Source organism: Solanum lycopersicum, chromosome 3 (genome assembly GCF_036512215.1).
Source record: "Solanum lycopersicum chromosome 3, SLM_r2.1".
NCBI lineage: Eukaryota > Viridiplantae > Streptophyta > Magnoliopsida > Solanales > Solanaceae > Solanum > Solanum lycopersicum.
In genome coordinates this window covers 55221964-55294052 of record NC_090802.1, presented here as the reverse complement: position 1 = coordinate 55294052, position 72089 = coordinate 55221964, and the positions used below count along the sequence as shown (strand labels likewise).

Sequence of the window (72089 nt, the reverse complement as noted above, 5' to 3'; positions counted from 1 at the left end):
CGTTTTGAGCAACAGACTTCAATTCTGGAAAAACTGGCAGAAGCGACGGACCCCACGACGGAACGTCATGGTCACGACGGACCGTCGAGGGTGTCTCGTCCCAAAACACTTAGAAAATCTGAAATTGGGTACTGAAAATCAACTCTCTGAACTTTGTGACGGAATGGCAGGACGGACCGTCACAGGTGTGACGGACCGTCGTGATCCAACGTTTCAAAACACTTAGAAAATCTAAAATTGGGTACTGAAAATCAACTCTCTGAACTTTGTGACGGAATGGCAGGACGGACCGTCACAGGTGTGACGGACCGTCACAGACCCTTGGTGGAAATTTGGGTCTCTGAACTCTGCGACGACCTGCAGGACGGACCGTCGCAGGCACGACGGCCCGTCACAGGTTGCGCAAATCCCAGGCAGAGTCGGATTTCTGGTGAAGTTTTAAGGGACGTTTTTGGACTATTCTTTCCTTAATTATAGATTTCGTGGGTTTATATTAGCAACTCAAATTCTTGGGGGTATTATTGCCATCTTTTATTCTTAATTACGTATTAATTAGGGTAAAAGAAAAAGGGTTTGAATAAGAAGAAGAAAAGAACAGAAAGAGAGGGAGAAACGAACGAGAAAGAGGAGAAACGAGAAGAAGAACAAAGCTTTGGGAACTTGCTTGCTTGATTTCTAATCTTCGGTGGAGGTAGGTTATGGTTATTTCATGCTATTCGTAGTAAACTCTTAATAGCGAATGATATGTGTTAGTAGTATTGTAAACCTTCTATGTGCTTAATTGTATGCTTGCATGAATGATGTGATTATGTAATTGTGAATAAATAAGCATGATGAAGCTATTGAATCCCAAATCTTGAAAAGAAACCCTAATCTACTTTGTTAATGATGATGCCTTGGTATAAAAGAAGGCTTGACGAATGAAAGTAGTGAGATTAGGGGATCGGGTGCCACGTTCCGGTACCAGGATAATATAGAGGATCGGAGTGTCACGTTCCGACACCAGGATAGAATATGGATCGGGTGCCACGTTCCGGTACCAGGATAGAATATATGGATCGGGTGCCACGTTCCGGTACCAGGATAGAATATATGGATCGGGTGCCACGTTCCGGTACCAGGATAGAATATATGGATCGGGTGCCACGTTCCGGTACCAGGATAGAATATATGGATCGGGTGCCACGTTCCGGTACCAGGATAGAATATATGGATCGGGTGCCACATTCCGGTACCAGGATAGAATATATGGATCGGGTGCCACGTTCCGGTACCAGGATAGAATATATGGATCGGGTGCCACGTTCCGGTACCAGGATAGAATATATGGATCGGGTGCCACGTTTCGGTACCAGGATAGAATGAGGAGCGGAGTGTCACGTACCGACACGAGGGGAATAAAGATAATGAATCTTGAAATATGTTAATATATCCAATCTAATGAACTAAATTCCCAAATGAGTATGATGAGGAGGTGTGAGTCCTCATTGATGTGCTTGGTGTTGTAACCAAGGGTTATGGTAACTGTAAATGCTGCATGCTAAGGATATTAGTTGATTTTATGATATTGCCTAATACATACTGTTTTCTATTTTGAGTTGGCCGATGATATCTACTCAGTACCCGTGTTTTGTACTGACCCCTACTTTTATGTTTTTCTTCTTGTTATTTGTGGACTGCAGCAAACGTGCCGTCATCTTCGACTCAACAGTAACTCAAGCCAGTCTTCGTCACACCGGATCTTCAGGGTGAGCTAACGCTTCTAGCTTGGACTGGATCTTCTCCTTCATGTCTTGATGCCTTGAACCTCCGGCACGGACTAGCTTCTTATGTATTTTTAGCTTCTTAGAAACTCTTAGAATTAGTAGTTTAAAGTAGATGTTCTTGTGATGATGACTTCCAGGTTTTGGGAATAATAGATGTTTAATATTGATAGTTATTGAATTGGTTTTTATTAATAAGTTAAGTCTTCCGCATTACTTTCTGTTGTTATTACATTGAAATGTTAAGGTTAGATTGGTTGGTTCGCTCACATAGGAGGGTAAGTGTGGGTGCCAATCGCAACCCGGTTTGGGTCGTGACAAAAAGTATGGTCATTCATGTAAATAGTTGTTGCCAACTATAGCAACACTTATAAAGTGTAGGTTATCCTATTAAAGAGTACACTTTAGATGTGTTGCTAAAATTAATGTAGCTAATAGTCAAAATCTTTGGCTACACCTTAAAAGTGGTCCCAAAAGTATTTTAGGCAACACTTTATAAGTGTTGTCCAAATTTAGTATTGTCGTAAACCTAAAATGGTGTAGTATTTGATTAATGAAAAAAATACAAAACATATTTTACTCTTCGTGAATAAAGCAACACATAATTTTTGAGATTGTGTTTTCTAGTTTTGTATTGTGAACTAATCATATGTTAAAGTAATAACAAATGTCTTTATTGTCAGAACTTTCAAATCATCGTTTGAATTGATTGATTGCTCATGTGAATCTCGTTATTTATGTAACAACATAATATGACAATTATCCCCACATTTAATAAATAATTTATTTGAGACCATATTTTATGTTGGATGATATAAATGTCGTATAACATAAGAAAATTTTGATATTTGTTTATCCATATTAATATTTTTGTTTTGCATCTTTAACTGATCTCATTTCATTATCTCATGTTATGTTTAATCCGTCAGAAACCACGCTTTGCGGGTCTTATTAAGTGCCTAACATTTATTTAAGAATTTAACTTCAATCTCAAAAATTTTGGTTTAAATTTTTCCTAAAATTACCTTCCCTGAATTTTCTAAATTAAGTGGTGATTATATTTTTAAAAATAAAATTGCCAAAGTCATGAAAATTTTGACTTAGTGTACGATTCACACTCAGGTGATGAATTGGAATTCTTTTTTGGCATATATATAAAAGAACCTTTACGGAACAAGAGAAGTCATTTTGAAAAAGTCAAAGTTTATCTTTGAAACCTTCTATTTTTCTTTACTTTAGAACTTATATCGAAGAAAACTCTGGACATTATCTTCGATTGCATTTTTATTATTTGATTAGTGACTTAATTAGCCGAAAGAAATGAACTTGATCGATCTTAATCCATTTTCTTTAACTTTTTTATTTATTTATATATTTTAGTTTTAATCAAAATGATGAGTATATCCATGAACAATATTGAGGAGTCACATTAAGTAATGAGGGGATGCTATTGACCCTTTAAGAAAGTAGTGATTAGCAAGATTTTTAGGGTATAAGATGTTCCAAGTTGTATGAAGATTTTGGGGATGGAGATTTTTTAAGGTCTAAAATCATTTTGCAAAAAGTCAAAAAGGGGTGGAGGGAATAATAAAAGAAAGAAAAGGAAGTAGAGAATATAGAAAGAAAAAAAATTGTGGATAATTATTCTCTAGGTGCACCTAATTGCTTTGACGGTATCGAATTCTCCTCTTTGCCTTTTAAATATTCGAATTGGAATGAAGAATGACAATCACTAGTTTAATGGCATATTTTGGCTTTTTATAAAAAAAAAATGATATAATTAATAATGCGATTTAATCAATATTACCTGTAAATTATGATTTGTAGAAGTCAAAATTATTTTCAATTAACAATTAATGACATGATTGTATCCATATTACATGTAAACTATGATTTGCAAAAGTTAAAATTATTTTTAATTAATAAATAATGACATGAATGAACCTTTTTTCTCAAACGAAAATAGTATATATGAATCAAACTTTTAATGAATAAAATTCGGTGACATAATTAATCTTTTTTCCTAAATATAGTTATGTGAGGGTCATTTGGTTTCGAGATAAATTATGGAGAAGTAGTAATATAAAAATTAAAATTAATATAGGAATATATTATTTGGACTATCATGCAAGGATTACATAAAGGAGAAATTATTCTTCTGGAAAATATATATATATATATATATATATATATATATATATATATATATATATATATATATATATATATATATCTTTCTTTTTAAACAAAATAAAAAAATTATTACTTAAATATAGATTGTGGTACTTTGATATTTTAATTTACGTATAATATCAGTGGTAGAGCCACCTTACGCAAGCAGGTGCTATTTGATATTTGCTTAATACAATAATTTTTCTAAATACACAAATAATTATAGATATATTTTTATGATTTATAACATTGTGTTTATCTTTATAAATCACAAAAAGGTGAATCTTACTAGTGAATATGAAAAGAGGTCTTTGAAATTATTTCTAAATATAAAAATAAATTTTTTATAGGAAAATAGTAAAATTCACGTAAATTCTTAAAATTAAAAATTAATGTGCATCAACTTTTTTTTTTAGCTAAAAAGTAAAACTCGTCTCTAATCCTATTTGGTGATTGATAATCCAAAATTATATTAAGCTCAAAAGCACTTTTATGATCACTGTATAGCTAATATATATATATATATATATATATATATATACCTACTCTAACCCAAGCTAGTAGAATCCTTGCTCCTAATTTGGGTCATTAGATGTGTAAGAGAACGAATTAAAAACTAAACTTTGTTTACATGTAGAAATACTCTTAACTCAATTTAAACTCAAAGTTCCTTGTAAAGAAATACATTGTACCCTTTCCCATGAATTAGTCTAAACATGGACAAGAGCTTCTAAGAGTACAATTTATAAAAGAAATAAAATATAACTCCCACCATAAGGAAAGAAGAGTAGAAACTATTGGATATCATCCTCGCTTTTGTTTAAGAGACATCACAGACGCTACAATCAGAATATCTTGGGATAATACTAGGATTGATGTCTCATTAACCACGTCTAGTAGAGTTTTGTTCATGGGTGTGAAACGCGCCACACTTATGAATGAGATGCTATGTGATGCTTAGGAATTTTCCTTCTTTTGTTACTCTTAAAGTCGTGCCTAAAAGTCTTAACTTTATAAAGTCCTTATCTTCTAATGCTTTTCTTGTGCATATAGGAAATGACTACTAGAAGTGCAACGTCATCAAGGAGAGTTGAGGAGGATATTGCTAATGAGAATGTTCTGCTCAATCCTCCAGTTACGACAATGGAGAGATAAGGGCGAATTTCCTAACCTTAACTCAAGTCATGACTTTTCAAGCTCAAGTTGTAACTACACAAGCTCAAGCTATGATGACTTAAGCTAATTAAGAAATTGGGCCCTGTGTGAATCCAAATGCAAGTACCATGGCCTCACGTTTGAGGGACTTCACTAGAATGAACCCTCTAATGTTCTTTGGGTCTAAAGTAAATGAGGATCCCCAAGACTTTTCAGATGAGATCAATAAGATTGTGCATGCTATGGGTGTAACCTCTAATTAGGAGGTCGATCTAGTCACTTATCAACTAAAGGACGTGACTCTATTATGGTACACTGAATGGAGACACAGTAGGGCTATAAAAGCGGGTTCTGTAAGTTGGGAAGTATTTAGAAAGGGATTTCTCGATAGGTTCTTTCCTGGGGAGGCTAAAGTTTGAAGAATTTATCAACCTTCTTCAAGAAGGTATGAGTGTTCAAGAATACTCTTTGAAATTCACTAAATTGTCCAAGTATGCTCCATTTTTGGTGTCTAATCCTAGAGATTAAATGAGTTGCTTTGTGACGGGTGTGTCCGATGCCATTAAGGAAGAATGTTGTGCAAAAATGCTTCGTGATAATATGGACATCTCACGTCTAATGGTTCATGCTCAACAAATTAACACTACAACAAATTCGATTATCGGGGACAAATAATTTCGCCATTAATAAATAATATTCGTCACTAAAAATCTTGTGTAATGAAAAATAATTCGTCACTCAGTCGTCACTAAATGTGTGTCTAAAAGTATATAAAGAAGATTTAGTGCTTCGTCGCTAAAGTATTGTATTAACTACAAAAGAAAATCCGTCCCCAAATGCTTAAACATTTGTGACAAATTTAATTGTTGTAAAAAGTATATTTTTTGTAGTTAATAGTATGTTTTGTCACTAAAAAGGTAATTACCACCGACAAAATTATATCGTCGCTAATTAATTTATTTCAATCAGTGAGGAAATCAATTGTCTCTAAAGTTATATGTATTTTGTAGTTAAAAGAAAATCTAATTTCTTCCCTAAAGACTATATTTTATATACAAAAAATTATTTTGTTCTTAAATGTATATATGATAAAATTTATCATTATAAAAATTATTTATATATATATATATATATATGAGATCGCGCATTACGCTGCATTGGAAAATCAAACTCACAACCTTAAGGTTGGAAGTGAAGAGTGTTTACCATCAGGCCAACTCTCTCTTGTCGTTCATTTTTGTTTTATTTTATACTTCATTCACTTCTTTAAAATTTGACTTTTGTTGAAACAATTTATTATATGATTATTTATACTCATTCACAAATGAATGAAATTTACCACCCAAAATTTATTCAAATGTAGATTATATTCTAATTAACTGTGTATTTTTTAAAATATCTTTAAATATATTCAGTACGATTTCGTCATTTTATTTATTTATTTTTGTAAATTTTAAAAACTATTCAGTACAATAATAAATTTATTTAAAATTAAATTTTTGATTTTATTAAAAAATGAATAATCAGTTCAAGTTGAATATCGATACCAATAACTATAGTCTTCATCATAATATATTTGAAATCCACGTCAATTCATTTCTTTTATTTGTGCTTTCAATTTTTTGTTTATTTTAATTTTCACACTGATGAGTAAAGTTAATAGAAATTCATTAAATATATTGCACCTTTGCAAAGTCTAAGTTTGTAAGTTGATGTTATCTATGTATAGTTAATATTCTACATACGAAGTGAAATTACTATTAAATATGTACATATTTATAGACAGAAACAAATAGATTGACTTAAATCTATGTAGCTTACCAATCACAAATTAATAGACATGCACAAAATTAGCAAAAACACTTGACAAATTATTTTTTTTATCGTGTTTATCAATGGAAGTGTATAAAATAAAAAATAAAAGTGCCAAACAAACAAATATTAGTGATCTAGTGGTATAATTGTGTCCAATGACAATACTTATAACCCGGATTGTATTTTTCAAATAATGCATTTTATAATTGCGTAATTTAAGAAAATTGATGTATTGAACTTTTTCATTTTTATAAAATCGACTGAATTCGTTGGTTTTAATACTTTCACTTGTCAATTAATGAATGAACCCTGTCTAATTCTTATGAAGTACTTGTATTATTCTTTTTGTAAGTTGTCACTTGTAATTATGAACAATTGTAGCAAAAGAAATTTGTATTTAGCTATGATTTTTTTTCGTAGAAAATAGTTTAATTATTAACTAAAAATTTTAAGTCGTCACTATTTAACACCTTACATATTTTGTGACAATTTTTTTATTGTCACTAAATTATAGATTGATTAGAGACAATAAAATATTTGTCACCAATTATTTATATCATTAGTGACGAAATAAGTGTCATAATAAATTTTGATGATTAAAATTTAAAATATTTAACTACAAACTCTAATTTGTCGATACTGTAACAACATATTTTTTTTGATGAATTTTTTTGTGTCCAAAATTTAATAAATTTTAAGACAAAAATATTTTTGTCATAAATTAGATACATTATTGACGAAATAATGTGACACTGATAACTTTAAATTCGTGACTAACACTACTTAACAAATGACGTCAATCAATTTTTTGATGGGAAACTTTAGTGGACAAAACATTGCTATGGATTTTTATGTTTCGTCACTAAAAGTCTGTCTCTCATATATTTAAACATGACAAGTAAATTTTGTCACTAAAAGTGAATAATTAGTGACAAATTTGATGTCGTAGTATCTCATGTATTCCATACACTATTAGTGAGGAAATAATGTGTTACTGATAGCTTTAAATTCGTGACTAAAACTACTTGACAAAATGACACCAAATAATTTTTTGGTGAAAAACTTTAATGGACAAAATTTTGCTACGAATTCTTATGTTTCGCCACTAAAAGCATGTGTCTCATATATATAAGCACGAAAAATAAATTTTATCACTAAAAGCGAATTATTAGTGACTAATTTAATGTCGTAGCTAATAATTTTGTAGCTATATATCATATTTGTTGTAGTGTAAAGAGACCAGGCTTAAAAAAAATTAGTGATGCCAAGAGGGCAAGGTCCAATGGTGAAAGCTCTTCCAAGGATAAACTTGAGATTCAAGATAAGTCAAATTTAAGAAGAGGTTTTCTAACCAAGTTCCTTCGAATGTTCCAAGGGTCAACAAAGGTAGGGCGTCCAACCTACAAGGAGGAAAAGGTGGTGGTTTTTATGTTGAAAAACCTAGTTGTGAAAAATGTGGTAAGAAGCATGAAGGAAAGTGCCTAGTTGGCATGGGTAATTGCTTTACTTGTGGGAAAAGTGGTCATATGAGGAGAGATTTCCCCATGTTGAAGGTGAAAGGTAGGGAGAACAACTAAGCACAAATAAGTTGTGCTAACTCCGATGCTCCTAAGAAGAATCGTTTCTATGCTCTCCAATCCCGAGGTGATCAAGAGAGCTCTCCAGACATTGTTACCAGTATATGAAAAGTATTTTTTAATTGATGTTTATGCATTGTTAGACCCCGGTTCCACTTTGTCTTTAATTTTGTAACTGATTTAGTGGCTACGAAATTTGAGGTACTCCTCGATGTCTTAAATGAACCTTTTTCGAAATCTACCCTGGTTGGTGACTCGATTATTGAAAGGAGAGTCCATAAGATTTGTCCTATATCATTTTCTCATGAGTCACTGTAGTTGATTTGGTAGAACTAGACATACTTGATTTTGATGTAATTTTGGGCATGGATTGGTTACATGCATGTTATGCTTCCATTGATTGTAGAAATCGGGTAGTTAGATTTTAATTCCCAAATGAGTCCATTGTAGAGTGGAAAGGGGGAAACACTATGCCTAGAGGTCAAATTGTTACATACCTGAAAGTTAGAAAGATGATTGCAAAGGGTGCATGTATCACATTGTTAGGGTCAATAATGTTGAAATTGAGTTCCCTTCATTAGAGTTGGTTCTATGGGAGTTCTCGGAAGTCTTTTCTAATGACTTGCTCAAGATTTCTCTCGAATGGAAAATAAACTTCGACATTGATATCTTTCCGAATACTAACTCAATATCTATCCCTCCTTACCAGATAGCTCCGGCCGAGATGAAAGAATTGAAAGCTCAACTCAAGGATTTTCTTGACAGGGGTTTCATTCAACCAAACATATCTCCATGGGCAGTATTATTTGTGAAAAAGAAGGATGAGTCCTTAAGGATGTGTTTTGATTATCGCCAATTGAACAAGGTCACTATCAAGAATAAGTATCATCTTCTGAGAATCGATAACTTGTCTGATCCATTTCAAGGGGCTAGTAACTTTTCAAAGATAGACCTTCGTTCGGGCTACCATCAACTTCGGGTGAGAGAGATTGACATCCCTAAAATGACTTTCCGAACTAGGAATGGGCACTATGAGTTTCTTGTGATGTTTTTTGGTCTAACTAATGCCCAGACGACATTTATGGGCCTTATGAATAGAGTCTTTCAGAAATATCTATACATGATCGTCATTGTGTTTATCGATGATATCTTAGAATATTATAGAAGTGAGGAGGATCACATGATGAGGATTGAATTGCAAACCCTCAAAGAAAACCCATTGTTCGCAAAATTTAGAAAATGCGAATTTTGATTGAAATTGGTGGCATTCCTAGGTCACATAGTGTCAAGTGAAGGTATAGAGGTTGATCCGAAGAAGACGGACTCGGTCAAGAATTGGCCTAGACCTCTATCACCAATTGATATTAAAAGCTTTTTAGGTCTACCCATCCATTATAGGAGATTTTTTGAAGGATTTTCCTCTTTTTTTCTCCTTTAACGTCCCTAACCTAAAATAAAGCTAAGTTTAAGTGACGTAAAGTTGTGATAAAGGCTTCCAAAAATTGAAGAAAAAGTTGGCTTCCAAAAATTGAAGAAAAAGCTTATCCATGCTATGGTGTTGACCTTATCGAAGGGAAATGAAGGATAAGTAGTGTATTTTGATTCTTCATGAGTAGGTTTGGGTTGTGTTTTCATGCAACGTGGTACGATGATATCTTATGCCTCAAAGCAACTCAAAGTCCATGAAAAGAATTATCCAACACATAATCTTGAACTAACGGCAGTAGTATTTGCCTTGAATATATGGAGACATTATATTTATGGGGTACATGTAGATGTGCTTATCGATCAAAAAAGTCTCCAATATGTGTTTACTAAAAAGACTTGAATTTCCAACAAAAGAAGGTTGTTAGATCTTTTGAAAGACTATGATATGTGTATACTTTACCACCCCACAAATCCAATGTAGTTGCAGATGCCTTAAGTCATATGTCCATGGGTAGTGTGACTCGTGTAGAAGACGAGAAGAAGGAGTTAGTCCATAAGGGGCATAGGTTGGCCCGATTAGGAGTTCAACTAGTAGATTCTCGAAAGATTGGTTTCATGGTCCAACATAGTAACAATTTCTCCTTAGTAGTTGATGTGAAGTCTAAGAAACACCTTAATCCATCTTGATGAAGTTGAAAGAATTTGTGCTTGAGAATCCAATGAGGCATTCTCCCGAGGGGGAGATGGGGTACTTAGGTATCAAGATATGTTATTTGTTCCAGATGTAGATGACTTAAGAAGGACAAATTTTAGAAGAGCCTCATGATTCGCGATATTCTATTCATCCGAGAGACACCAAGGTGTATCATGATCTATGAAAGGTCTATTGGTGGAATGATATGAAAATATAGCAGATTTTGTTGCCAAGTTTCCAAATTGTCAACAAGTCAAAGCCAAACATCAAAATCCAGGAGGTTTGTCTCAAGATATAGGTATTCCCACTTGGGAGTGAGAGGATGTTAATGTGAACTTTGTTGAGGTTTTCCTCGCACCTAGAGGCAACATGATTATATTTGGTCATTATTGATAGAATTATCAAATCAACCCACTTTATTCCCGTCAACGCTTCATATTTTGTAGAAGACTATGCCAATTTATATATTATTGAGATAATGAGTATGCATGGGGTTACCCTGTCCATCATCTCAGATAGGGGTACTTAATTCACTTCTCACTTTTGGGAGGCTTTCCAAAATGGACTTGGTACAAAAGTGAAACTTAGTACCTCATTTCATCTCCAAACGGATGGTCAAGTCGAACGTACCATCCAAACCCTAGAGAACATGTTTAGGGAATATGTCATTGACTTCAAGGGTAATTGAGATGACCATCTACCATTGATAGAGTTTGCCTACAATAAAAGTTACCAATCAAGTATTGATAAGGCTCCATTTGAAGCACTTTATGGGAGAAGGTGTAAGTCTCCAGCTGGATGGTTTGAAGTAAAGAAATTTTTTCTTATTGGTCCCAAAATAGTTTATGAGGCCATTGAAAAAGTTTGACTTATTAGAGATAGGTTGAAGATGGCCTAAATTCGGCAAAATTCTTATGCCGACAATAGAAAGAGAAACCTTGAATTTGAGGTAGGTGATTGGGTCTACTTGAAGATCTCACCATGAAAGGGATAATGAAGTTTGGTAATAAGGAAAAGCTTAGTCCCCATATATTGAAACATATTGGACATGTTTCCTATAAGTTGAACTTGCCCCATGAGTTGGCTCTGGTTCACCATGTGTTCCATGTATCAATGCTCAAGAAATATTTAAGTGATATGATAACTATCCTTCTTTTAGATGGGTTAGAAGTTGATAAGAACCTTTTTTATGAAGAGGTTTCGATTAATATTTTAGATTGGCAAGTGAAGAGGTTAAGGAATAAATAGATAGCTTCCATTAAGGTTCTATGGAGAAACCATTTAGTTGAGAGTGTTATATGGGAGGCCAAGGCCGATATGATCTCCCGTTATCCTCATCTTTACCCTCCTACTTCTATTCAAACTTGAGGTAAGTAATTTCTCTTGTGTTTATAGTGAATTAATAGTTATGTTTATTGTATGAGTTTTTGCCATGATTTTTCTTTATGTAGTGTGAGTACATATGAAGTAGCATGTATTGCATATCTTGAGTTTCTCATGAATTTTATGTTCCTCTTGTTAAATTGCTTGATTGATATGATAATTGCATATTTGACTTATGAGGTAAATTAATGGATATGCTTAACTGTGTTCAATAAAGTGACGTTTTGAATCCATATTGTGATCTTGAACTAGTCATTGATTGGAGAAGGTAGTTCCTCCTATGAACACGATATATGTTGTATTGCATGCATATTAAGTTGGTAAATCTAGCTCCTACTTCCTCATATTGCTTTGATATGGCTTGATTTGAACTTGAAGTTTCTCCTTTGAATAAGTGTTTATAATGAATTATACATTTGAAGTTTTTTTTACATTTTTAGTATGTATGTTGGTTGGGCTGTTGGTCAAGAGTTTGTAACTTGGTTTAGTGTCTTGATCGACATTCGAGGACGAATGTTCCCAAGGGGAGATAATGTAATACCCTGAATGTCTAATGACCTAAGCTAGAGTCTCATATGATGTCTATTGACTTAAAAAGGTGAAATATATGTTTTTAGACCTAATCTAATTAATGTAAATAACTTAGTATAAAAGTGTTAGCACATAAACGTCAAGAAACGACCATGATGTTCGGAAACTTGTAATTTGGACAAGTGTGGTCTTAGGTCTTGTATTGAGATTTTGAATTGTCGTATCAGAATTAAATCTTGTAAAAAATGATTTAACCATTTAGAAATAAATGTTTAGGGTCTAAACATTTGGAATACGACCTCCCAAGGACCACCTTAAGTGTCCTTGATGAGGACCCAATATTGGACCCAAAAAGTTGTCAAAAAAACATGACCTACAAAGGTCATTGACGGATCGTTAATGGATCCACGCGGCATAGATTGTTTCTGTGAGTTGAGACTTAGTCTCCTCACCAAAACCTCCCCATCACCCCTCTCTGATTTGAACTAGCCATGTAGTACGGGGCATGAACTTATCCACGGTCCACAGATGGGTGGATGTAGGTGCTGCCAATTTTTAGTTTTTTAATTATAGTTGAGGGGTCTTGGGTTTAGTTATTTAATTATGGGTTAAGAGGGTTGTTTAGTTAACTAATTACCTTTCTAAAATTAACTATAAGACCCTAACTCTAAGACTTTAAGTCATTCAACTAAACTCACAAACTCAAAATCAAAACTCAACTTCCCTCTCAAAATCCTTTATAAGAACACTATTGAAGAAGAAGACCAAGGTTCAAATAGGGCTCAAAGAATTCACTTTTTCTCCATCAATTCTCAAGGAATTTATCGGTATAGAAAATCTTCACTATAGGGATCTTTTCACCAAGAGGCTCTCTCAAAATTGATCTAAAATGATTATTTTTGAGTATATATGAAGGTTTATGGATGAATTCAAGTAATGTTTATGATTTTTGAACAAATCCCCACAAGACCCATGAATCTTCCTTAATTTCTCAACTCTAAACCCTAGTAAGCTTTGATTGATGAATGACGGATGATAATCTAGTATGTTTCTATGAAACTGAATATTTTATTATGATGTTAGCCTATTGATGAATGAATATTATGAAGTTAGGTTTGAATCTTGAAGAAAGCCTTAAAGGGTATAATGAAGGTTTTCAATTTGATTATAGTTTAATGTTGACTTGTTGATCACTTATGGTGAAGGTGTTTACTTGATCTATAGTCGTATATTGAATTGTTGATACACTTATGGTTTAGGTGCTTACTTGAATTATGAATTGTGGTGTTGAGTGTTGTTCCTCTTCCCTACAACCCTAATTATAATCAAGTATGCTATGATATGAACATGTATGTTATGTTATGATACGAATATGGAAGTTATGTTATGATATGATTGTGTTAGTGGTTATATGTTGAATGAAAAGTCAATTTTAAACACTATATGAGTATGATACGAGAGGACATTCATACATGTTCTTGGTTCTATTAATGAAAGGATTGTTCTCATATTTGGAACAATTGAACTATACATTATATGAGTAGCTGAGTACTTAAGGCATTCTTTATGAACCAATGCTTAACAGGCTTAATGATACTTTAACAGGAATTGTGCTTAGCACTGAGTGAAAATGATATGAGATGGAAGCTTTTACGTTTAGCAAGCATGGCTTTATGGGTTCCTTTTACGTTTAGCAAGACTGGGTTCCCAATAAAGTAGGTTGTCTCATTAGATGAAAACCTTCCATGTTTAGCAAGTCCGAGTTTCTAGTAGAAACATCCTTGTTTCTTAACTATGTGCCCGCATAGGTCTTAGCTAGTGGATCCACATTATAGCTAGGTATGTTCTTTTCACCTTAGGCAAGTGAAACACCTTTTTTCGGTGTGGGGGTAGATTACCAAATCATATAGCTCACATGGTTTATGTCGGATATGGAAAATCTCCCTATGTTACGAATATGAATTAAGATACGAATATGACTTACGAATATGAATATGAACTCTAACTAGGGATTCTTGAGGGGTACTAATTAGTGTAGGTAAGGATATGGGACTTTACCTATGCATTGCACAAGTGGCTTCTTTGAGTGGTTCTTGTGTGTCTCTTATGTATGATGATTTATGCAAAATGACTTAAGTATGATGTTAAGGTTGATTTCACCTATTATAAAGTTGATTATGTATGATGTTAAGGTGGATTTCAGTCTACTAGTGTGATATCCACTTCCATTGTTCGTGTACCAGTGTGACACCTGTTTCCTAATAATATGTTGTATCTCTATATCTAGCCTAGTCATTGTATCTCTCATACTCTGCACTTTATTAGTTCCCAAGGAATTTTCTAAGCATCATATTGTATGTTCTTAAGTACTAGTGAAACTAGTTTCAAAGTCACACCCTGCAAGTTGTGAAGGGAGCTGTATTTTAGAGCTTCATATCAGTAGCCTTTTCTATTTGTCCTCCTTAGCATAAATTAGGGCCTTCATATCATTTTCGATGCAAAATTCATGAGTTGTTTAAAAATTATCCCTATTGATGTTATATTTGATGACTTAAAAGATCAAACCATGATGAAAAACTTTAAACATTTATGAGGAAAAACTTTGTAAGTATATATGTTGATTTAAAATATATTTTCTTAATCTTTTTGGTTGCAAAGTTATTAATAACTTTTTTATAATCCATCTTTTAAACTATTGTGGATCTTAGGTAAAATTTGGTCAATTTTAAATTTGGAACTTCTTTTTTTAATATGCCACTATTGAAAAGTTATTAACTTTATTATGTAAGTAATATATGTATTAAAGTAATCAAGTATTTTTTCCTAATTGTTATGAAACTATATAAATTTAGAAGAAGGAGAAGAAAGTAGGGAGAAGAGAAAAGACTTCTTATTCATGTTGAAGTATGTTCAATATTCATAGATCTTCTTTATAATGAAAGAGAACCCTTTATTTATAGGGAAAACTTAACTTTGTCCCCAAGTAGGATTCCTAATCATATCCTAAAAGGACTCCACATAATTAGACATTCACTATAATACAAATTGTTTATAACATTCCCCCTTGAATGTCGGTAGATTATCTGCCTCGTTAAAACCTTACTAGATAAAACCCAGTGGGAAAAAATCTAGTGAAGGTAAAGAGTACACATATCTAATAATACGCATTATGGATGTCTCATTAAAAATCTTAGAAGGAGAACCCAATGAGACAAAACCTTGTGAGGGAAAAAGAGTATATCACGTATAACTCTCCCTAATGAGAACATCAATTCACATACTTGAATCTTCGTTTTCCAAGCTTGTGCGCCATCTTCTTGAAAGTTGTAGTTGGTAGAGACTTGATGAATAAATCAACTATAGTATTATTTGAACATACCTCTTACATGTTGATATCACCATTCTTGGGAGCTCTTGAGTATAGAAAAACCTTGACGAAATATGTTTTCTTCTATCTACTTTTATTAATCTTTCATTCAGGATCAAAAATTTCTGCAAGTTCCTTACATTAACTTCTTGAAGCAAATCATTTATTACCTTTTAAAAACTCTTCAAGAGTTTCAATTCTAGTTATTAACTTGCATAACAATACTTCTATATGCTTCATGCATTTTGAATCGATTTAATCCTTATAAAGATTATAAATAAGTTCTCCAAAAACTTGCACATACTTTAGATTTTGAATCCTTCATGACTTTTCATATTAATTTTGTCAAGTGATTACATCCAATATTAAATGTATGATATATTCTAGTGCCTAGATTGCAAGTCAAATAAGTTTTACGCTTCCCAAGATGCATCATTCCACTTTTCACTTGATAATTATTTGTACATCAGCATGTTTTAATAGACATAGAATTCATATCCTCGTAATCTTTTCAATATTGCCCGCTATTGTATTAAGATATCGTCAATGATATATCATTTTGTATCTATTCTCAATACGACGTAACTTATTGAGATCTCATCACTTCATTATTATTAGGTAGCTACCCCTCTCATGAGGTTTCATAAAGTGTTGTGTCGTAGGCTCTCCAAGAGCACATTATCTCATTATTATGATCATTTTGATTCTTTGATCCTCCCCTTTTTTCAAGGATTATTTTATTTAGAATTGATTATTCTATCATGCTTCATGCATGTCATAGACGTTATCTTTAAGGGACATTCAATAGATGTATTTACAACTCTTGTGTTGCTTCTGGTCTCCCCCTTATGTTAGACAAACTAACATATATCTCAATCTTTTGAAGAATCTATCTTTGTGCATCATTATATATTTGTTGATTATATACTACATACCAAAATAATCAGATGAAAAATATTTGGTCCCTGACCACAAATTAATTGAAAGAAAATCTTATCGTAATTTGTTGATTTAATGCATACAATTATTTTTGTATTCAGTATCATATTTCAGATCAACACATGGAGCTTTATTTTCACAAGCAATGATTTCACTATCTCAGACAAAATGTCACAACATCTTCAGAATTTATCAATATTATCAAGATAAATTGTCTTGATTACATATTCATAAATTATGCTCTTAATTCAATTATTTTTGTTCAAACAATTTGGTGAATGTCAAACTACAGGTTGACAACAAACGCACATGTGATTATCTTATAGATGCATCTTTTTATTATGTCACATGATAGGTGAACGGGCCCATATTCATCTTTTATACTTTTCAGAATTTTGAGATTTAATCTCAACATTAGTTGATCCAATCAACTTGTCATGAGAACAAACAACAAAAGAATTCTTGAAGAATCTTTTAGTTGTTCAATGTATGTCCATTACTCAGTATGCACATCTTTGGGATGACTAAATTATTCATGCCAATTAATAAATTATTAGTACTTGTAAACTCCAAGTTTATGATGACATGTGCCTTTTTGCTTTAGTAAATTCTCAATTTATTACTATTATATGAGAAAAGTTCAACTTTAATACTCCGAGAGTACATTTCAAATTTTTTTTCTCAAATACTCTACCTCTTCTAAAGGTGAGTCGTGATTCTATTACTGAATTGATTACTCTGATTATTAGAAAATTATGCATGTAATCGTATTATTCGTGCCAATTTTTTTTTCTTGCAAACATCAAATTGCGAGATAAAATTGACATGCATGAGACTATCAAGAAGAAACATCTATTAGGACCATTAAGTATCTAAACAATCCACTAGGTGGATGAATATGTCCACAAATATTTGTATACGTTCCCACAACGCAGAGGATTTAATCTCAATTTTTGTTTATGATGGTTTCACAATTAACTAACCTTGCTAACAAACTGTACAAGAAAATTCACTATGTAAAAGAATCTTTAGGTTCTACAATGGATGTCTATTCAAATTATCTATAATTCACCTCATCATTATAGGCTCATGATGTCCCATACAATCATGCAGAAGTAAGACACTATTGGAATTAATATTAGAATGTGTTTCAATCGTACTAATTATTATCTAAAAACAACCTTTCTTTAACCTATGTCTGCCAAGAGACAATCTTGATGATACCACAGCTACAATCAAAGGTTGCAATCATTTCCACATCTAGCATGGTAGCTTATACCTCATTCACTCAAAAGAATGGATTTGTATTTTTACCATTTATCAAAGGCTCTCATTCTTCATGAATAGAACACAATCATCTAAGTACATCAAATTTTGATAACTTAGTACCTCATTCCATATTCATGTGCATCATTTAATCAATTGTCTTCTTTTAGACATTTATGCACTGCTATATTCACTTCGGGAAATGAATCTGCTTCAACGAGATATATTTCATGACTAATTTTATCAAAAACTCATTATTTCCCTTAGTCATCATTATATCATCAATATGGTGCATTGAGACTCAAACCCAACGTCTTATGCCATAAATCGATGAGGGACTTGAACCCAACATCTTTCGTCACAAAGCATCAAAACTCCTGATGTCTTACCCTCTTGGTATGATTGGACGTAAATTCATCGTTTTATTCTTTTATGTGATGAAAATTGAATCCATCATCTTATTCTCAATTGAGACTCACCCAAGTCTTTAATGATATTATATCACACCAACTCCAATAATATTGCTCATATATAGTTATGATAATAATAATAATTTTCTAATTAAAAGTAAACATGTACAAATGCTCGCGTAGAAAAATATTCAATCACTGTCACCATTTCTTTTGAGTTTACATGCAATCATTATACATTTTTTTCTCAATTAATTTGTAAAATATCAAAATTGACAATACATGTTAATCAAAGACTTTCTTAAGCAAAACTTGCTTGCAGCATACATAGAAATCATAAAACCATAAACCAATAAATATTATATTTTAAAATTTAGATAATGGAACAGGCTTAAATACCCACCATACTGACACATAATTACAAGCAAAACATAAATATAAAAGAATGCATTTTAGTGGTATTAGCAATTTTTCTTGTTCCGGAAGAGAAAAACACACACAATCTTTTATCACATTAAAATTTGAGTAGAACTTGCTTGTGTTACTCTTTTATTTTAATGGCTTATAAAACTTTCATGATATGACAAGGTATTCACAATGATCCTGACACTTCAAAATATATTATAGATCAGATACGTACATATCTGGTAAGAATTAGATCAACTTCTATGAATATTAGCAAATGATTCATATTACTTTATCTTCAACAATGTTGGTTCCGTCAATCTGAATAATTAGAGATTCGTGTTGATAACGTGTTATGAAATTATATAAATTTAGAAGAAGAAAAATATAGGGAGAAAGAGAAAAAACTTCTTATTCATGTTGAAGTACATTTAATATTCATAGATCTTCTTTACAATGAAGGAGAACCTTTATTTATCGGGAAAACTTAACTTTGTTCTCAAGTAGAATTGCTAATTATATCCTAAAAGGACTACACGTAATTAGACATTTATCATAATATAAATTATTTATAACACTAATTTAGTTATTGTATTTTTATGTTCAATACTTGTACCATTCTCCTTGCCACTTTTTATATGAAAAATAAATCTAAACTATCAAAATTTGAGTTGACATTACATTTTAAAGAATTTTTTTGTCAAAGCAATGTGTTGTTTCCTTCATATTCTCGTCAACTAGTGATTTAAGTTTTTAATTACTAAATAGAACATAAAAAGAAATCGTACGCTTTTCAATTGTTCAAATCCATTTTAAAGATTTATAATAAAAAAATTGTACTCATACTTTGAAATACTCTAAAAGGATTTAATTTATAAATTTATTATTAATAATAAAAAATGAAACCCCAAAAATTTCGGGGTATAAAGCTTTTATTTTATTTGTTTCAATCAAGATTTTATTTTTATTTTTTTCAATCAAGATTTGATTTTAGTGATCATGCAATAGTAACATTGGGAACTCAAAATTGCGTGTTAGGTGGTACTTGATCACATGGCTGACAAAATAACAATATTTTATTATATATAAAAAAAAATTAAAATCACAATGATAGGCTGAATTAGTCCATGACCTATGGCTATAATATATAATTACATGATTATAATAATAATAAATACTAATAACAATAATGATAAAATAATAATACACGTTGCAACGTATGAGTGATAGTTAAATTAGTTTTTCTTCTCTACATTTTTGTTTTGTGATACATTTTTGTTTTGTGATCATTTTGGTCAAATACTTAATAATAATACCACTGACGGTAGGTTTTATCCACTTCACACTATTAACCAAATACCTAACAAACAAATAATATCGCTTAAAAATAAATAGATATTTGAATTCTTTTTTTATAGTTTAAAGTAAGTTAATTATTTAACGTTTCAAAAAATTATTAATTTTTTTTTATTTTTATGCCTCATTTATATTTATATTTTTAAGAAAAATTTACGAATAACAAAAAAAATATTCAATTGAGTCTTTTTTTTTTTTGGTTGATAAATGTGCTTTGCCTTAGCAATTTATTTATTTTACAATGGAAGGAGTATTTATTATGACGGCAAAAGAGTTTGAAACCATTGACAAACATGTCTCTTTTTCAGTTGCCAATTTGTGCCATATCTTTTTCTTGTTTAATAGGAAAGGAAAATGATATTTGCGGAAAATAGTTTTTGTTTTTGAAAATAAGTGAGCATTTTATTTATTTTTTGTGTTTGAAAAGTAACAAGATATATTTAAAAGCATTCATATGTCTTCCAGCAAAATGTTATTAAGAGACAATAACTTAAAATGTTATTTATGCAATTGTTTTTCATATTTTCATTTGGAAAATTAAATTTCCTCATTTAGTTTTCTTTGAGAAAATGTTTTCCTCTGCCAAACACACAGAAACAAGTTGTTCACCATAATAAGAAAATAATGATATGTTTTTGTTTTTATTTTTATTTTTGAATGATTAATTCTGTAGGAAAAAATGTTTTCACCAAAATAAGAAATGATTTCGTTAAATTTATTTATTATTGCAAATATTAAAAGTAGTAAAAGAGTATTAATATTTCCTCCTTTACTTTTATTTTTCGTGTTAGGCTTTTCAAAAAGTTAAACTTAAATTTCCAAAATTTCTTAGATTAAATTAATTAAATATTTAAAAATTATGCGAATAATTATGTAGGCTACAGTTTTACAAAAATTCAGCCACCAAACAAAGATGTATTAAAACCAAAAAAAAATGTTTCTTTTTAAATAGTCTCCGACCTGTTGCTTCCGTGCACACTTTGATAATGTTGAAATATAATGAAAAGTTGCATTGTGGAATTATCTTACTGTATATTACTTCTTTTTCCTTTCCAACTCCAAGGGAATATTATATTTTTATGTATAGGCATGAATTACTGTTTCTGTATTATTTCTTAGTTTAATTTGATATGAATTTGACGAAAAATAATAATAATATATAAAATTTATAATTTAAAATATATATTATATTTGTATGATTATAAATTATTTTATTAAAAATAAAATAAAATATTTTATAATTAAATTGTTGTTATTGAATCGATTAAAAAATAAGGGAAAAGAATTTGATATACTTCTCAACTTTGTCATTTGGAGTTGATATACCTCTCGTTATGAAAGTGACTCATATATGCCCTTACCCCTATACAAACGGCTCACATATTCCCCATCCGTTACAAAATGAGCTCACATATACTCTTTATTTTACGAAAGTTTAAAAAATTCGTTTAAAATTTATATTTTTTACTTTTAATTTTTAAAAAAAATTATTTAGGGGTATATATGATTCTTCTATAAAAGCTCAAGATATATTTTAATTTTTCATACATAATTATTTTTTGACTTCTTTTATTATAATTATTTGAGTTTCCCATTCTTTTTTCTTTCATTTCTTAGTTTAAAGAAAAAATTTAAACAATTTTTTGTCTATATTGTAATTTTATTTTTGTATTTAAAGAAAAAAATTTGGTCATCTACAATAAGTTATACAAGAATATTAGTGAAACATAAATAATTTGATTATGTTAATAATTCTAAATTAGTCATTGTAACAAAAAAATATTAAAAAGTATGTTTGACGAGGATTAGATTTACTCATATGGAATTATATTTTTTTTAAAAAAAAATAAAAAATAAATTTAAAATTAATATTTTTTTTTCATCACCGTTAGAGAAAAAAAGTGTATGTGAGCCATTTGTTTATAAGAAGGGGTATATATGAGTCACTTTCATAACAAGGGTATATGAGCTCTATATGACAAAGTTGAGGGGTATATAAGATTTTTTTTCTCAAAAAATAATAAATCACGTAATTTGAAATAGAAGGAGTAAGGGCCCGCTTGGTCATGCGATATGATATCATGATATAGAATCATAATATTGTATCATGATATGGAATCATGAGATGGAATTGAAGTATTGTTTGGACATGTGATATGAAATCTAGTGTTGTATATTTTCTCATAAACATAAAAATTCCATAAGTTTTAGAACTATTAAAACAATCCCAATTGTTTATTCGATATTATCAAATAAACAAAAAATCATAAAAATTGTACAATAAATTATTACAAAGTTATTTATTCTCAAGATAAGTAATTGTTTCATCAATATATGTGAGTAAAAACACTTTTTACGGGCTTTTCAAGATTTTATTACTCAACAATCGTGAAGTGTGAGCAGAGGTGGCTTGACAGTATTAAAAAAAGGCATGTGTCTTAGGCCCTCAAATTTAAAGGATCTTATTTTTAATAATAATGGACTTTAACTTGTTATTTTTAACCAATATTGAATACTACTTGTAAAAGAAGTAAATTTTTCATGAAAAATGAAGGAATTATTAGAAGAAATTTGATATATTTAGAATACTATATCTTATGAAAATAATTTAAAATAAGAATGGTGATATGTCAAATGAAAACTAAAAGAAACCAATTATATAAAAGTAATTAACAATTCAAATTTGAGGCTCAATTGATTTTTGCTTTAGGCCAAGTAATATATTTGAGATGCTCCGAAGTGTGAATTAATGTAACTATATATTAGTGAGAATAATAAATTTTAAAAGTAATGATGTGATTATAAATTTTATTTACATGTGAAATAAATTATTAGTAGATATAAATGTAAAGTTATTTTAACAAAATATAAATTCATGAATAAATTTTTGTATTAAAATAACTAAAATCATGATATGATATTTATTCTATATCATGATTTTTGAGAATATAATATCATATCTCATGAGCGTAAAATTACATATCTAAACGCCATCGTGATGTGATAATACATGGCCAAATTTTGGTAAGTTTTATAGTTGACTGAACCAAAGGGACGTCTTATTTAATGGCAGAGAGCGCAGCCCCCATATTTGAATGGTGTATCAGAAATTCATAATCAATAGCTGTGCTGATTTCATGGAAGCAAAGAGCTGCGGCCACTAATTCATTCGTTGGTGTTGTATAAAAGTTAATCTCCACCCGTTACCCCTTTTTTCTTCATCTTCTCACCCCATATACGCATCTTTTTTGCGTATTGGTGTGAAGACTCCAATTCCAATAGGGCTGGCTTTGGAAACTGCAGAGGAAGAAGGAGTTTTGCTTCTTCAACAAAAACAAAAACAGTTTGCAATGGGAAATAACCGCTATAATTCCCCTTCTCGTGAGGACAAAAATGACGAAGAGGCCTCTGTTATCATTCCTGAAACCGCCCATCAAGTTAGCAACGGTTTGTTTTCCCACTTTCCATTCATGAATCCAACACCTATTTGACACTCAACCTATTCTTATCTATCTTCTTTTTAAAAAAACAAAAACAAGAACACAAGTCCTTTGTAAAAGGGATTCAGCAATTTATATATGTGCAAAAAGAAATGAACTATTTTTTGCCCTATTTACATGTATAATTTTTTATGCCAAATGGCCACTTTCATGTTACAAACTTTCAATCAAGAGTTTAAGTTGGTTTTTTTCTTTTTGGGTTTCATTGATGATGATGAGATAGAAGTCATTTTCTTGTTTGTCTTTTTTAAAAAGCTCCAAAAATAGGTTGTCTCATCTATAATTTGGTGTTTTCTGTTTCTTAAATTGTAATTTCCTTGTAGTGGTGTTTGGCTTTTTTGTTAAATTATTTGTTTTGCGGGATGTAGATTCATGGTTTCAGGTGGGAGTTGTTCTGAGCATGGGTGTCAACAGCGCGTATGCACTAGGATATTCTGGCACAATCATGGTTCCTCTAGGTTGGATAGGTGGTGTTGTTGGTTTGGTTATGTCCACAATTGTGTCTTTGTATGCAAGTACTATTATGGCTAAGCTCCATGAAGTTGGGGGCAAGAGGCATATCAGATATAGAGACCTTGCCGGGTTTTTGTATGGTATGAACAATGATGAAAATACAGCTACACTTGTTTAATTGCTTGATTGTTCTGTCACTTTTAATCTAAATTGGGCTTATTTTATTGCTGCAGGTCGGACAGCTTATTTGCTTATATGGGCACTACAATATGCAAATCTCTTCTTGATAAATATTGGATATGTCATCATGAGTGGTTCAGCCCTAAAGGTTAGACATATCTTCCCTCGTGCAAACTTTGTTCTTTTTTTCTTCGCATACTTAGATATCGTGAACTGGAAATCCTTATACCAGATAAAGTGGAGAAGAGAAAGATGGCAAGGCATCGCAAAGTATAGATATGATTGAATGATTTTTTGTGTGTTGGTGTTCTATAGCTTTATTGCACTGTGCAAATATTGAGTTCAGTAAATCTTGGGTGAAAATGATCTCTTAGGCTTCTAAGTGGAATATAATTGTAAAATTATTCTGATGCACCGTTTTCTTTGAGTTAATTGCAGGCTTTCTATATGCTCTTTAGGGATGACCATATGTTAAAGCTGCCACACTTTATAGCTATAGCTGGAGTTGCTTGCATCCTCTTTGCCATTGCAACACCTCATTTATCAGCACTGAGAGTTTGGCTCGGGTTTTCAACACTATTCATGATACTCTATCTCGCCATAGCATTTGTGTTGTCCGTTCAAGATGGTATGTCCGCTACTTCCTTTAGTGTTTGACTAGCCATCAGAGCACTGTGTGCATGTGCCAACAGTTATATTTCACATTACTAATTAAGTAGAGCATGTAATAACATGAATTAACAGTAGAATTGCATATGATATCAGAAAATTGTGTTATAGGCTGCTTCCGTAAAACTATTGAACATATGACAAAATTGAATACTATGTGACTATTTTGACTGCACATTCATTGAGGATGAAATTTGATGATATAATCAGACCACAAAATCATGATATCAATGTTGAAACAGTTTTATAAGTTCAAAAGCCCGTGCCTATTGTCAGGATTTTTACTGGATATTGCCATTTGTTAAGACAAGCCATAGTCAAGTTGCTTATTAAAAAGACTTGCAGGCTTTCGGTGCTCATCATGTAGTTACATTTTTCTCTACATTATGAAAGTAAACTTCTTATAAAAAACTAATGCATGTTTAAGGAAATCAATTTTGTTAAATTAATTCATAATCAGATAACTATTCTTTGCTGACAGCATTTGCTGCATAAGAAATTTCGAGATGCATCCGAATGTCATCACCAGTTTGTCAAATTATATATAGGAAGCCAGCCAGATTTTATCAGTGCAACATGGCACTTTTGCCTTTTCTGTCATTCATTTCTAGGAATTGTTTAAAAATCACAAGGAACAGTCGGTTGAGCTATCATGAAGGCGATATGAACTCTGCTCTCCTACTCACCAGCAGCCCCTCAAAAGTTTTGAGTCTAAGCTTTCGGGTTGTGTGGATTTTATTCTTGCTTATCAACAATGTTTATATTTGTCTGTACTGTTCTATGTTGTCTAAGGCTGCTAGTATACTTTCTGACTGTAGTATAAATATCATATTCCCTGCAATTTAATCATCATATGAGGAGAATAGTTCACATGTAGGTATCTACCCTCACATGGAGGGGTTTATCTCGTCTCCAAACCTGTGATATTCACCTGTAGGTATCTACACATGGAGGAGCTTATCTTGTCTAAAAACCTGATATGCAGTTGATGTAAAATTGGTGGATGCACAAGAACCATGCTCTTATATAAAAAAATTCTTGGTGTTCAGTGTTAAGGAATGTTAAATTTTCAAAGATCATTTCAAAGAGGAGAAATAAGGTTGTAGGAAATCTTACTTTTGGCCTCAAAACCATCTCTTAGAGGGAATACAAAAACATGAAGAAATTTAATTATAATCAAGGAGAAGCAAAATTCTGTTATATGATAGATCCCCTTTTAGTTTTAGACCGGGATCTTTCAAATGGAAAAATATCTTTCACATTCTCTCACCTTCTACTGAGAGACCAGTCAAGGGGAAGAATTTTAACTTTTCCGTCCTCTATGCTTCTCACGTATACCTTCTGAACTTTTTATTGTTTTCCAAAATTTTGTCATGCTCACTTAATGACTTATAATCTTTTGATTATCTTCGTTTATTTGTACTTATTATAGCATTAGGACTGTGTCAACTGTACAATTCTGGTGTGAACTTGTACTTGATAATGAATTGTCCATAATATCAATCACATGCATGCCTTTGGGGTATGGAGACAGCTTTAATTTCATGAAGGTCCTTCTGTTTGATATTATTGCGTGACAAGGATGCCTACGGTTCTTTCATTAGCCTGTCCTTGAGTGGTCCTTGAGAAAAACTTTGAAGCAATTACTTTAGTGTATTGTCTTTGCTCGTCTCATAGCACTGAATTGTCTAATTTCCATATTGCAGGTGTAAAGGCTCCTCCTAGGGACTATCACATTCCAGGATCAGGAGAAAATAAAATTTGGGCAATTATTGGTGCGATTGGAAACCTTTTCTTTGCATTTAACACTGGAATGATTCCAGAGATACAGGTTTGCAAATACGTTCATCAACTTTTCTGATGACTTCCATCCTTTGTTATAAATTTGAAGTCGTCCTTCAAGTCCTGTTATATGATCAGTGTATCAGTTGCCTATACTCAGTAAGTAATCTGAAATTTCAACCTGTGTTTTGATACAATTTTCTTGAATTTGTGTTGCAACAGGCTACAATCAGACAACCTGTCGTTGGAAACATGGTGAAAGCGCTTAACTTTCAGTTCACAGTGGGAGTTGTGCCTATGCATGCTGTTACTTACATTGGGTATTGGGCTTACGGATCTGTTGTTTCGTCCTATTTGCTCAACAATGTTCATGGTCCAGCTTGGGTGTTAGGAGTGGCTCACTTATCTGCTTTTTTCCAAGCTATCATTACCTTGCATGTAATAATCACCTTGTTACTATATTTTCATTTTACTGAAAAAGAGGCCCAACAGTTTACTCAGCTGATTATTGTGATCTAATCGTTGTTTCTTTGCTGCTGCTTGTAGATATTTGCAAGTCCAACATATGAGTACCTGGATACTAAATATGGAGTGAAAGGAAGTGCCTTGGCTCCACGAAATATTCTATTCAGACTGGTTGTCAGAGGTGGTTACCTTGTCATGACCACTTTCCTCTCAGCTTTGCTACCTTTCCTAGGTAACTTCATGAGCCTTACTGGTGCTATCAGTACGATTCCGCTCACATTCATACTCCCAAACCACATGTACATTATAGCTAAGAAAGACAAGTTAACTAGCTTACAGAAGAGTTGGCATTGGCTAAATATTGTCGTCTTTGGTTGCGTGTCAGTCGCTGCATTTGTAGCTGCCTTGAAGCTAACCGTTGTACAGACTCAAACTTATCATGTCTTTGCTGATCTGTAATTTCTTTTCTTTTTTCTGTTTGGGTAAGTAGTTATAAGGGTTCCAAGATATATATTTCTTTGTTAGCAACTTTTACTTTTTATTTATTAGAACAATGCAATATTGGTTGCATTTGTTCATTGACGATGATCTGATTAAAGCTCAAACATTGAATACATTAGCAGTCAGGTGTTGTTGATTTAATGCTACCAATCAGTTTTTATCATTGCTGATAACTTTGTAGCCACAACTGATATTGTTCAGTTTTGGTCTAGGCTTGTATGACTTTATAATACATCACTATGTGCTAATGCTGCCAACCAACAAACATCTCTTTTGCATTACTTTTGTATTTTTGGCACTGGAGGATGCCTAGCCTTCTTGTTAAGGTTTGTTCTACTGTTTATTATTGATAATCTGAGATTAGCCTAAACTTAATAAAAACATTTAGGTTTCTCTAAAATATAGCCAAAGGTTGCAACCAAAGTTGTACAAATTTATCGATTTTCTTCTTAATTCACTCAACCACAATCAGATTTCAAATTCCAAAAAATTGTGTTTCCCTCTCTGAATCAGCCACCACCATCCAACCTAGTTGTTGTTCTTCTCCCTTCACACCCATCGAGCAACACGAACCACCATCACTCCACCAGTCACTACAACAAACCAAACCACCACCACCTCAAACTTCCATCCTTACCGCCTTTGTTTCTCTCCCTCGTCACTGTCAACCACCAAGCTTCCCTTTTCTAGTGAAATTCATTACGAACCAACTAGCTTTAATCGCATAAACACAGATGAAGCATCTCCGGTAGACTAGATCTTCGACGAACAACCATAACACCATCTTTTGACGATTTGGCTCCTTCAAAACCTCAACACTGACTCGGGTTAAAAACATCTGTACAAGAAGATACAACATCATGGTGAAGAAATTGAGGTAGTTTTTACAATTTACTTTGTATATTTTTGTTAGTATGTGTATACTATTTTATGACTTTAGCGTATCAATAGTTATCGCAGTTTTTTATACTTTTTAGACTTTATCTGTATATTTCTAAAAAGAAAAAAATGATAAATATACGCTCAAACTATCGTAAATGGTATGCATATGCCATCCCTCATACTTTTAGGAAATTGGTGCCCCTGTAGTGCAAAAACTAGAGCATATATGTCTTTTACTCTAATAGAAGACCAATAGGGATACGTGACACAACCTTATCCGCTGATCTGATATTTAATAAATGTCAGATCGATAGATAAGATTATGACACGTGTATGTCCATGTGCTCTAATTTTTTGACAGCAAAGGCACCAATGTCCAAAAGTATGACGAAGAGTATCTGCATAATATTTACGGTACTGTTGTTATATTTGTCTTTTTCTCCTTTTAAAAATTATACACAATCACTTCTTTTGTATTTGTATATTATTAGCAAGTATACATTCCAACTATTATTCGTATACTTTTAAGCATTATTATGGTATTTTGTATAACTTATTTTTGTATATTTCTTCTTAGTTGTTTTTCTATCAATGCATTTCATATTATGTTAGTATACAATTTTATGGATTTAGCATAACAATGTTATTGAGGTTTCTTACCTTTTTAGTTCATATTTGTATATTTTCAACAATTAATACAATTACTTTTCGTATTTGTATATTATCAACATGTATACGTTTCAACTGTTTTATTTGTATAATTTCACCATTTGTATACATTTACTTTTAATATGTTATTTAGGAAGTTATATTCATCTTTCTTTATTTGGTAAAAGTCATATTTAGTGAGAAATTCTAATAAGAAACAATAATCATGATTTGTGAGATGTTTTTCTTTTTAATAACATAAATTGTCGCCCCATTGATTAAGTTTAGAGTTCCAATATGTATAAAATATATATATATATATATATATATATATATATATATATATATATATATATATATATTTCAAGCAAAATATACCATAGCTACTGAAATCAGTGCTTCCAAAAAGTTTTTAGGAGCGAGGCGTATAAAAAATGCTTTGGATGTAAATTAAAGACGTAGATTCATAAGGGATAAGTCTTAAAATTTGAAGTGTAAGCCCCAATCATAAAAATGTAAGTCCTAGGCGTAAAAACGTACGCCCGGACGTTTTTAATTTATTTTTTCAAACTTTTTTTTACTTTAAATCATGCCCCCACCTTTTAAAACAATGACTAAAACTATAGGTACACTATGTAATCAGACGAATTATAGCTAAAAACATTAATTATATTTTAACTCGTATATTAATCTATTATATTTGTTTGGATTAATATGACCATGAATTTAATAATAATTCCAATAATTTATATCATAATTTTGATTTATCCGGATGGAGTGCTGAACTTAATCATTCATCGTGTTTATGACACCGTTATGTTTGCCTTAACAAGAAAAATTTCTTTTAAGATAAATATCAATATTTTTTGAAAGAAGGAAAAATGGATTTAATATACTTTCAACTTTATTATTTTTTATTTAGAGCAGCTCATTAGGAAAGTGACTCATATATATCCCTAAAGTTACACAAACTCTCACATAGTTTTTTTCCTCAAATAGAAGTAAAAAAAATCAATTTTAATTTATGTTTTAAAATTATTATTTTTAAAAAAAATTCACATAGGATATATTTGATCCTTCTCACATGTATTATTTTTATTTTTTTGTTTTAACGATTAATTTAAATTCATTATATCGATTTTCAAATTTTATTCATGTTTCACTAATTTTCTTGTAAAATTTTCTATATGTGCCCTAATTTATTTATTTTTACAAATACAAAAACTGAATTTGAAATTTAGCTCCAAAAAATTAGTCATAATTTTTTTTCTTACACTAGATAATGAAATAATAATAATAATAATAAGAAACTCAAAGAATGATAATTAGGGAAGTCAAAAAAATAATTTCTCTATGAAAATGATAATTAAAGAAGTCAAAAAATAATTTCTATACGAAAATAAAAAAATAATATATTTTGAACTTTACTAGAAGGATTATATATATATATATATATATATATATATATATAATTTTTTCCACTTCTGTTAAAGGGTGTTTGTAAACTTCTTTTTTTTTAACAATAACGGTATATGTGATTGATTGATAAAAACATTATAAATACATCAATTCTAAATAACAAAATTAAAAGTAAATCAAACTATGAGTAATCGGGATAACCAATAAATATGGGAAAAGTTCCTTCTATATGTATAGAAATGCTTTCCCTTAATCAGTTGTACTACAATTATTTATTGAAATTGAAAAGGTTAATATTATCCTATGAAAGTAAACTTTCTAGAATGACTCCAACAAAATACACTTCATTTCTCGTTAATTATTTGTTTACTTTTAAATTAATATATTTTAATTAAAAAAACAATTACTGACGTATTGAGTTTTTAATTTTATCCCTATTAATTATGAAGTGAATGAATCAAAAGTTTAAAATTTTAAAAAGTTTTACCTTTTCCAAAGTAATTATCTGAGAATATAATAGGTATTAAAAATTTAGGCTTTCTTAATTGGTCAAAATAAACAAGTAATTAGAAATAATTAAAAAAAAATAACAGGTAATTAGGAGGAACATAGGTAGTACCATTAATTAAGATCCATAAAAAATTTATTACTGGTTTTTTTTTTTGTATAAAGAAGTATGTAGAGGTAGATATTGGTCTTTCAGCTGAAGTATATGAGGCTTAGAATTTTATTTGAGCACTTCTTGCTAAATTATGATGAAAGTTAAGAACCACAGGTACATTATGATTTGAAAAATCCGATTCCCTAGAAAATTAAGTCAGAATGATATTTTATTTATATTATTTTATCTTTTAAAATATTTTATCCTTTTACTTCAATATAATTTAATTAAAATTAATAAAAATAAATTCTTTAAAATTAAAAAAACATAAATCATAAACTTTTAAAATTTCTAACGAAATTTTTTGATCATTTAGAATTACGTGCAAGAAGTTTCACTGACCGTGCTATTTGGTTGGAGCCAAAAAGTGGCAATGCAAATTTTTGACATTATAATTGAATCATATTAAAAAAAAAAAAAAAAAAAAAATTGAATCATATTGGGTCTATTAGCTAACATTATGCTTATTGATTTTTCAATTGATTTATTCATACACAAATTGAGTGAAAGTGGAATAATTTTTTTTTATCTGTAAATTTGTCATATCAGGTAAATCCTAATAATAAGTGGTTGGATTGAATTTTGTCAAAAGGTGCTCAAGTGGTTGGAGAAGTCTTGGTACTTCTACTTCATTAAAAGGAAAAAAAGAGTAATCTTTTCCAAATGTTTGCATCAATCTTTTTTCTTTTTTTCGATGATAATGTATGTTTGCAACCATTCTAGAAACGTTGTGACTTAACAAGTCTGGGTCAAACTTAAAATATGTTATTTTGCAATCACAAGCTTACTGTTGAATGCCTTGAATCGGACCCGCTACAAACAGAAAGGACGGGGGGTCTCGCTGCCCGGTCAGCGAGTCGGGGGTCCAGGGGGGCGACGCGCCCCCTGGCCTGGGGGTCCGGGGGGGCGGAGACGCCCCCGGGCCGACGGTATACAATGTTGTTGTATTGGGCCCTTTATTTTCTGTTGATTCTGTATGTTGGGCCCAAGCCTGTTAGGGCGTAGCTTAGCACTATATATATAGACGCTATGGGAAACCCTATTCTGTAATTCTGTTTTTGCCTCTCCATAATAAAACTGCTCCCTCTCTTCCCGTGGACGTAGCCAATTTATTGGTGAACCACGTAAATCTGTTGTCTTGTTTTTCGCGTTTATATTTTCTCGTATTATCTCAAATTCCGCACAACACTTACCATTAATGACTAGTTAAAACACCAGGAGTGGTCTGATCCCCTATTTGATGAAAAAATTTAAATATGTCATTAAACTTTAAAAAAAGAATCGTTTATGTCATTCATTAAAATTTTGAATCATTTATGTCATGTTAAAAAAAGACTCATTTATGTCATTTTTTTAACTCTGATTATGCAAAATTAATTTTCACACCCCAAAATCATTTGTCTCTGCGACCCTTATTGTTCACTCTGTAGAAAGTATTGAAACTAAACATTCTGGGTTTATTTCCTACGGATCCATCTATGAATTGTAGAACTTTTACGGGTTGTAGCTTGGCCCCTAGAATGAACTTCTGAGTTTTAAAATTTCAATATGAATTCCATGGATGGGATCATCGGCCTGTAGATCAAATCACAAACTGTAGATGGTCCTGTGAAAGATTTTCGACAGACTTTTAGGAGGGATAGTTCAATCTTTTCTTACCCTTTCAAGCCCAGTATTTTACGCTTCAATAAGGTTTTAAACAATATTAATTGATCATATTAACGTCTAAAAATAATTAAGGATCCAAGAAAAGAAAGGTAGATTTTTCAAGCGTTCTTTATGTTTCATCAAGAACTTTGTTTTTCCATGTAAGAATAATCATAGTAATGGATTTTTTCCTCATGCCCTACATCTAATTACGGTCAGTAAGAGTTCAATTCAGTATTCTACCTAAAGTTTTCATGATATTCTAGATACGAATTGTGATCTTATTCCTTGATAATGAATTACAACATTTTATGCATTGAGATTCGTGAGATGTGGAGCAGCCGTGACACTTTCTTACTGGGTCTCGCTGGTGGCCACCTATTCATGCTTGCACTTTCATATGAACCTATTTTTATTAAGAGTTTTTTGAGTCAATTCCCTAAATGATCACCCAAGCTTAAGTAATTGTCTCGAGATATCATTTATGTTGCATTTAGGATCAAAATATCACTCAACTATCACTATTTTCCTCCAAATATATTTGACACACCAAAAGCCTCACTCTCTCTTAATTGACATGACACATCATTAAAGTCTTTTTTAAATAAATAAACTAATTTAATTCAATAAACCATTTAATTGAAATAATGATCATATTATTTTTAAAATTGATATATTAGTTTATAAATAATTTTTCATACTTAATCTTTTATCATAATTAATTTTTTGTATGTGATGAAGAATAATTTTTTAAAAGTTACCATAATGTCATCATATTTGAATAATTATAAACATATATATTTTAAAAAATTGATATATAAATCACTTATGAATGTCAATTTACATCAATTAATTATATATTATATAACGGGTCATACTATATATAGGTAAATTAATTGGATTTTGAAATCCATATATATTTACAATATTTTAAAAAATAAAAAATAAAATAGAAAGTGAATAATTATATTAGAAAAAAAAGTTTGATCTTTAGTGGTTAGTATATTAATCTCATATATGTATATTATTGAATTAAATAGGCAATTCAATTAATTAGTATTTGTATTTCATAAAGAATATATATTGGTATTTAATTGAATAAGAAGTTAAAATATAATATAGTATATAATAAAAGTAAATTTTAAAAAATTTAATAATAATTTTCTCTTTTATACAAATTTATTTGAATATTTTTATGAAAAAAAATTGCTTAAAAATTTCAAATAATTTACTTGAAAATTTTAAAAGTTACCAGGTAATAATTGCACACAAAGGTTTTCTTATTGAATTTTGTTTGGTAAAAATATATAAAGAAATTAGATTTTTTAAATTTTTTTATATAATCTTCATAAATTCTCATGTAATTTGAATACTTGTTTTGTAGAGACATACATTTTATGAATTAAATAGGTGTGTTATTTTTTAAAATAATAATTTATTGACATGACGTATCAACTAGAATAGAAGGAGACTTTTGAGGTATCTAGTATTAATTTTTTGGATAAAAAATATAATATTTTTCATTTTTTTAATTTTTTTTAGAAAAAACAATTGTAAGCATTACTTTCAAAATACAAAGTTAATATTATTGTAATAATTAATTGACCTTTAATATTATTGATTTATTATACAATTTATGATTAATTGATATAAGTTAGCATTGATTTGTATATCAATAATTTTTTTGAATTTATGTATTTATAAGTATTCAAAATTGATGATATTATAGTACGTTTTAAAAACCTATTCTTCAAAACATAAAAAAAAATGTTTAATTCTGATAAAAGATTCTCAAGTATGGAAATTTATTCTTAATAAACTAATAAATCTTTTTAAAAAATATTCTGATCATTATTTTAGTTAAATAAGTTTAGTTAATTAAATTAGTCTATTATTAAAAAAAAGAGTTTAATGGCAAGGCATGTCAACTAGGAGAGACTGGAGCTTTTGAAGTGTTAAATATATTCGAAGGAAAATAGTGATAATTGAATGAAATACCCTAAACATCGATGACCATTTAGGAAATTGACTCAATTTTTTTCTTCTAAAAAACATATTTTAAAAGTTCTCTATTGGAGTTTTGCCTATACATAAATTTTGGACTTGAAAAGTAAGCCATGAACATTCTTTCCAAATGCATAATTTGAAAAGGGTCTTTAAAAGGACATAGGTGATTTCATATGTATTTTTATTTGTAAAAATGTATTATTTGACAACTGAGAGGAAAGGCAGAGTAATTTTCCTAGATAGTCACTCATGTTTGGAAAATTATTTAGGAATATCACTTATGTTTGTTATAGAATTACAATGTCACTCAACTGTCTATTTTCCTCAAAATATACTTGACATAAAAAATACATCATCTCTCTCCTACTAGAGTGTCATGTCACATTTTTAGTTTATTAATAATAGTTTTATAATTCTTTAAATGTCAGTTTGTTTAATGTATCTATAAGAGAGCATTAATCCATTCTCTATGAAAATCTAGTTACTTCAATTTTACAGCGAAAATCTTTATCCAATATTTTATTGACGAGTATTTGCCGTTATATCCATATAAGAATTTAGTCTTGCTATCGAGAAAAAAATTAAACTAATTCCTTGAAACTGATGAAGAACACAATAAATTTAGTTGGATATTTAGAGATAAAATAGATATTAGGAACATTAATTTTTCCACAAACTCTAAACATTTGTTGCTTGTTCACGGTAAAAAAATCAAATATTTCTTGTTCATAGTAAAAAAAATATTTTTACATAAACTATAAATATTTGTTCAAAGCTTAGGTAGATTCAAACAATAGAAATATTTGATTCAAAAATAAGCAAGCAAAACCCCTAATTTTTTTTAAAAAATAACTCAATTATCATGTTAAGTATTCAAATTATTTCACAATTTACACTTCCAAAATAAAAGAATCAACAGAAAACTTGAATTTTAGCTCGTAGCAATTTCTTTGGTTGACATCAAAGGTATATAGCGACCTAGGAGACAGTTCCTTATGCAAATTCGTTAATTTATTCCTTGAAGAACCAAAGGAAGCCACATATTTTCTTGAAGAATCGGAGGAGCTCATATATAGTTCCTTATGTAATTTTTTTTAATTAATATAATACATGGGTTGTCCAAAATAATTAAAAAAAAATTAATAATGAAAAAATGAATAATGTGACATGGCATTTTAGTAGGAGAGAGATATTGTTTTTTCTGTGTCAAATATATTTTGAGAAAATTAGATAAAGTTAGATGATATTGTAGCCCTAAAATAAGAAAAGTGATATTCCTAGATAATTTCTGAAATATAGGTGACTATATGGGGAAATTACTCAAAAAAGGATAATTGATTCCTTTTCTAAAAAACATTTCACTAAAGTAAAGGTTTTTTTTTTAAACTCTTTTATTATTATTATTATTGTTATTATTATTATTATTGTTATTATTGTTATTATTATTATTATTGTTGTTGTTGTTGTTGTTATTATTATTATTATTATTATTATTATTATTATTATTATTGTTATTATTATTATTATTATTATTATTACTTAAAATATAGAGTACCTTTTTTTAATAGCTTTAGATAATTATGGAATATGAAATGAATTCACGCCTTATAATATTTAAGAGGAATTAAGATTTTTGGGATACTTAGAAAATGAATAAATAAATATTGTTTTCAGTTTAAAATTAATTATGTGTAAAAGTAAAATGTTAGCATACTTGTCAATGATGATATGGTCCGTATTACATGGTTCATTATCCTACTTTTATGGATCCATTATCCCACTAACAGGAAGATGGTTAACTATCGATTATCTCACTAATGGAAAGGTAGTTAACTATCTATTATCCCACTACATGGATCCACTATCCTACTACTCTAGTGGTTGGTAACTTTCATGTCCTCTTAACCATTCTTGATGGAAACACTATTATAAATATGTCATTTGATTCAAAGATCACTAAGGACATTACTTCTGAAAACTCCATACCATTTAAGAGTGAAGTTTTGAGTGCTTAGAAGATCTTTGTAGAAAAGAAGAATTGTAGACTCTGACTATATCACTAACAATGACTTGAGGTATATCGATCACACTATATTTCCCTACGCCATTGCTCTGTAATATCTTACATTTGGTATCAGAGTCATTGAATTTCCTCTGCTTTGTTAGTTTCCGAAATTCTCTAAAATCGCTAAAATGGTTCTTAAAAATTCAGATCTTGTTTTGAAATTTTTGAAAACATTTTCTAATAATAAAAGGCAAAGAGATTGTTGTTTTGTTGCATAATGTTTAACAATAAATATTGTATATGATGTTGAGTTAATATTTAGTGATTCATATAATTTTATTTGATTGAGATTTAGCCACAACAATCTAAATGAAATGATATTATATATTGTATTTTGGATCACTTAAAGAAATAATGTCTAAGTGATCTAGAATTTATTTGATTAAAATTTAGCAAAACATCTTTAATTGAATAAAATTTTAAAGTTAAGGATCACATAAAGAATTTTTTTAGACATTATAAATTTTAATTAATTAAGCATGATATGATAACTTAATTTCTTTATTATTTAGTTGCATAATTAATTAAGAAAAAATATTAAATACTTTTCATAATTACCCATAGGAATTATGAATGAGAGTTTAATAGTTTTGTCATAAAGATAGAATATCATGCTATTAAAGCGATAATTTTATCTTAAATATGAATCTGATTAAATTAAACATTTAGCCCACAGACAATTTTTATGTCAGTAGATTCAATTTTATATTACTTGCCTCAAATTTATGTTAAATATGTATTTATATTTTTTTTGTAGTTATGAAACATGCAAATTTCTATGATATTTGTAATATTTCCGAACTGAATGGTGAGAACTATAAGATTTGGAAGGAGAGAATTCTCCTTAACTTAGGATGTATAGATATTGATTAGCTATCAACAAAGTCGAGCCATCTATTAATGAAATCGGTACTCAAGATGATATTTTTGTTCATGAACAGTCGAAACGCTCTAACCGTTTGAGTGTTATGTTCATTAAGACCAAAATTTGTGTTGGTATTCATGGCTCTGTCAAAGAGCATAACAATGTCAAGGCATTACTGAAGGCTATTGATGAACATTTAGAGACTTTAGATAAGGCACTTGCGAGCACCTTAATTATAAAATTCTCATCAATGAGGCTCACTAGTGTGAGAAATGTGCTTGAGCGCATTATGAAAATGCGAGACTTAGCGGCTCAACTAAAGATTCTTGAGGTCAAAATGTTTGAAACTTTTCTTGTGCACTATATCTTGAATACTCTACCTGCACAATATGGTCCCTTTAAGATCTCTTATAACACACATAAAGATAAATGGTCTATTAATGAACTCATGGCCATGTGTGTTCAAGAGGAAGGTCAGCTACTGATGGAAACAAGAGAAAGTGCATTCATGACTACTCAAGGAAAGAAGACCAATCAAGCCAACAAGAGGTTTAAAGGAAATACACCATTTGAAACAGGCATAAAAAAAGAAGTCAAATGTCGCTTCTGTAGAAAGAAGGGGCACATAAGGCAGGATTGTATCAAGTTTCAACAATGATTTGTTAGGAAAGGTACTTATATATCTCTTATGAAGCTAATATGATTGATGTTAATCATAACACGTGGTAGATAAATTATGCTTCTACAATCCATAATACGAATTTCTTGCAGGATTTAAGAAACCTTCGGAAGCCAATGGGAGCTGAGCGAAGCATCTATTATGGAAACAACATGTAGTCGCATCTGGAAGTTATTGGGACATGCAATTTAGTTCTTAGTAATGATTTTATTTTAGAGTTAGAAAAGACTTTTTATGTTTCTAATTTTTCTAGGTTTTTAATTTCAGTATCAAGACTTGTACCTTTAGGATATTCCTTCTTTCTAGAAGGTGATTCCAAAGTGTTTTATTAAATCTAAACTTGTTTGATATGGTATATTGTCTGATGGTCTTTTCTCTCTTAATTTACAAAATGATTCCACTCATACTGTTATTCATGTACAAATTGACACTAAACGATGTGTTATAAATGAAGATTCCTCTATCTTATGGCATCAGAGATTAGGATATATCTCTATCGATAGAATTAAGAGATTAGTAAATTATGGAGTACTTAGTACTTTAATTTTTACTGATTTTGATAATTGTACGGATTGCATAAAAGACAAGCAGTCAAACAAGTCAAAGAAAGATGCCAAGAGGAGTTCAATTGTATTAGAAATCATACATTCAGATATTTGTTATCCAAACATGGACGCATATGGTCATAAATACTTCATCACCTTTATAGATGATTACTCACGATATATGTATCTCTACATGCTTCATAATAAGAGCGGAGCATTAGAATCCTTTAGAGTTTTCAAGGTTGAAGTAGAGAAACAATGCGAAAAACAAATTAAGATTATGAGAACTGATAGAGATGGTGAGTATTATGGTAGATATACAGAAGATGGACAAGCACACTGTTTGCAAAGTTTCTTCACCGAAATGAAATTGTTGCCCGATATACCATGCCTGGTTCTCCGGATCAGAATGGTGTTGCACAAAGAAGAAACCAAACATTATTGGACATGGCGCATAGTATGTTAAGTAGCTTAGAGCTACTTAAGTCCTTATGGGTTGAATCTTTTAAGACAACAGCGTATATATTAAATTGAATTCCAACCAAGGCTGTCTGAAGATGTCTTTTGAGTTATTCAGTCACGCCCCGAGCTACCCCTAGATGCAGACATGGAACCTAAGAACACAAAAGATCCCAAGCTAACCCTGCTGGCATGATCATGAGCATACTAAAGAATATTAGCTGTTGCGAAAGCTAAATCATAATTTAAACTCAAACGATGAGGAATACTCATATTCTATAACTGAAATATTTGAAAACAATGAGTTTAATACAAAAGAGATATTAACTCAATACAAAGTTGAAACTAACTATGACTAAAAATAGCCTCTAAACTGGACTAGAAATACTAGAACACGCCCCAGCTAAGTATAATAAAAACTGAAACTAAATGATTAAAAGACTGAAAAGAACTCATGACTATTGTCCTCAGAGAACGGGGATTCACCACTAAATTTGCTAAACTGAAGATCGGAAATCGATCTATGTGTGATCTGGATTATGAGAACTTCAACCTACATCACGAGAAGATGTAGCGCACGTATGCTTCAGTACTTGAAAGGTACTGCGTATATAGGATGGAATAAAGCTGAAATAAAACATAATTGAACAAGCACAAATCAAGCATAACAATCTGAACATAATATGCTGAATTCTGAGCTAACTAGATGCAATGACCAAATTATAACATGCTGAAACTGAATATTGAGTATACTGATAAACGGTTAATGCAAGAGAGTATGACTGAACTGTGGAAGCTACTAATAATCGACAATAAAACCACATGAGCTAAATGTGGAGTCCGATGTATACACTCCATCGAGATGACCCAATATACCCTGCCAGAGGTATAAAGACATGCTGGCATGATCACTAAACTGATTGCCCACAAAGGCGACTTACAACCTACTTGGCTAGTAGTTCTGGGACTATTTGGTTACGCTGAATCCTAGTTCAATTCGATATTATGCTACTCCCAATGAATTATGTAATTAACTGATTATGAGCTTACGTAAATACTAGATAGCTCAACTATACAAACTGAGAATGCAACAGTTAATCTGATAATGATCCAATAAAAATTGAGGCATGTATAACTGAATAGCTAAAATATTTGACCTAGCATGTGTAATTCAAGGACTAAAGAAATACAAAGGTAGGGTTCTAAAATTCATGCGACAAACTGAATAATAACTTTACAATCTGATTCGAAACATATAGTTAGTAAATTTATGAAGTTCTAGAAACCCTAGGTTAAATTATGATAAGAGAATTAAGAATTGACTGGAACTACGAGGTGTTACATATTCAAAGGTTGGAAACCTAGTTTGACACATATATGTGTATGGGGATGCTCATCTGAAGTTAGAATTTACAACCCGCAAGAAAAGAAACTGAATCCTATGACTATTAGTGGATATTTCATTGGATATGCCGAAAGGTCTAAGGGATACAAATTCCACTACCCATCTAGCAGTACTTGGATTGTGGAATCAAGAAATGCAAAATTTCTTGAAAATGACTTACTAGTGGGAGTGATCAATTTTAGAATACAATTTCTATAAGAGATCAACCTTTCACTTCAAGTCAAAAATTGATTGTTGTACATAATTAATACCCCTTATGTTCACTTGGATGTTGAGCAACCAATCAATGACATTTCACAAACTGCTGAAAACGTGTATACAAATCAAGTTGTTCAAGTAATTTTTGAAATTACTGAACAACCAGTTGAACAATATAATCCACATGAAAATATTGGTGCAACATTGAGAAGATTTACTAGAGAAATAAAATCAGCAATTCCTAGTGACTTTGTTGTATATTTGCAAGAATCTGACATTAGAGTTGAAACTGATCCTGAGTCTTTTTCAGAAGCCATGAATTCTGAAGAGTCTGAATTATGGTACAGTGCCATGAAAGAAGAAATAAATTCTATGAAAAGTAACAAGGTTTGGGATCTTGTCGATTTGCCTAATGGGTTGAAACCATTGGATGTAAATGAGTCTTTAAGACTAAAAAGGACTTATCAGGCAATATAGAAAGATATAAAGCAAGGCTCGTTGCTAAAGGATTCACTCAAAAGGAAGGAATTGATTACACAGAGAAATTTTCTCCTGTGTGTATACAATGAATTTCTTGTGCATAATATTGACTTTAGTAGCACACTTTGACTTAGAATCGCAACAGATGGATGTAAAAATCGCATTTCTCAACGGTGATCTAGAGGAAGAGGTTTATATGAAACAACCAGAAGGGTTCTCCTCAAATAATGGTGAGAACTTGGTATGCAAGTTAAAGAAATCCATATATGACTAAAACAAGCTTCCCATCAATGGTATTTAAAATTTCATAATGTTATCTCTTCATTCGACTTTGTTGAGAATATTATGGATCAATGTATATATCATAAGATCAGTGGGAGTAAAATATGTTTCTTAGTTTTATCTGTGGATGACATCATACTAACTATCCAATGATAAGGGAATGATACATGAGGTGAAACAATTTCTCTCTAAAAGTTTTGATATGTAAACATAGGTGATGTATCTTATGTTATTGGTATTAAAATTCATCGAAATAGACATCAAGGTACCTTAGGTTTATCTCAAGAATCCTATATCAATAAAATTCTAGAGAGGTTTCAAATAAAAGATTGTTCACCAAGTGTAGCTCCTATCATGAAGGGTGACAAGTTCAATTTGAATCAGTGCCCGAAGAACGATCTTGAAAGGGAACAAATGAAGGACATTATTTACGCTTCTGCTGTCGGAAGCTTGATGTATGCTCAGGTTTGTACAAGAACTGACATATCATTTGTTGTTGGAATGTTAGGAAGATATCAGAGTAATCCATGTCTTGACCACTGTAGAGATGCAAAGAAAGTCTTAAGATATCTTCAAGGAACAAAAGACTACATGCTTACCTACAAACAATCAGATGACTTGGAATTCATTTGCTACTCTAATTCAGACTTTGTTGTCTGTGTTGATTCACAAAAATCAACTTCAGCATACATATTTATGTTAGTCGGTGAAGCTATATCTTGGAGAAGTTCCAAACAGACTCTAGTTACTACTTCCATTATGGATGTTGAGTTCGTTTCTTGTTTCGAGGATACCTCACATGTGTGTATGGTTAAAGAGTTTTATTTCTGGACTTAGAATTGTTGACTCTATATCTAAGCCATTAAAGGTATGTTGTGACAATTCAGTTGTGTCTTTATGGCTAAGAATAATAAAAGTGGCAGTCGAAGCAAGCATATCAACATCAAATATCTAGCCATAAGAAACGTGTTAAAAACAAGAAAGTGATTATTGAACACGTTAGCACTGAAGTAATGTTAGCTAATTCTTTAACTAAAAGCATGTCACCACAAAAATTTAAGGATCATGTAGTCACAATGGGACTTAGTCCTACTATGTAAAATTTTATTGTAACAATGAATGTTTACGAAACTCTATTTTATATGATGTTTCTCGTTAACTATGTTCACATTCAGTTATATTTTCAGAAATATCGCTAAAGTATGGACCTTGAATAAATATTTAGTTTATTCATTATATGGGCTAAAGTTTAGAGATATAGTGTATTGTGATACATGGAAGATACTACTCGTTGCAAGAGAAACTATCACCATGATTTGTGTATCATATTTCATTAATGGGATAAGAATATACGGACCAAGTGGGAGAATGTTAACATTTTTGTTAATGCTGATATGGTCCGTATTACATAGGTCCATTATCCCATTTTCATGGACCCATTATCCCACTGATGGGAAGATGGTTAACTACCCATTCTCCCACTATATGAACCTACTATCCTACTACTCTAGTGGTTGGTAACTTCCCATGATCTCTTAACCGTTCTTGATGGAAGCACGCTTATAAATATGTCATTTGGTTCAAAGGTCCCTAAGGACATTATTTCTAAAAACTCCATACCATTTAAGAGTGAGGTTTTGAGTGCTTAGAAAATCTTTGGAAAAAAAAGAAGAATCGTAAACTCCGACTATGTAGCTAACAATGGCTGGAGGTATGTTGATTACAATATACTTTCACTACACTATTGCTCTGTAATGTCTTATATAAAATTCTATTGTAAAAAAAACATAAAAGTTTTTGGATAAATTACTAGACTATAAAATCAATTCTTGAGATATAATATCGTTATCCAATATTTTTTATTGAAAAATTATGTTATATAAGTTATATTATTTAAAATAAATAAATAATTTATCATGTACACCCTAAAGAGAATTATTTTATTGTTTTTCTCTTTAAAATATTGATCATTTATAGGCATCATAAATTAGATGCAAAGTAACGACATTTCTTTAAAAATCATTGTTTGTGATTATTTTGATGATAATTACATAGTGGCCTTGATAATTTTACGTCTTTCTTGTGTCATGATTTTTGTCCTGTAATTGTTTTTCTAATTAGATTGAGTAATTAGATATTTGATTTGATGTTTCAACATGGAAATATTTTTCTTAAATGTCGAATAATTTAAGTTTTATATTAAATTTTATCAAGGATAATGAATTGAAAGAGTTAATTTGGTTCTTATAGAATCAAACTAAATGGAAGATGAATTAACATGAATATTTGGTAGAAAGATAACTAGTACAAAATAAAAGTCAAAGATAATATTTTGGTAGGTGAAAATTTAGGCAAACCATAAAATATTTCATATTCTTAACCTTGACATTTTTGACACATAGTGATGTCATGGATGACATCAATAGGATGAATTTATCCCTATAAAAAGGTGGCTCTAGATTCATTTTCAAATCATCCTCTCACTTGCCTTCTCGCCTTCTAAGGCATTTGTGTTCTCTCTCTTGTAGTATTTCACTTGTATTCTTTATAGAGTGAAATAAATATTGGTGCAGTTGTTCTTTGGTCGATGTAGGATCATTTTGATCCGAACCACGTTAAATATTATTGTTCTTCCTTGTTTTTTAACTTCACGTTTTTGCTAATAATTGGTATCAGAGTCAAGATTCTGTCTGAGTATGATCTGTAGTTGCAGCACAGTCTGAACTTCCACATCAGAAAAAAATACTTTGGTTTCTGTAGTTCCAAATACATTGTAGTAGAAAAGGAAGAACAAGTAAAGATGAGTTCCATGAAGTTCGAAATTGATAGATTTAGAGGACGCAACAACTTCAATATCTAAAAAATCCGGATGATGGTATTATTGCAGAGGAAAGGTTCAATCCATGATATTGACGGAAAGTACCCCGATAAGATCTCGTATTTCGACAAGGAAAAGATTGAAGGATGCATTGAGTGCAATCCAACTGTCCCTTCCACCTAACGTAAGTGAGTACAAGTACCGAAGAGACAGCCAAAGACTTATGGAAAAAGCAGGAAGGGCTTTACCAGGATCAGTCAATGACAACAAGGATGTTGTTACAACGGCATCTTCATACATTTAAGTTGGATTCAGGTACTTTGTTGCAAGACCATCTAGATGCGTTCAATAAACTTGTGATGGACTTACAAACTGCTAGAATTAAAAAAGGACGAGGAGACGTTTTTATGTTCTTCGCTATTTTTGTTGACTTCAAAATATCGTGATATTGAGAATTCAATGATGTGTAGCTAACAACCTATCAAACTTGAGAAAGTGCGGCAAGCACTTAACTCTTGTGATGTGCGAATGCATTTTGAAGGAGACAAAAGTGACGAAGCTAGTGGACTCTTTGTAAGAGGTCGTACTAGCCAACAGGGAAGGAGAAAATCGAAGTATAGATCAAAGTCGCGTGCGAACAAAAAGAATGCGGAGTGTTGGGTCTGTCAAAAGAAGGGGCACTTTGAACGAGATTGTCCTATGTCGAAGTCCAAAGAAAAGGCGAGTGAATTGTTGATCAAGTACATGATAATGATGATGATTATGTACTAACAACATTATGCAATAGTGGATTCTATGACAACAAATGGGTCTTAGACTCTGGTTGTACTCTGCATATGACATTCCGAAAAGATTGGTTCAGCAGCTATGAAATAAGCAGAGGAATTGTATTAATGGGCAGTAATGCAACTTGTAAAATAGTTGGCATTGGTTCAGTTCGTGTTCGCTGCCATGATGAAATCATGAGGACTATTACAGAAGTCCGTCATGTTCTTAATCTGAAGAAGAATCTAATCTCCCTGGGTACTTTAGATAAACAAGGCTATAAGTACATGAGTGAATGTGGAACTATGAAAGTGACAAAAGGAACTTTTATCATGTTGAAGGCCAAGCTGGAGGATGACCTTTACACACTTGCGGGATTCACCATTATTGGCTCAGTAAATGCATCTACAATGCAGTTATCTAATGATGACAAGGCAAAATTATGTCATATGAGACTAGGTCATATGAGCGCACGAGGATTGGAGATGTTGAGCAACCGCATCCTTTTGAATGATGAGAAGATGAGCACACTTGAATTTTGTGAACACTGCATCTTAGGGAAACAGAAAAATGTCAGCTTCAGCATTGACAAGCACAAGACGGGAGGGGTGCTAGACTACAACCATTCAAATTTATGGGGTTCCTCTAAGCTTCCATTGAAGGTAGGAAAGTGGTATCTTCTCATATTCATTGATGATTTTTCATGAAAGGTTTGGGTGCATTTCCTAAAGGCAAAAAGTGATGCTTTTGAAGCATTTAAAAAGTGAAAGATTTTGGTTAAAAATCAAATTGAGAGAAAAATCTAGTATCTTCGCACAGACAATTGCTTGGAGTTTTGCAGTGAAGAGTTTAATGATTTATGCAAGGTTCATGGGATCGCAAGACATAAGACGGTCAGGCACACACCACAGCAGAATGGAGCTGCCGAGAGAATGAACAGAACTCTTCTTGAGAAGGCTCGTTGTATGCTCTTACAAGACAAGATGTCCAAAGTATTTTGGGCTGAAGCAGTTCATACTGCTTCTCATATTGTCAACCGATCTCTAGCATCAGCGATTGACTTTAAGACTTCGTATAAGTTTTGTTCAGTTGAACCCTCTAACTATTCATACTTCCGAATATTTGGATGTCCAGCTTATTATCATGTTAATGAATCAAAGCTTGAATCAAGGGCAAAAAAGGTCATATTTGTAGTGTATGTAAATGGAGTAAAAGGGTACAAACTATGGTATTTGTCTTTACTCAAATTTGTAGTTAGTAGAGATGTTACTTTTGACAAATCCTCTATACTTGATCCTTATAAAGTTTCTGTGGAGTTATCAAGAAACGAGAACAACGAGCGGGTAAATCTACCAGTGGAGCTTACCAAAGGACAAGATCAAGAGACTCAAATTGATGAGTCAAAAGATGCAGATCTTGAAGAACTTGCTTCCAATGACCATACACAATTACAAAGGGAAAGGACAAAAGACATATACAGAAACTGGATGTCTTATAGAGCAAGAAAATCTGATTGCACATGCATTCGTAGCTGCAAAAGAAGATATTAAGGATCTCGAGCCCTGTTCATATGTTGAAGCAACTTCTTGCAAAGATGCTGCACAGTGGCAGTTAGCCATGATGAAAGAAATGGAGTCTCTTCACAAAATCGACACATGGGTCTTAGTTAAAAGGCCAAGGGAGATGAGGACAGTTGGATACAAATGGGTCTACAGAAAGAAAAAAAGGTATTTCAAAAGTGGAAGATGCTAGGTTCAAGGCGAGATTGGTTGCAAAGGGTTTCAGTCAGAAAGAGGGAATTGACTACAATGGGATCTTCTCTCCAGTAGTGAAACATAGCTCAATTCGCGTGCTAATAGCATTGGTTGCACAATTTGATTTAGAGCTTCAACAACTTGATGTCAAAACTGTTTTCTTACATGGTGATCTAGAAGAGACAATCTATATGGATCAGCCTGAAGGTTTTCTAGCTGAAGGAAAAGAGTACCATGTATGCCAACCGAAGAAGTCTTTGTATGGTTTGAAGCAATCCCCTAGACAGTGGTACAAGAGATTTGATGCATTCATGACTACACATAGATTTTTTAGGAGTGCATTTGATAGATGTGTGTATCACAAAAAGATGTCTGGTAATTCTATGATTTATCTGTTCTTTTATGTTGATGATATGCTTATTGCTGCTAAAAACATCACAGAGATAAATATTTTAAAGAAACTGTTGAGCAAGAAATTTGACATGAAGGATTTGGGAGTTGGAAAGAAAATTCTTTGAATGGAGATTTCAAGAGAAGATGGTGTTGTACATCTTTCTCAAAAGAGGTACAGCGAAAAATTTCTTGAGAGATTTAATATGCATATGAGCAAGCCTGTAATTACAACATTAGCTCTTCATTTCAAGCTCTCGGAGTTACAAATGCCTCATTCAATGGATGAGGTGGAGCATATGTTAAAGGTTCCTTATGCAAGCGCAGTTGGTAGCATTATGTATGCTATCGTGTGCACACATCCAGATATTGCTCAATCTGCAAGTGTGGTAAATAGGTACATGTAAAATCTAGGAAAAAGACACTGGGAAGCTCCCAAGTGGATATTGAGATATCTCAAATAAGCTCCTGATGTTGGTATAACCTTCCGTAAAAGTGAAGGTATTTCAATTCTTGGTTATATAGATTCTGACTCTGCAGTGGATCTTGATCAAAGAGGTCCACAACTGGATACATCTTTACTCTCGTTGGCAGTACCATTAGTTGGAAATCGACTTTACAATCTAGTATCTTTTTGTCTACAACCGAGGCAGAATATATTGCAACAGCGGAGGCAATGAAAAAAGTTATCTGATTGAAAGGTTTGGTGGCAGAATTGAGTTCGGTTCAGCCTGAACCAATTCTAAGATGTGATAGTCAAGTTCTATTCATTGATGTCAGATTCCAATTTATTCTAGATGTCGTAGAATAGGGAGCTATCAAGGTTGAGATGGTTATCACAGACGATAACGTTGCAGACATGTCGATCAAAATAGTCCCGCTTGTCAAGTTTGTACATTGCAAGGACTTGGCGGGAGTATGCATCAAGTGATGCAACTCTGGGGGAACAACTGCTAAGTGGAGCTAGTATGTTCAACAGAGGTTTGGTTCTTCTAGTTTCTTACAACGGGATCGCCCTGTAAGCTTAGAAGTTTTGGCCGGAGTTGTTTATACGCATGCTCGGAACACAAATCAAGGTGGAGATTGAAAGAGTTGGTTTGGTTTTTATGGAATCAAACTAAATGGAATATGAATTAACATGAATATTTGGTAGGAAGATAATTAATACAAAATAAAAATCAAAAATAGTATCTTGGTAGGTGAAAATTTAGGCAAACCATAAAATGGTTTCATATTCTTAAGCTTGACATTTTTTACACATAGTGATGTCATGGATGACATCAATAGGATGAATTTATCCCTATAAATAGGTGGCTCTTAATTCATTTTCAAATCATTCTCTCACTTATCTTCTCACCTTCTAAGGCATTTTTGTTCTCTCTTGTAGTATTTCACTTGTATTCTTTATAGAGTGAAATAAATATTGGTGCAGTTGTTCTTTGGTGGACGTATGATCATTTTGATCAGAACCACGTTAAATATTATTGTTATTCCTTGTTCTTTAACTTCACGTTTCCGCTAACATAAATTCTTTGATGCTTTCATAATATATTTTGCAAATTAAATTATCTTTTTAAAAAAAAGAGAAATAAAATTTGTGGTCTAAATAGAAATGTCTAATATCATTTCTAACGAGATAATTATTAACATATTCAAAATTTCAATATCAAACTATCCTCATTCCTCACGCGTGATTCGAATAATATATTCTATTATGCTTTGCGAACAATTTGTTTCATTCATTTTTTATGCTATCTTGGCTTATACGGTTGTTTGTTCTATAACAAATATTTTTTATGATTTAATTATATTTTTCAGTTGCATTCACACATCTATTTTTTTATTTGCCTTTCAAAAGTTCAACACCTTAACAGAAATGTTGGCCTTGTCACTACTTAATAGGAGTATGCATCAATTGGTTTTGATTCAGTTTTATCACTTTTATGTACCAGTTTTTAATTTTTAAATATGTTTTGTAAGATATTTTTATGATTTTTTTTTTATCTTTTAACGGTTCAGTTTTCGATTTAATTAATAAAAAAATACTTGTAAATAAATATATGACTTCTCTAATAATTTAATGCAGATCATAATGTTACTTACATAATGCTCATAAAAATAAAAATAATAGTAATTAACATAAAAATAACTATAAAAGTATAACACAAATAAAACAGTTAGGACAATAATATAAATTGAAGGCTAAAAGACAAAAATAAAAACCAGTTATTGATATTAATATAGGGGCAAATAAAAAATTAGTAGTCTTAAATAAGTTATCAGTATATCAAATAACTCAATATTAAAAAGTCAAAATTAAATTAATATGTTAATTCCTTTTTAATAAAATCATTAAAGACCCTGTTAATCTGATAATAACATAATGGCTATAAATGAATAATTATTTTTTTTATTTGATTTATTGATGGATTTAGGGCCCGTTTGGATGACTTAATAAAAGCAGCTTTAAAAAAGTACTTTTGAAAGTGCTGAAACTTATTTTTAAAATAAGCAGTTATGCGTTTGGATAAAAGTGCTGAAGTTGTTATGCAAAACGTGAAAAGGAAAAAATAGAAGAAAGAGATGTTAGGGTTATATGGGTAATTTGAAGATTGTATAAAAATATTAAGGGAAAAACATAAAAATGTGGTCAACTTAAAACAGCTTATAAGCTAAAAAAAAAAAGCACCCTTACCCCAGCTTTAACTTTTGGCTTAAAATAAGTTTTTTTTTAACTTAAAATAAGCTATTTTGAGTATTGTCAAACAGTTAAATAAGTCAAAAACCAGCTTTTAAGTCAGTTTGACCAGCTTTTAAGCTGAGCCAAACATGCTCTAAGTTATTATACACCTGTACTGCTTGATAGAAAGGACATTGAGATATAATTAGACACAAATTCACTAGAACGTAACAATATTGGTCCCCCATTTTCTCAGTGGACATCAGAGTAATACCTTTTTCTTTTAAAGAAAAGGGGTAAAATCTAAAATACTTTTTCGAACCTGCCAAACTTACGTAGCTTTTGGGACTTGAGTTGCCTCAGTGCAACGTGCATTATTGAGAAGAAGTTTATTCAACTACGAAATATCTAGTGACTCATTTATCTCGTAGCGGGACGTGAGGAAGAAAGAGATATAAATTCACATGAAAAAAAAGAGATATAATTCACGTGAAGAAAAAAAGATATAACTCACGAGAGTAAGAAAGCGATATGGTCACGTGAGAAAGAAAGAGATATAATTCTTGTGAAGAAGAAATAAAAGGAATTGTAGTTCACCCATTTGTGGGCGAACTACCTTTAAAATTGGTGTAATTTTATTATTATGGATGAATTGAGAGTAAACGGGGATGACGGGGTCCAGAGATGTTAGTTATAATTCACCCATAAATGAGTGCATTGTATGTTTTGGTGTGTGTTTTTAGAGAGGGTCTCTTTTGATGTTTAGGGTTCAAAAAGTGTTTGTTTTGGTGTCGGACTCCTATTTAGAACTTCTTCCAAACTCTTCACTGGATTGGTTCGGCGTGAATGAAGTGGATCCTTGTGTTATAAGAAGGTACCATCGAAACTCAAAGGTAAGTTTTATAGAGTGGTGGTTAAATCAACATTATTGTATGTGACTCTGTGTTGATCAATCAAAAACTCTCATATCCAGAAGATGCATGTTGCGGAGATGGAAATGTTGAGATAGATGTGTGATCAGACTAGGAGCGATAAGATCAGAATCGAGGATATCTAAGATAAGGTGTGTGTGGCCTCCTTGGTGGACAAGATGAGAAAAGTGAAACTGAGATGGTTTGAACATATAAAGATGAGATGCATAGGCGATCAATCAAAAACTCTCATATCCAGAAGATGCATGTTGCGGAGATGGAAATGTTGAGATAGATGTGTGATCAGACTAGGAGCGATAAGATCAGAATCGAGGATATCTAAGATAAGGTGTGTGTGGCCTCCTTGGTGGACAAGATGAGAAAAGTAAAACTGAGATGGTTTGAACATATAAAGATGAGATGCATAGGCGCACGAATGAAAAGGTGCAAGAAGTTGGTTATAGAAAGTACAAGAAAAATAATATGTAGATAAAAAAAAATTATTGGATGATATGATAAGACAGAATATAACACAACTTAAACTTATCGAGAACATGACCCTAGATAAGAAAAAAAACCAAGGAACCGTTTCAAGTACTCCAAGTCCCATGAGAAAAAAGAACCACGGCAATTAGTTCAAGTCGCACAAGGAAAAAGATGACTAAGTCAAACAAGGAAAAGGAACCGTTATAACTTAAGTGAATTAGAGAAGAAGGAAAGATATTTTGGTTTATAAATAAAGTAGAGTTTTCTTCAAAGAAATTTGCGCATTAAATAGAGAAGTACAAGCAGAATACAATCAAATTAGAGGGAGTTCATATTTGAGTTATTTCTGATTACGAAATGCAGCCAACACAAGGAAACAAGATTGAAGAACCTGGTTCATAGGATTATGTTTTACGGAAAAAAGTCTAAAATACCTTCAAATATTGGAAATAGTACAAAATTACCATCCATTCAGCTATTGGTTCAAAAATATCCTTCTCATCCACCTATTGGGTCCATACCCTTGTCATCTACCTTTTGGTTCAAAATTGACCACTTATTTAATGGTTTATATTTAAACTATTTAAATATTTTTTTAAATACGTGACTTTCAACTATTTGTTATAATTTAACTTATTAGTATAATTTATAAATCAATCGACTACCCACTCATTACTAATTAAACTCCTCCAAATTAATAAACCGTCACATTATTAATGCAACAACAGAAAAGCTACTGCCAATTGAGTGTTTTTAAAAATTTGAGGCGACAATATCTATAGAAGTAAATTATCATACATTCAATTGTCTAAATAAAAATTACCGATAAACTTAAAAGTCTGACTATGTTCATCTTAATTATTCTTATGTCTCAATTATGTGATGTTACTTCATAGATAACTTTTTTTCAACAAATATATTAAAGGTTTTAAAACAAATCATAAATATTTATAAAATTATATTTTAAAAAAGTGTATGAATTAATTCGGGATGTATTACTTCTTTACCTTTAATCATAAATTTCTAATTCAATCTTGAAAAACAATCCTATTGAAAGTATCCTACTAAATAAGCGGCTCAACCTAAATTTAATTGGGGCTTCGATTCGAATTCGAATTATTTTGGATGTCATTTTCAGGAATCTATAATTTCATTGTGTTTTAGTAGTGTTTCTGACAATTTTGATATTATAATTAGATTATTAATTGGGTGGGATTTAGTTAGTATTGAGTGGGTAGTGTGTTTGGTTTATAAATTATATTAATATATTAAATTATAACCAATAGTTGAACGTCAAGTATTTTAAATAATTATTTAAAGAGTTTAATTTCAAAATAGTTAAAGAAGTGGTCAATTTTAAACCTAAAGGTGGATGAGAAGGTTATTTTGGAGCCAATAGGTAGATGAAAAGGCCATTTTGGAGCAAATAGGTGGATGAAGTGTAATTTTATACTATTTTCAATACTTCAAGGGTATTTTAGACCCTTTTTCGTATGTTTTATAGTCTTTAAGTCAAGTTAGCTTGTATTGCATCTTTATAGAATTGTAGTTTTAATTCTTTCAAGATCCAGTGAAGTATAAATTGGAGTAGGAATAGAATCTTCAAGTTGGGTGACTTAAAGACTTGAGAACATAAACCTGGGGGGCTTGTATTGGAGTTTAGGAATTAGAGTTAGTCCTTAGGATTTCAAGAGTTGTAATCTGAATTCATAATTTGTAGTGGGGTCGGTGATCTATTTGGTTATTGACTTCTAGCAATTAGAGTTTATAATGTCTTAGGTTACTTGGGTTTGTAATTTTCTCTTAAAGCTCAGAGTTTAATGATATAAAGTTAAATCATACAGAGGTGTCTATCAAATTTTTTACCCTTTATGAGCCAAAATTTTCCACAATAAATTATTGTGTCATTACTTTATTTGTTTTACATAACATAGTTATTGTAATCTATAAATAAACAGATAGAATATACATATTCTTTAGGAAAATCTGGGAATCAATATTCCAATATATAATTTTTTGGATACATAAATATGTGTATCTTATATATCTGCTATAAAAATATATAGTGTCGTTATGTTTTTTATTCTTTTAAAAAATGCCACAGATTAGAGTATTAAGAGAGGCTAAACCACTACATCACATAATTTTCTGTAATATTTTTCAATATTGCAATTGAATTTATGAATAATTCGAAAAGTTCAATAAGCAAGTAAAATAGTGGGAGACAAAAAGTGGAAATAAAAGTTACTATTAAAGTAGTCCTCATTGTCTTTATAGTCATTGGCCTGTATTATTTTCCTATTGTCACATGCAGCAATGCATATATGGAGCTAGGTCCATTGTTTGTATTTTAATTTATATAGAGGACACCAGTTGAAGGAAATAGCTAGCGCCATCAATTTGTTTAAATTTCTCCAAATATTTGGGCAAGAAATAAAATGGGAGAAGAGAAGGAGGTGATTTCTCATGTTATTACCACTCCTCCTTTTGAAGTTGAAGTTCCTAAAACTCTTCATCAGATTGGCCAAGGTTAATTTCTAATCATTTCATATATATTCAACTTTTCTTCTACTTAAGTATTTCGAATTAAACGTCGATTCAAAATTATAGTTAAGGCATTCTAAATAATATTGAGTTTCCAAATAATATATATATATATAAACTTTTGAACAAAAGCTATATATTCACTTGAACCCGACAATAGGCTAGAGCTTAAATTCATTATTGGGAGGAAATAGATATCATCTTAATCTATATTATTCTAAGCCCTTGACCTATATATACGAGATTCTATATTTTTCTTATAGTCCACATTAGGATCGTACAAAATCGAAACTGAAATTAAATCAAAACTCCAATTGAGTCAAATTGGAAAAAGAATCCGACTAGTGTTTGGTTTGACTTGGTTTGATGTTGAAAAAAGAACCCGATTATATTTGGGTTGGGTTGGTTTTAACTTTAAAAGAAATAACCCGAGATCAAACCAACCCGACATTATATATAATTTTAAAATTTTATATTATACATAAAATATTTACTTTGATATAATTTTTAAATAGTTCTTATATTTTTCATCTTTTAATATATTATTTCAAGGTTGAAATATAGTCCACAAATGTTGGTAATTATAATAAAGTTTAAATCAAAATCAAATTAATAATAAAGCAAAAAGAAAATCAATTCAACACTAATAATGACAATAATCTTAAATGTTTGTTCTTTAGTTTTACATTGGTCTAGACAATTAAAATAGACAATTAATACATACTCTAATTTTAATTTTCTTTAATATTTAGTCATGTAACTGATACTTATAAAACTTATTTAGCATTATTTAGTACTTTTAAATTATGATCTTTTAGTATTTATTTTACGCGACTTCATTATTATTATTTTTGTTGGATATTTTAGTGTCATTAATCATATCATATTTTGTGTTTTTTTTTAAGAAATACTTAGATAGTTGTATTTTTGTAGAACTAAAGAAATATTTGTAGTACAAGAAAATTATATGTTTGTATGAATACTTTACCGAAACAACCCGAAAACTCAAAAAATCCGAGGTCGAAAAACCTGAGTTTTATTGATTTGATTTGGTTTATAAATTTAAAAATCCGACACAAATGATTTAGTTTGACATTTAAAAAATTCAAACCAATCCGCTCATGTACGCCCCTAATCCACATGATTTTACTCTTGAAAAAGTTCATTTGTTGGATGGATCATAACTTTTACAAAGTATAGCCTTTGTAAGAGGGATCAAAGCGCAATGAAAAACCTAATGATTTTTTCCAATCAAAACTACCAAAATGGGCTAGCCTTTTCTTTGCCCCTGTTGACAAAATCATAAGTTATGGTGAATCTGAGTCTCTACTATATATAAAATGTTCTCCATATAGTTCAATAAAGAAAAGAGAAAGAAGCATGTCGACCCTTTGTCCATCTTTCTGCCTCCAAATATCCCTAAGGTAATCTTTTGGCTCACAAATTTCCTCAATGTACGTTTGGCTCATATTTGCTATTATTTATCCATTTGTCTTGTTCATTTCTTAATTTTGCATCGACAATTCAAACTTAAAATGAAATTACACGTTCATATTCTTTTAAGTTGTATTATTTTCATGGTAGTTGGGGGATAGGAAAAGAGGTTATTTTCATTATTTATTTTGAATTTTGAATATACACAAAAGAAAACCTACACTATGCGTAGATAATTGCTTAATTAAATTTTCTTCAATTAAACTAATTATCTATAAATAAATGACCTCGTTCTTTTGGTCCTTCTTTCTCCCTTGTTTAAATTAGAGGTGTTCGTGGTTTGATTTGGATCGATTATTTATTAAAATCAAAATTAAATCAATCTAGTCGGTTTCTTAAATTTCTAAAATCAAACCAAACCAAATGAAAAAAATTACCATCGGTTTGGTTATTGTTGGTTTGGTTAAGTTTGGTTCAATTTTTCTGATTTATTCAGTTTGAAAGTAATAATTTTTGAGGATGTACGTATCTCGATAGGCACAAACACCAAGTACATAAACAATCTATAGAAAAACTAATGTCGGTTCAGTGAAGCAATTAAGCAATATAAGAGTTATCAGTATACGAATAAAGTGTTTCATTTAAGAAAAAGTGTGACTATTTTATGTGAAGACGGTAAGAAAAGACTAAAATAGATTTTGATGGATTTGGATTTGAAATTGTTATACTTGGTCTAAAGTGTTAGGCTTGAGAAAAGGTAAAGTTAAAGACATAAGCTAATTAAAATTTAACAAGATATTTTTATTTTATTTATGAATAATATACAAAAAGTTATAAAATTTATATGTCTAATTTATCGGTTTGATTTGGTTATTTTTGCGGTTGTTTTTTAGTAATTCCAAAACCAAAACCAAACCAAACAGTAGCGGTTTTACAAAATTTAAAGACCAAACCTAATCAAACTAACTAACTAAGCCAAATATCGATCTTTCTTTATCGGTTTGATTCGAATTGCGGTTTGATTTAGTTGTTAACTATAACCATGAGCAGCCGTAGTTTAAATTATCATTAAATTAAAAAAAAAATTAAAACAAAGGACATGATCCAAGAAGAAAAATAAATGGAAGAGAGAGAAAGTTGGGGGAGAAGGTGAGTGTATAGATACTAGATGATTAGAAAATTTTATTTTTAATTTACTATGTTACGCAAAACCAGGCTAATCACACGAGCTCACATATTAAGTCATTTCAAATTATTGTAATTTAAAAGAGTCTTAAAGCTCTTTATGAGATTTGATATTAATTTATCCTATACATCCACCTTATGAGTGCGGGCGGTTAGAAATAGGGGTATTTTTTAGCTAAAAAGATTTACGTCTGAGGTATTTAGGGGCCAAAAAATATATGAAGAATAGTTTTGTACCAATTCAAATAGTTGATGGACATTTAAGACCCTTCTTCATACTTTCTGTTTAACAACCTTCCAATGATGGACATTTAAGACCCTTCTTCATACTTTCTGTTTAACAACCTTCCAATCTAAAAATGGTTCAACATGAGGGAGGATCCAACATGGAAAGAGCACCACATGTCGCATAGTGTCTAGTGCTGGCCTTTGAAAATTCAGATTACTTAATGGTGTACACTCATACTCATAATTGTATCTGGCCTTCAAAGGGAACAACCTTTGATCGATCGATGAAACAATATAGATGAGGGAATTCATCAAAATAGATCTTTAATCCCTGGAAATAGATTTACATTGAGAGCTAGGCATAGGGGTCCTAGTCTCAGACCCGTTGGTGGATTGCTCAAGTTGTTTATGGTCCACCATATGCTAGTTGAGAGATAGACTGAGAACGGTTCCTTCAAAAATAGTCAAATAATAAATTTAAAACAAGTTCGAACAAGGGATATTCTACTATATTAAATTAAAATTAAGCATTATAGTGGTCCCAATGGATATCTACACAATGTGAATTTTGCTCAAAGACATGTATGAAAGGATTAAGAAGATTCCTACTATCTAGTGAAACCACAACCATTGAATCAAACTTGGCTGAGTCAGTAGGGAAAGAAAACATAATTATAAATGTCAGACATTTGTTGTTGTCTCTATTGCTAGAGTTTTTAGATATACAAATACATATATTTTAAGCACAATAAATATATTAGGTTATAAATTTAATTTTAAATTTTAATTTTAATATTCAACATTAGTAATGCACAAACAGACACTTTAACTATCCAACTTTTAAATAAATAAACGTATGAGTCTTACATGGCACAAAATACACGTTGGATACCAAATAGGATAAAAATGACATGTAGGACATGTGTGTCTATTTGTTCAACTTTATAAAAGTTTAAGTATCGATTGATTTGTGCACATCAAAAGGTGAAGGACATAAATATAATTTGAAGTCAAGTTAAATGGTACATTTATGTATTATGCCTATATTTATACATCTTCTATAAAAATATATAATATCACTATGTTTTGTATTTTTTTTAAAATAACACTATAAAAAGTAGAGTGATAAGGGAGCCCAAACCATTGCATTGCATCACATATTTAGTAATTGGTCTGTATTCCTTTCCTATTGTCACGTGCAACAATACCTATATAGAGCTAAGTCCATTATTTATATTATTTATATAATAGAGGACATCAGTTGAAGGATTTAGTAGCTCCATCAATTTGTTTTAATTTATCCAAATATTTGTGCAAGAAATTTAAATTTATGGGAGAAGAGAAGGAGGTGATGTCTCATGTTATTTCCAATCCCTCTTTTGAAGTTGAAACTCTTCATCAGATTGGCCAAGGTTTCTCCTCTCTCTCTCTCTCTGTCCCTTGTTAGCTTCTAATCATTTATATAGTTTCACTTCTTTCTTCTAGTTAAGTATTTTTTGTGTTAACTATGCCGATTTAAGATTTAAAAATTCAGGTATTTTTACAACAATTTCAAATAAATATATAATAATAATTGAGTTTATAATTAAATATTTTTATTTAATAAATATTTTAAAACAATACAATATATATTTGCAATTTCTATTTCGCACATTGATTAAAAAAACATAAATAAATTGATTAATTTTACTATTTTTTCATTTGTTCATAGCAATGCACATAAAATAAGTTAGAAAAACATACATAAAGTATAGGAATAGCTTGTATTGAGAATTATTCACTTCCAGATGTCATATTAATTGTAGGGGTAAAATAAGAAAAATACAATTAATTTTATCTTAATTTAGTAAGTAATCAAATAAAACATAATACATATATTGGATCCTAAAATTTGGCGTCAAATATAAACTTTGACCTCTAACTTTTATAATGTACAAACATGCACTTTAACTATTCAATTTTTAAGTAAATAAACACATGAGTCCTACATGACACAATACACGTAGGACATCACGTAAGACAAAAAATTACATGTAGGACACGTTTGTTTATTTGTTTTACTTTATACAAGTTTAAGTGGTTACTTGTGCATACCAAAAGTTTGGTTAAAGGGCATAAATGTGATTCGAAGCCAAGTTAAATGATACAATTATGTATTATGCCATCAAATAATATGAGACAACTATTTATAGTCTATCCCTCCATCTCATAATAAATGGGCTTCTTACTAAAAACATTTGTCTCATATTACTTGATCACTTACTAAATTAAGAAATAATTAATTAAAAAAATATCCATTTTACCACTACACATATTACTTGATCACTTACTAAATTAAGAAATAATTAATTAAAAAAATATCCATTTTACCACTACAATTAATATGGCATTTGGAAGTTCAATTTTTTTTAAAATCTTGAGAGGCTAATTAATATGAATAAATGGCAAAATGATAAAATTGATCATCTATTAATAGTTTCTTAATTATCATATAAAATAAAAAATGTTCATTTAATATAAAACCAATAGAGTATAACTTTATCGACCATCGGAACATAGAGAAGTCAAGAGAGAATTGAGGGAACTCTTTTGTTTTCCTTTTTAATTGCATAGGTTTGTTGTAATTATAATTTTTTAACATTTGAAATTTGGATTAAACCATGGAGAGGGTTTATGGGTGAACTTGTGAAGGAATAGTATAAAGGGGATGAAACTGTAAGGAAATATAGGGGGGGAAATGGTGAAAGCAAATAATTAGTAAACTAGTGGGTTTTTTTTGTCTCTTTCAAGTTGAAGATAAAAATGGAGCCCACCTTCCACTTGTTGAGCAACATTTTCTCTTCAGCCCACAAGTTTGAACACGCAATTTCTTTGATCGATTTGAACGTGCATTTTTAACTTTAAAAAAAAATTATGTATATATATTTTGAGAAATTAAACTATTAGCTTAGAGCTCATATGTAATCTATATATTCTCATTATTATTCAAATCATTAGTGACTAATTATATACGATATTATTTGTTAATCTTCATTAGAGGTTTCAGTAATGCTTAAATTAAGATAATATTGGTGCATATATCATCTTCATATTCGAGGTTCACATGTTCAATGTTTTCCACTGATTTGAGACTATGATAGAAGTGCGTGTTGCACTTCAACTGCGAAATGCAGTTGCTCTCGCACATCCGAATCAGTTCAATGTTTTCCGAAGGTTTAATATATAAATATGTCATTTAACTTAGTCTCATCTTATATTTATATCCATGTGCACAAGTATTCACTTAAACATTTATAAAGTTAAATAAATAGCTACACATGGTCCTATGTGACATAATACACATAGGATACGCGTAAAATGTAAAAATTGTCGTATAGGATGTCACGTAGGACATGTGTGTCAATTGTTCAAGTTTATTCAAATTTAAGTGCACACAAAATTGGAAGGTATAAATTTAAAATGAGGTCTAGTTAAAGGACATATTATTAAGTCATAAGGCTTGTGCAATCCTCCTCCTTTTGAGCTAGCTTTTGAATTGTTGAGAGAGTTGGAAGCTTTGCCGAATTTTAGTTATAACTATTTTGTTGAAGTAAATAGTTGTATCCTCCACAACCTCGGTTGCTTGTTATAACTATTGTTCTTATATACATTGAATACAAATTTTAGCACTTTATAAGGACAAGAGTAATAATTGTGTTTTTATGTTTTCCAAAATGTAGATTCATGGTTTCAGGTGGGACTTGTTCTCACGACTACTGTGAATTGTGCTTATGCACTAGGATATGCTGGCACAATCATGGTTCCTCTGGGTTGGATTGGTGGTGTTACTGGTATGGTTTTATCTACAATCATATCATTATATGCCAGTACTCTTATGGCAAAGATCCATCAATATGGAGAAAAAAGGCATATCAGATATAGAGATCTTGCAGGATTTATGTATGGTAAGAAAACAGATTGACGAGTCCACGAGTCGTAGTCACTTTCATCTCAAGATTTGGAGTTGTTGTAGTTCAAACTTTTATTGGTTGATGCAGGATACAGAGCTTATGCCATTGTTTGGGGATTACAGTATGCAAATCTTTTCTTGATAAATATTGGATTCATCATTTTGGGTGGACAAGCCTTAAAGGTAGGGTAATGAAACGCTCCACCCGTGTTGTTCCTTTGGTGACTCAAACTCACAACCTTCGATAATGAGTTAATAAGCATAAAGTAGTGTTAGCCTTTTTAATTAATGTGAAAGCAAACTTCATATAAATGAATCTGAAACATTTTTTTTATGAATGACAGGCTTTCTATCTTCTCTTTAGGGAGGATCATGAGATGAAGCTTCCATACTTCATCATAATCGCTGGATTAGCATGCGTGTTTTTCGCTGTTTCTGTGCCCCATTTGTCAGCTCTAGGTGTTTGGATGGCAGTTTCCACATTCCTCAGTATAGTGTATTTCTCAATAGCCTTTGCTTTGTGTCTTAAAGATGGTATGCATGATTGATTTAACCGAGTGTGACCTTCTCTTCTAAAAACTTAACTTGTTAGAGATAAGAGTATATTTTTATTTACTTAATTAATTATATAAGTATGTATCCCTCTCTCGACGTGAAATTGCAGGTATTAATGCTCCTCCTAGGGACTATAGCATTCCAGGATCCTCCTCTAGTAGAACTTTTACAACTATTGGTGCGGCTGCAAGTCTTGTTTTTGTATACAACACAGGAATGATCCCAGAGATCCAGGTGTTTACGCTGGAAATTTATTCGTGAACTTTTATGGAGCTACGATTTACTGATAAATTTCTGCGATGGATAGGACTTACTAAAATGATCAAAGGAAATTTGAACTATGACCTCTTGTGTTGTTGTCCAATGCAATGAAGATCTTCCAGCTCTTGTATCTACACTTATTTGTTGATCAATTTCATATGATGATGATCCTCGCATTAATATTGTTAAATTCAATTATATGACAGGCTACTGTTAGAGCACCGGTTGTTGACAACATGTTGAAAGCCCTATATTTTCAGTTTACTATAGGAGCTGTGCCAGTGCATGCTGTTACTTACATGGGGTATTGGGCGTATGGATCCAAATCATCGTCTTATTTGCTCTACAATGTCAGCGGCCCTGTTTGGCTGAGGGGATTAGCCAACATTGCTGCTTTCTTCCAATCCATCATTACGTTGCACGTAAGGAACTCACAAATTTCGCCTTTTATAAATGACACCAACTCGATCAGAGAAGAAGGAAATATCGCAGACACCTGTTTGGCTTATGACATACCCCGAGTAGTGTACCCTCCATTTGCCCCAAGAATTGTGCCCATTCCTTATCGAAAAAATTAAGCACTTACCTTTCTTGACGTATAGTTGATACATATGTCTAATATTTTGGTGGTGTTGTTCATCGCAGATATTTGCAAGTCCAACATACGAGTATTTGGATACTAAATATAGAATAAGTGGAAGTGTACTGGCTTTTCGGAACCTGTCATTCAGAACAGTAGTTAGAGGTGGTTATCTAGCGATCACCATTTTTCTCTCTGCTCTGTTACCTTTTCTTGGAGATTTCATGAGCTTCACCGGCGCTATCAGTACAATTCCACTCACATTTATTCTTCCGAATCACATGTACATTGTTGCTATGAGGAAGCAAATTTCGTCTTTACAAAAAAGCTGGCACTGGTTCAACATTGTCTTTTTTAGTTGCCTAGCTGTTGCTGCATTAGTAGCTGCTGTAAGACTTATTGCCATGGACTCAAAAACTTACCATGCATTCGCAGATTTATAACTCATTTGATGTTTACCTGGATGAGAATGTGTATCATGTTACGTTGTTAGTTGTATTCAAACATTGTAGCTTCTCTGTTAGAACAAGAGATTTATGAATTTCCCCTGTTTAAACAGGTAAATATTTGATCATGTAGTTGGATGAATCATGAATGCTTTGCAGATTGGTAGCGTGATATGTGAAAGGAATTTTGAGAACATTATATCTACACATTTGGACCAAACTGCAGTACGAATTTTAGCATATAGGCCACTAAGGTATTCCCCCAAGGCCAAACCGTTGAGTATCAATTACTCTCTTCGTCCGTATTGTTTGTCATGTTACGTTTTATAAAAGTCAATTTATTTCGAAGTTAAATTAGATTACATTAATTCGATATTTTAAACCAAAAAATTGAATATCCTAAAACTATATTTGAAAAGTACTATAAATTGCAATTTCTTGCATATTAATATGGTAAAAAAATACATCTTAAAATGTTGGTCAAAGTTTTTATAGTTTGACTCTGAAAATTGAAATCATGACAAACAATACCGAACTGAAGGAGTAAAATGTTTTGTACCATCATGGCTTGTGATGCAGGTGTGGGAATGTTTCACTTTTGACTAGAGGTCTTGGTTTTTGAATCTTGAGTATGGACAAAATCTTGTTGGAGCATCACCTCCAGAATGGCCTTGTAATGTACAATCCAAATTTAGTCGGAACTACAATATAAATATCGAACACCGAATGAAAAACCAAAAAAATAAATGAAAATATTATGCACTTTCTGTTTCTATTAAGGATACAAACAAGTTCTACATCGTACATTTTTATTTATGAGAAAAAGGTTAAAATAGAAGTCCTTTACGTATTAAAAATGGTTCAGAAATTTCCCACTTTTGCCTATTCGATCAAATTTTTTCCCCTTCAACCTATTGGATCAAAACTTTCCCCTCCTTCGATTTATTGGGTCAAAAATATTCTTAACATATTAGAAATAGTTAATAATGTCTTTCTTTCCCCTATTGAATCAAGAATGTCATCAATCTATTGCAAATGGTTCAAATATCCTCTTATTAATGATTTCTCTGAATTAATTAATACTAAATATCTTCATTTAGGAGCACTATATAGAATATGATCGACAAATTCTTCAAAATTTGTGTATGGTGAACCAATCTTGCAGCACAGTTTAAATTTAAAGAACAAGTTAAACAAGAAAGTTAAGAGGGGTGTATTAAAAAGTCCTTTACTCGGCTTTATATATAGACTAGATTTTGGAACGTGCGTTGCACGTTTATCCCAAGATACTTCATATAAATTTTGTATCCTAAAATTTATCATTGTTTCGATAGAAATTACATATATATTCCTAGTAAAAATATTATATCTTTAATTATAAAATTGACTAAAAGTGCATAAAGTAAAAAATAACTATCACACAAATTCAATAATCCAATGAAGATATTAAAATACAACATGATAGGTTAATGTATACAAAGCAACAGGCCATAGTAAATTATCAATAATAGTAACACAACAATAGAAAGTATGTTGTACAATAACAACAAGCAAGAAACATAAATGTTAAACTAAATAAATAAAAAGAGACGAGAAAAGAGAGCATAGAGATTTTCTCAAATTTTTTTCAATTGGTTTAAGTTTATATATTATTGTGTGATGTGTCACTATTTATTATTGGATAGCATTGAGAAATACAAAGAGTTGTCATAAATAAATATTAATCCATTTGAGATTATTGATGAGAAATGAGAGTAATGAACATAATGAATATAATTAGTGAGAGTTACATACATTTACAAGTTGATGGTAAGTTATGTATACTAATATGATGATTTACTATTTAATATTTAATATTAATATTTGATTTATTAAACAATTTATAAAGTTTAAATGTACTATGTAAACAAAACTGTAATCTAAGAATAAAATATATAAAAGAATTCAAATATACTAAATATGTAATGAAAAATCATTATGACTAAGTATTAAAAAAATCATACGAAAATACACCATTCAATCAAATACATTCTTAAAATAAAATTACAAATACAAAAAAAAATCAAATATGGGATTAAGTTTAGCATAAGGCTACCAACGAAGATGTAAATTGAAGACATTCCTTTCTCTATTTTTAAGACATTCCTTTCCCTATTTTTTATTGATAATGCAAATTGAAAAAAAGCTATAGTAATAAAACATTCAACCTTTGACCATAAAAAAAAGTTAAAAGTTTTGGAAGACAAGTTAACGAAAGCGGCATTCAACTACATAAATGAAGGGGTCTTATCATAGTTCTAATCTCGGCAAATTACAAAAACAAATACATCAAACTCCGATATTCTAGTAATTGAAGTGTTATTCATCCCTATAATCACATTACGCCTTGTAATCTTGACAGAAATCCTCTTTGCCTTGAAATTTTCTTCACTTGATTAAAGCTTCTCTAGTCTTCCACACACAAAAATTGTATCACGTATAAATTTTTCTATGAAAATACTATTAAAAAATTTTCATAGAAAGATTTGTATTTATAGGAAAAAAATATAGTTTTGGAATATGAAGATTCACTTACAAAGTTAAAGGTCAAGTATTATTACAAATTAAAGACAAATATTAATTAAAAATATAAATTAATTTGGAAGATGAAACACATACATGTATCTATTCAAAGGGATAACTCTTATTTTTAATTTTTGTTCTATTTAATTTACTCACATGTATACCAATTAAATTAAAATATTATAGAAACTATTCACTATTTAATTAATTATTTATTTAATAACATTTGAATTTAGCATAAGGGTAAAATTGTAATTCAATTTTTCTACTTTGGAGCTTCCCACTTATAATAATATATGATTATTAGATTTGACTACAAGTTAGTATTACACTATAAATATAGAATATAAATTGACACGAAATATTTTATACTGGTTCAAAACACTGATGAGGTGACTATTTCCATTCTCCTTGAGTTTCACGGTTTTCTTTAGAGTTTGAAGAGAACTGTGATTGTATAGTGAGTTTGATCTTAAATCCATTATGATATGCAAATCAAAGTTTCTAGCTTGACACGACCTCTACTTGTATAACATACCGTCAATATCTTTCGTTCTACTTTTCTTTTTCAATTGTTCACTACAAAGCTTTTTATGAAAGATGAAAGAAAATTATAATATAAGTTCAAGTGAAGTTGCGCACTTTCAGTTGTTTCTCTGAGTCCTTATTTATCTATACATTTGTTAAAAAAAATTATTTTCTTAAATTAAAATTCAAATTGTAATTACAAAAGATATATAGCAAAATATTAAAATTATTGAGATTAAGCAAGTCATAAACCAACTCGATTTTTATCCCATTTGAGCCTAACTTATTTGGGTGGGTCATAACCCAACCCATTTCTATTTTAACCATTTTGATATTTCTAATATCAACTCAACCCTCCCATTTAATAGTATAAGTACAAGTTAAAAGGCTAATTAAGGGAAAATTACATACAAACTATACTAAATAATTAATCAATAAGGTATAGTTTAATTAGGCAGAATAGTCTGGTGGATCCTTGCACTTGTATCGGATTGTATTATGGACTCTTCTACTTAGCTTTTCGTCATCTGGACCTAAGACTGGTCAACGGACCGGAACCGGGTCACCAGACCAGAATGAACCGGTACCGGACCGGACCGGAATCCGTTGACCGGAATTTTGACCGGTACCGGGATGAACCGGTCCGGAATTACCGGGATGGTTCATCGGTTCCGTCCCGTTCCACTATATACCGGGACGGAACCGGAATGAACCGGAACGGACCGGGATGGAACGGGACGGGATTAACGGGACGATATTTTTTAAATTACGAAAATATAATTTTTTTTTATTTTTTAAGTATAAATTAATAGTTTTTAAATTTATACTATAATTTTTAACTTAAGTTTATTTTAAAGATATTTTTTTAATTTTTTTTTATTATTGTTAAGTTTGCAAGTAATCTAATAAAGTTTTCAAAATTTAAATCTTTTGAAGTTTATACTTTATAAGTTATTACTTATATTTATTAATATTTATTTTATAAGTTATATTTATAACTTGTATCTTGTAAATATTAAATAAATAAAATTTGTAATTTTAAAAAAGTAAATTAAATTACAAAAATTAAAAAATATCAATTTAATTTATTTAAATTTGTAACAAATTACAATTTCAATTTACAACTATTAGTAGAGTACATAGCTTACGCAGCCACCTTCTAGGAAGGGTTCTGTTTCAACTATGTCTCGAATGTAATACTAATAGTTGTATAGTCCCGTAAATCCTCTTTCTAACTCAGCTAGGGATTGATTGTGATCAACTTCTGGTCTTGGTAAAGCTCGTTGACGATCTTGAATTTCGATGCCATCATCACTATCACATCCAAAAGCTGAATCTATGAAAAGTTCAAATTGACTATCTAACTTTGGAAGTCCTTGATTTCTACGCTCAGCATTTATCCAGTCTCTAAATAACACTGATATCTCCAGGCTATCTTATGCTAACGAATATCTGTGGTCTCCAATTTGAAATCTTGCCGCGCTGAAAGCTGCCTCCGAAGCTACTGATGATCCTTGAATTGCAAGCACATCCTTCACCATCCTACTAAGTTTTGGATATTGAGCTCCACGATTTCTCCACCAGTTCAATAGTTTCGGTATACCATTATCGTTTGTAATATCATCTGTACCCTGTTCAAGATATTTAACAAATTCACATTTATTAGAAGAGTCAAGACCAAGTTTATGTTTCACTCGTCCATGAGCACCTACTTGATTTGTAGACGTTTGAGGATTTTCAACATTATCTAAGAATGAATATTTATCATACATTTCTTTTGCAAAGTATTTTATACTATTTTGACATGTTACCAAATCAGGTTCTTCTTCAAGTTGAATATCTAAATTCTGATAAATGCATTCAACTAGAGCTTTTGTACCATATTCTTTATATTCGGGGTTGAAAAGAAGTGCAGTTAAATAAATTTGAGGAATAGGAAAAAAATATTTTTTAAATTTTGTAATCATAACTTCAATAGCAGAGGTGAATAAAGTATTTGTTTTATATTCAGAAAAAATAGATGAAATCTCACATATGTGTATTAAAATTTCAGAAATAGTAGGATAATATATTCCAGAAAAAATTTTAGTAGCATCATAAAATGATTTCAAAAATATTCTAAGTTCATTTACTTCATCCCAATCACTATCATTAATTTTAAATTCAGGATAAGCATTATGATTATTAAATAGCGTAGTAATAGGTTGCCTATATGCATAAGCAACTTCAAGCATATCATAAAAGGAATTCCATCTAGTTTTTACATGCTTCGGAACTTTTCTAAACGGAAGTTTAAATGCATTACAAAGTTCTTTAAATTGATTAATTCTACTACTACTATTCATATGAAAAATGTAAAAACAAGCATTATCAATTTTATCACAACTATTTTCAAATAATTTCACACCGTCACTAACAACCAAATTTAATATATGCGCGGCACATCTAACATGAAAAGCATATTTACTAATAGGACAAAGTCTAGGTTCTAGCAAATTAATAGCATTTAAATTAGCAGAGGCATTATCTAAAGTAATACTAACGACTTTATCACAAAGACCAAAAAAATCTAAAATTTCCAACACAGTAGTAGCAATATAAATTCCGGTTTTTTTCTTTTGACAAATTTTATAACCAATAATTCTTTTTTGTAAATTCCAATTATAATCGATCCAATGCGCAGTAACAGTTAAATAATCAAAACCATTAGGACTACGACCCATATCAGTAGTAATAGCAACTCTACAATCCATTAGTTCAAAATAGGCACGTAAATATTGACAATGTTTTTTTTGAAATTCGAAAATATCTCTTTTTACCATGCTTCTTGATAAACCTTGAAAACTAGGATTATATGTTTCACGAATATAAGCAATAAAACCCGGATGTTCTCCAAAACTAAAAGGTAAACCACAAACAACAACCATTTTAGCAAAGTTTTCACGATCACGATCCTTGTTATAGGTTCGATGTGTAAGAGGACCACTTGGGTTCGAAGTATTTAACTCACTTTAAACCATATTTGATCCTCTAACCGATTCTTCAACATTACAATTTCCACCAACTTCAAGAGAAGACATATATGCAAACCACTCTTTACTATGCTTGTTAATCAAATGTTTTTTTAATCCCCCCGTTGAACCTCCCATCCCACCAAATGTATATTTAAAATGTTGTTTACAAAGATTACATATACTAAAAGTTTTTTCTTCATTCAAATAACAAAATTTCCACACATGTGATTTTAAAGAACGTTGTATCTTGGTCTTACCTCTAGTTGGAATAATAAGGGGACGAGTAGTTCCAACCGGAGGTGGAGCTTCAATACCTATACTATTGACTGTATTGAGGTCGGCGGCGGGGTTAGTCGGTGTATCATCTAAATCTACTTCTTCATCTAAATTTAATTGTTCATCCGTTTCCACTTCTTCATTTTCTTGATTAATACCATAATATCTTTCATAGAGTTCATGGGGAGTCGGACTATCTGAATTAATATTTATAGGACCGGGACGGGAAAAACTAGTTTCATTCACATGCGTAAATTCATCTGTATTTATTCTAACAAGAAGAATTTTAGATTTAGACGAACTAGCACCTTTGTTAGTTTTTTTAACTAATTTTTTTACTGATTCTACTAGACCTTTTTTACTTCCACTTTTTTTAGAAGACTCCATGATATAAAATTATAAATTATAAAATACGAAACTTAACAAGAACAACTTACAAGTTAAATAATAAATACAAAAAATAAATATAAGATTAGAGAGTGGAACGAAGTTACCAAACGTTTGTATAAGAACAAACGATTATAATGAAAATTAAAATATTGATATCAAAACTTGAAATTTGAAGAAGATTCCTCCTCCGAAATACACCAAATGACCAAATGATATAAGTTATAAATATGAATGTAATTTGGAAATATATATTCTCTCAAATACTCAGATTATATTTGTAAGTTGTAAACTTGTAAATAAAATTTTTTTACACACAACTCTAATTTATACAACAAAAAAACTAGCCGTTTTAATTTTTCCGTTTAAAATTTAAGGCCGTTCTTGGGAAAAAGGGTAGGGGCTGCAGGGGCGGGCAGGCGCGGGCAGGGGCGGGATTTGAAAAAAATTTAAATTTTAAAATATAATTTATAAAAAATATAAATATAAATTATATAAAATATAAAATATAAAAAAATTAATATATATTAAAAAAACCGGACCGAAACCGGAACGGATCGGACCGAAACCGGAATGAACCGGGATGAACCGGTACCGGTACACCGGTACGAAACTACGGTTCCGTCCCGTTCCGTGTACCGGTTTAGAATATCCCGGCCCGTCCCGTAGGCAACCGAAACGGGACGAACCGGAACGGTACCGGTACGTCCCGTTCCGTTGCCCAGTCTTATCTGGACCCTTATACTCAACATAACACAATATATTAAACCACTCTGACCATTGATCATCCTTATAATATAGATGAGTTAGTAAGAGAGTGTAGTCACACGCCTGCAAAGGCAAGTGAACATGATATTTGAAATTTTAACTTTTACTTTTAAGGTATTAAAATTATTTTTTTTTTAAAATAAATTTAAAAAGTAAAAAAAAACCCATTCTTTTCCCACACTACCTCCATCTTCTTCCTCACACTACCTTTTTTCTAGTCACCCCAACCCCAACCTATTTTTCTTTCTTATCGACATCCTATTGTTATTTATCTTCATTTTTCTTTCACTTACTTCTTCTTTCCCCTACCCATCCCTATTTTTTTCCTCTTCAATCATCACTTTCCCTTTTTTCCCTTCTCATACCTGAATTTCTATCTTTCTGTCTTTCCTTGCTCCTTTTCAACTTCTTTTTTGTTTTTCTTTTTTTTTTTGTTACCCTAAATAAAAAACGAAAGTGAGCAAAAATTTTTGAACATAATAAGCAAAGAAAAATAAGAAATTAGTGGAGTTGTTGATATCTCTAATGAGTAACTTGAACTCTTTTGGTGTCAAAATTATTTTTGTATTTGTAAGCAATTTGGGGTGTGAAATAGTAGTTAGCATTGGATTATGAAAAGTTTGGTTAGATCTGGTTGTTAGGTGGCTTGGTTGTTGTTATTGTGGTTGTTAGATGACTTAGGTTGTTGTTACTTTGATCTCTCCTGTAAAAATGGCGATGACGCCGGCAAAAATGTAGACGACGCAATGGCTCCATCGATTTCTCTGGGATCGACAAGATCCTCTACCTTGTTCTGACCAGTTTGTATTGCTATCTATGCCGAAAAATCAAAAATATTATATTGGATTTTACAATTGGATTCTAATGGGTTTTACGACACCGGCTTGGTGGTGAAAAAGTGAAAATAGGAAGGATTAGAAATGTCAATAATAAATTAAAATGGCACTAGCGGGGAGTGGAATAGTTTCATGATTTCATCAGATTGCTGGATTGTGAAAAAATCGAAGAAGAAAAAAATGGGTATATGGAGATGGTGGAGTTTTGACAGTAATGGTGGGTTAGGGAAGGTGGAGGAAAAGTATAGAAAAATAATTATTTTATTTTATTTGATAAAATATTTTTTTATAAATTTGTCTTTTATTTAATATTTTTACTAATAATTAAAAAATTATTATGAAGAAACTTATGACTTGACATTAATATATATGACATGGATATAACATGTCATCTATGCAAGGGAGAGTGAGATACACACATGGTCAGAAGGATTTAAAAATCTCATTTTGGTTAAGTTCAGGACAAAAGCTAAGTAGAAGAGTCCATAATATAATCTGATACAAGCACGAGGGTCCACCAGATTATTCTCCCTTTAATTTATTTACTCTCAATGATAATAGTTTCATTTTTTTTGTTATAATTAATGGAACCCACAACTTATTTGTATACCAATAATAAAAGACTTATTTATGATTTTATATATAATTTTATGTTAAATCAATTTTATCTCTCCCCCTT

At 30.9% G+C, this 72089-nt stretch overlaps 2 protein-coding genes and 1 long non-coding RNA gene across 5 annotated transcripts; all 3 read left to right on the top strand.

Moving 5' to 3' along the window:
- Positions 1-23354: 23354 nt before the first annotated feature.
- Positions 23355-28070, top strand: ProT1 (proline transporter 1). The gene is made up of 7 exons (NM_001247057.3): positions 23355-23708; positions 24130-24354; positions 24448-24542; positions 24833-25022; positions 26770-26894; positions 27068-27283; positions 27392-28070. Exons 1-7 carry the CDS (start codon positions 23612-23614, stop codon positions 27767-27769), a joined length of 1326 nt encoding a protein of 441 aa, NP_001233986.2. The 5' UTR covers positions 23355-23611; the 3' UTR covers positions 27770-28070.
- An 8957-nt stretch (positions 28071-37027) lies between these two features.
- LOC138347769 (uncharacterized) lies at positions 37028-39039 on the top strand. The gene is made up of 3 exons (XR_011220298.1): positions 37028-37150; positions 38473-38676; positions 38777-39039. It is a non-coding gene; the product is annotated as an uncharacterized lncRNA (long non-coding RNA).
- A 14796-nt stretch (positions 39040-53835) lies between these two features.
- Positions 53836-63181, top strand: ProT2 (proline transporter 2). Of its 3 annotated transcripts, XM_010319848.4 has the most exons (8): positions 53836-54386; positions 58567-58660; positions 60968-61192; positions 61286-61380; positions 61542-61731; positions 61862-61986; positions 62220-62435; positions 62659-63181. In XM_010319848.4, the coding sequence occupies exons 1-8, from the start codon at positions 54324-54326 to the stop codon at positions 63034-63036; spliced, it is 1386 nt and encodes a 461-aa protein (XP_010318150.1). In that variant the 5' UTR covers positions 53836-54323; the 3' UTR covers positions 63037-63181.
- Positions 63182-72089: the final 8908 nt, after the last annotated feature.

What these genes read in the sequence shown, in the direction of transcription:
- ProT1 (NM_001247057.3), top strand. Translation starts at nt 23,612, where the DNA reads ATGGGAAATAACCGCTATAATTCCCCTTCTCGTGAGGACAAAAATGAC. An exon ending in TGAGTGGTTCAGCCCTAAAG is followed by an intron (nt 24,543 to 24,832) that starts GTTAGACATATC and finishes AGTTAATTGCAG; the next exon opens with GCTTTCTATATGCTCTTTAG. An exon ending in TGTGTTGTCCGTTCAAGATG is followed by an intron (nt 25,023 to 26,769) that starts GTATGTCCGCTA and finishes TCCATATTGCAG; the next exon opens with GTGTAAAGGCTCCTCCTAGG.
- ProT2 (XM_010319848.4), top strand. Translation starts at nt 54,324, where the DNA reads ATGTTATTACCACTCCTCCTTTTGAAGTTGAAGTTCCTAAAACTCTTC. An exon ending in TCTTCATCAGATTGGCCAAG is followed by an intron (nt 54,387 to 58,566) that starts GTTAATTTCTAA and finishes TATTTGTGCAAG; the next exon opens with AAATTTAAATTTATGGGAGA. An exon ending in TGCTTTGTGTCTTAAAGATG is followed by an intron (nt 61,732 to 61,861) that starts GTATGCATGATT and finishes GTGAAATTGCAG; the next exon opens with GTATTAATGCTCCTCCTAGG.